Consider the following 70,766-nt stretch of genomic DNA (forward strand, 5'->3'; position numbering starts at 1 on the left):
TATTGGCGTATATAGGAGACCTGAAACATAACGAATATTTCCGGATTAGTAAGGTGAGCTGAATACATTATTTTATATAGAGGGTCATATCCTTAAAAGTTCTGTATAGATATATATTTCTAAACTAAAGCCAAATAAAATACACCACACCCTTTCCAATACCCAACCCCGTACAGGGTAAGGTTCTCCCAAGCGAACCAGGGTATATATATCCGCTTGGGTGGAGGCACGCCATATTTCCTAACCCTTGGATTCAAGAAGCAGAAAAAGGGTTACAGCTACATCCCTGATGCCTCCATTCCCTACGCTACATTCCCGATGCCTCTATAACCTACGCTACATCCCTGACGCCTCTATACCCTACGCTACATCCCTGACGCCTCTATACAGTACAATGCATTACTGATCCCTCTAGACCATACATCCTCATTACATCAGAGAGATAGTGAAACACTGGAAAAAATAAGGATAAAGTGGACTACAGAAACTGATGCTCTAAACAAAGGAGAGAGAGAGAAAAGCACAAGGGAAAGTGGGCAATCGGAACACCATAGAGAGAGGAGAGATAGAAATGCCTGAAAAAGTAAAGGGGGTTGGGTATGGCATCCGGCGCTCGGGATTCCAGCAGTCACATGATACCTAATCCTAATCCTAACCCTCTGGGGGGGTGGCAGATAGGGCTAACCCTCAGGGGGTGGCAGCTAGGACTAACCCCCCCCCCCTCCTAGTGCCTTCCCTAACACCCCCTCCCCCAGTCCTAACCCTCCCTCCAATACTCGCCTTCGGGATGTTGGCTGTCTGTGTGCCGGCACCAGTCTCCCAAGTGGTGTCAGGATTCCAACATCGGTCAAATGACCGCCGGTATGCCGTCTGCCGGGATGGTAAATGTATCCTGAGGACAGGTAGTGAGTGTGGAGGGATAGGTGGTTCAGTAAAATGTAACAGCTCAAACTGCGATCATTCACTGATAAATTGATTTATAGCTCTCCCTTTTTAACCATTGCAGTCATAAAAGCAATGTTTTTTAAACTTTTAAATAAAGCTTGTTAGCATCCCCAGCACACTGTATATGCTGGGAGATGTAGTTCTCAATATGAAAACATTTAATTACTGTATGAACTCTAATTCCCCAACTGAAACCTCTCACAAACACACACTCCTAAATCTAGTACACACACACACACACACACACACACACACACACACACACACACATTTCCCCAGTACTGACAACTCTCATCACTTCCACACACTGACAACTCCCTCCTGCTCCTCTCCCCACTGACACTGACAGCTCCCTCACAGTCACACACATCCTCCACCCCCCCAACCCCCCCCACACACACACTGATAGCACACATGCACAAATTCCCCCCTCCTCGACACTAACTGTCACGGACTGCTTGGGCAGCAGGGGGCAGGCTCTGACTTGAAGTGCTGAAATTCAACATCTCTCTCGAACTTGCAAGGCATGGCTGTGCAGCTTTCTCCAGCCATCTCCTTGCCCACTGTGTAATTTGTGGCGTTCTCTGATGTTCCCCGCTCTGCCTCTACAACCGGCACATAATGTACAGCAGTGGTGACTCCTGAGTTTGGGCCTGGAGAACTCCGCCTACCGGGGGGTAGGGATTAATAATTTCAAAGGGGCAGAGCTAGGAGTGAAGCAGTGGACAGCAGTTGAGGGGCGTTTCAAACTGTAACAGGGTTGGGACAATTTCAGTATCCTTCCCTTACCGTCTAATTGGTCAGTCCCACGCTGATTGCCATAGCGCCCTTTCGAGACTGCAGAACTCTATCCCTTAGCCACGGTTGGCACAGCTGGATGGTGCCCCTGGCAAGTGCCATCCTGGCCAAGGGGTAGATACGCCCCTGAGGGTCAGGGCCAGAAACAGAAATCTCGGGGCCCAGTACACTGATATCTCTGGGGCCCCCTCAACCCCCCCTTAACTTGGCAGAGGGATCTTTAAAAAAAAATGGAGCCTTTGACTCGGACCGTCAGTGAGGCCGGCAGGTGGTTTTCATACTGGGCTATCCAGCTCTTCGGTGGCGGTGGCAGGGACATTCAGAAAAGGGCCAGCACAGCAACATGCATAATAATGGCAATACAGTATGGACCACAGGGACTGGACAAAGTGATGGGGTAAAAGGAGGGGGGAGGGTTTAGTTGGCCTGTTAATTGTTTTCCTGCTTAAATTGAGCAGTTGGTGGATACACTTTAAAAAGCAATATTGGCACTGTGGCCCCATTATTTCTGTTCTTAATACTTGGAGCCCTGAACAAGTGTCCCCTTTGTCCCCCCTGTCACCGGGCCTGTTCAGGCGTTACCTATGGAGAAGCTGCGACATGACATCCTAGGACACGATACTGCACCATGCATCACCATTATATTTCAGTGTGCCTTGTCAATATTTAAATCTTGTTCTGTGTGACGTGAGTTGTAAATGGTTGAAAATCTCTGTGCTACAGTATCGTCACCATGTAGTTATAACAACACCGCAAAACCACCAAAAGACGTGTTTTGGTAGAGGGACTGCTGGAGGGGCCCATTGGGGCCCCCAGTTTGCTACCCCACCCCAGTATGCCTGTGCTGTAGCCAGTGGAAGGGGCACTATCTTCCCGGTGATCTCTTCGGGAAGATGGTGCCGCACATAGAAAGCAAAGACTCTGGCTGCACTCTCCTGCCCTCGCTCTAAGCAAGGTGATCGGGCCACAAAAGGACCCCTGTCGGACCCCTGCCGGACCCCGGCCTGTGGGCCACAAAAGGATGCATTGGGGGCGGCATGCGGCCCATGGGTTTGACACCCCTGCCCTAGAGTATCAAAATTTGTTTCACGGCACCCCTAGGCCAAAGTTTTTTTTATTGAGAAATTCAGAAAAAAATATAAAATTAAGTAAATTGTGTTTATAGCATGTCATCCTCAGGTTCAGTTATGTTGTGAGGGAATGGTTTTGCCAATTTAATAAAGTATAAATAATTTTAATTGGTCCTGGACCACCAAACTATGCTACCAGTGCAAGAACCCCAGTTTGGAAACTACTGCCATAAAATAAACCTTTTTTGTTTTTTTTAAACTACATGTAATACACCTTAGAGCTCAGTTCCTAAAAGGTTTTAAACCCTTGCATACAGTAAACTACACATATTTAAAAATCCTACACCGGGCACAAGTGCTCACGGGCCAATTTCATGGCAGTCTCGGATAGGAGGGCATTGTGGATTCACCAAGGGAATGCTGATGCTGACTCCAAGAAGAAAGGGAGTCTCTGCCCTATGAAGGTGAAGCCTTGTTTGGCTACGGCCTAGTTAATTTGATCTCGGCAGCTCCCGCAGGTAAGTCATCCTTCTTGCCCTATGTTCCCTCTCAACGGATGAAGACGCATCATTATCTGACGCAGTCATTTCGGCCCAATAGATATGCAAGAAGTTAAGATTCCCCTTTCTTTGCAGGTAGAGGAAGGAAAAGAGGGAAGAGGTCTGTAGCCTCTTCAAGATCGCAGGAGCAGAGATCGTCCTCTGCTTCTGCCAAATCCACTGCATGACGCTGGGGCTCTCTTGCAGGAGCCCGCACCAGTGGGGGGCACGTCTAAAACTCTTCAGTCAGTTCTGGATTCATTCGGACCTGGACTCGTGGGTTTTACAAATAGTGTCCCAAGGGTACAAACTGGGGTTTCAAGACGTTCCCCCTCACCGATTGTTCAAATCAGCCTTAGTCAGCAGGGAGAAGGTTTTTATTCAAGCCTCTTCGTGGTCCCGAAGCCGGACGGCTCAGTCAGACCAATCTTAAATCTGAAATCCCTTAATTTCTACCTAAAGAAATTCAATTTCAAGATGGAATCTCTCAGGGTAGTGATCTCCAGTCCGGGGGATAAAGGAGATTTCATGGTTTTGGTAGACATAAAGGATGCCTACTTATATGTTCCCATTTAGCCACTGCATCAAGCTACCTGAGGTTTGCAATTCAGGATTGTCATTACCAATTTCAGACGTTGCCGTTTGGTCTGTCCACGGCTCCGAGGATTTTCACCAGGGTGATGGCGGAAATTATGGTTCTCCTTCGCAAGCAAGGAGTCACAATTATCCCGTACTTGGATGATCTCCTGATAAAGGCGAGATCCAGGGACCAGTTGGTGCAAAACATCTACTCTCCCTGACAGTTCTTCAACAACATGGTTGGCTCCTAAACTTGCCAAAATCGCAGTTGGTCCCAATGACGCGGTTGTTGTTTTTGGGAGTGATACTGGACACAGAAGAGGTTTTCTTCTAGTGGAAAGGCTCTGGAGATCCAGAGTCTGGTCAAACAAATTCTGAAACCAGCAAGAGTGTTAATCCATCAATGCATTCAGTTGCTGGGGAAGATGGTTGCGGCCTACGAGGCCATTCAGTTTGGCAGGTTCCATGCCAGAGTGTTCCAGTGGGACCTGTTGGACAAGTGGTCCGGATCCCACCTACACATGCACCGGAGGATAATCCTGTCTTCCAAGACCAGAATCTCACTCCATTGGTGGCTGCACAGTTCTCACCACCTAGAGGGGCGATGGTTCGGGATCCAGGACGGGATCCTAGGGACCACGGATGCAACCCTCCGAGGCAGGAGAGCAGTCACACAGGGGGAAAACATCCAAGGAAGATGGTCAAGTCTTCCTTGGATGTTTTCAGCTCCACATAAATGTTCTGGAGTTAAGGGCCATTTAATAACTGCAGACACAGTACGCACTGGGACGGGTGCCCAGCATCCTCTACGGACTAAGAGAAAAGGATTTACCGGTAGGTATTAAAATCCTATTTTCTCTAACGTCCTAGAGGATGCTGTGGACTCCGTAAGGACCATGGGGATAGACGGGCTCCGCAGGAGACATGGGCACTTTAAGAAAGACTTTAGTTCTGGGTGTGCACTGGCTCCTCCCTCTATGCCCCTCCTCCAGAACTCAGTTTGATACTGTACCCAGTGGAGACTGGGTGCTTTTCAGGAGCTCTCCTGAGCTTTCTGACCGAAAGTATTTTGTTAGGTTTTTAATTTTCAGGGAGCACTGCTGGCAACAGACTCCCTCATCGAGGGACTGAGGGGAGAGAAGCAGCCCTACTCTCTGAGTTGCAAGGTCCTGCTTCTTAGGCTACTAGACACCATTAGCTCCAGTGGGATTGGTACGCAGGATCTCACCCTCGCCGTCCGTCCCAGAGCCGCGCCGCCGTCCCCCACGCAGAGCCGGAAGATAGAAGCCGGGTGAGTATGAGAAGAAAAGAAGACTTCAGAGGCGGCAGAAGACTTCATGATCTTCACTGAGGTAACGCACAGCACTGCAGCTGTGCGCCTTTGCTCCCATACACCTCACATACTCCGGTCACTGTAAGGGTGCAGGGCGCAGGGGGGGCGCCCTGGGCAGCAATATAAACCTCTTTCGCAAAAATATAACATATATACAGCTGGGCACTTTATATATGTATAAGCCCCCACCAATTTTACAGTTTAAGCGGGACAGACGCCCGCCTCCGAGGGGGCGGGGCTTCTCCCTCAGCACTCACCAGCGCCATTTTTTCTCCACAGCACCGCTGAGAGGAAGCTCCCCGGACTCTACCCTGCTTATACCACGTTAGACAAGAGGGTTGAAAAGAGGGGTGGGGGGGGGCACATAATTCGCAAATTACATACAGCAGCACTACTGGGCAAACATTAAGTTACTGTTTTATTCCTGGGTTATATAGCGCTGGGGGGTGTGCTGGCATACTCTCTCTCTGTCTCTCCAAAGGGCCTTGTGGGGAAACTGTCTTCAGAAAAAGCATTCCCTGTGTGTGTAGTGTGTCGGTACACGTGTGTCGACATGTCTGAGGAAGAAGGCTATATTAGAGAGGAGCGGGAGCAAATGAATGTGGTATCTCCGCCGACAGCTGATTGGATGGATATGTGGAATGTTTTAAATGCTAGTGTAAACTCATTGCACAAAAGATTAGACAAGGCAGAAGCTTTGGGACAGTCAGGGTTTCAACCCATGCCTGATCCTATGTTGCAGGGACTGTCAGGGTCTCATAAGCGCCCACTATCCCAGATTGTTGACACAGATACCGACACGGATTCTGACTCCAGTGTCGATTACGATGATGCAAAGTTACAGCCAAAATTGGCAAAATCCATTCGATTTATGATTATGGCAATAAAAGATGTTTTGCACATCACAGAGGAACCCCCTGTCGCTGACAAGAGGGTACATATGTACAAGGGAAAGAAGCCTGAGGTAACCTTTCCCCCCTCACACGAGCTGAACGAGTTATGTGAAAAAGCTTGGGAATCTCCAGATAAAAGACTGCAGATTTCCAAAAGGATTCTTATGGCGTATCCTTTCCCATCAACGGATAGGTTACGATGGGAAGCCTCCCCTAGGGTGGACAAAGCATTAACACGCTTATCCAAGAAGGTAGCCCTCCCGTCCCAGGATACGGCTACCCTCAAAGAGTGTGCTGACCGCAAACAGGAGATTACCCTGCAGTCCATTTATACACATTCAGGTACCTTACTCAGACCGGCAATTGCGTCGGCCTGGGTGTGTAGTGCTGTAGCGGCATGGACAAATACCTTATCTGAGGGGATGGATAGCCTAGACAAGGATACTATTTTATTGACCCTGGGGCATATAAGAGATGCTGTCCTATATATGTGTGTATGCAAACTACAGGTGGTGCTGCAGGGCCCACACCCTTTTACTTGTCTTGTAGAGCAGCTCTGAAGCTGTTACAGTGCCCAGCTGCTGCAAGAAATCAGCTTGAATGCTTCAGGGGCTTGGGCATGGCCAACATGAGCCCCACACCGAAGGAGGGTGGAGGTGTTTAATGCAAACTTGGGGTTATACAAGCGCCGCAAAAGGCCGCCATGCCCTGCATGCCCCTTTTCTCTTTTCATATACAGATGAGGGTTCCAGCCAACTTTGGCCCACTGCTTGGATGACATCACTGTATGCAAATCCGTCTGCTGCAGACCTTCCCCCAGGAATGCTTGCAATAGTTGTTGCATATGGTTTAATGTCTGAGGGTGCTTCAGTATTAGGCAGCCTTCTGCCCTCCCATGTTCATCTGAAAAGATGTGGTCTCCCTGCAGTTGTTGTCCCCAGACGAGAGTTCCCTTGTGCTTCCTCAGTTAAATCTCCTTAACTTGACGGGGGTGTGCCCGAGCAGCCGCCCTCCCCAGCCCTATCCCAACACATACTTATCTTGCATATGAGATCTCTTGATCATGAAGATAGTTCTCACAGGTTGAGGTTCATCCTGGTCCCGCTCCCCGCTGGAGAGCGCTGATGGGGACAGCAGCGGGGCTTCAGCAGAAGGATGTGTATGTGTGGCCAGAGACCTCCCTTCCCATGTGCAGGCCTGCAGAGTCTGCCACGCAGGATGGGGCATGTGGCACTCTCCCTCCCAGGGGCTCTTCCAGATGTAGCTCCTCAGCAGTATTTTTCCCGGGCTGCGCGGCGCTCTCCCCGACTGGCATCCGCCCTGGAACACTGCCTTCCTCAACGCAACATCAGCAGGGGGCCCTGGCCTCATCACCATCCCAGGTCTTTCTCATGTATGTATCATGTATGTGTGTTTGATATATGTATGAATCATATATGTTTGTGATATATATATATATATATGTATCTATCTATCTATCTATCTATCTATCTATCTATCTATCTATCTATCTATCTATCTATCGTATGTGTGTGTATATATATGTATCTATCATGTATGTATGTATGTATCTATCTTGTATGTATGTATGTATGTATGTGTTCGTTCTATCTATCTATCTATCTATCTATCTATCTATCGTGTGTGTGATATATGTATGTATCTATCTATCATGTATGTGTTATATGTATGTATCACACCTTCCTCTATACATATACATACATACATACATACATACACACACACCTATATCTGTACGTACACTGACATACACACACCAACATCTATACATAAACACGCTGACCCCTAAACCTACACCAACGTACCCACACCTGCATCTATACCTACACATGCTGACACGTGGACGTACACCGGCTTACCCACATGTGAATCTATACATACATGTGCTGACACCTGGACATACACTGATGTACCCACACCTAACATCTATACATACACATGCTAACACCTGGATGTATACAGACGTACCCACATTTGCATCCATGCATATATAGATGTAGGTGTGTGTACGTCAGTGTACGTCCAGGTGTCAACGCGTGTATGTATAGATGCAGGTGTGGGTACGTCTGTGTATGTCCAGGTGTCAGAATGTGTATGTATAGATGCAGGTGTGGGAACGTCAGTGTAGGTTCAGGTGTCAGCGCGTGTGTGTATGTATAGATGCAGGTGCTTGTATGTCCAGATGTCAGTGCATGTATGTATAGATGCAAGTGTGGGTACGTCGGTGTATGTCCATTTGTCAGCGCATGTATATATAGATGCAGGTGCTTGTATGTTGGTGTATGTCCAGGTGTCAGCATGTGTATGTATAGATGCAGGTGTGGGAATGTTGGTGTATGTCCAGGTGTCAGGGCGTGTATGTATGGATATTAGGTGTGGGTACATCAGTGTATGTCCAGGTGTTAGCGCATGTATGTATAGATGCAGGATAATAATCACACAGCGTGCCCCCCACCAACCACAAACCTCCCCCACCCCCCTGTATGACATAAACACCGCTAATTCCACTTACACACAATAATTTCAGTTTGCGACCAGGAGCCGGCAATGTATGTGCACCCAAATGAAGCCACTGTACATGCCCTGCAGGCTGCTATGTACTGCACAGGTGCAACAAATGTAAATGCCCTATCTTTAAAATGGGGCATATTTTACTAAATTAAAAAAACCTGTAACTTTCTGTAAAACCTTAACCTCAAAAGGCACTACACTAACATCGGGGTGTAGAGTTGGATCTTGATCCAAGGCACCAACAGGCTAAAGCTTTGACTGTTCCCAGGATGCCTTGCACCGCCTCCTCTATAACCCTGCCCAGTGGCGTAACTAGACCTTTGTGGGCCCCATAGCAAAATTCTGAATGGGCCCACCAGCACTCAACAAGAATGAGTGGCGTTTGGGGTCAGAAAAGTAGAGGGGAAGGGGTCTGACAGAGTAGGGGGCAGGACATGAATGAATAGAAACTGAGGTGTCCATTATATAAAGAAATACAGTATGTGTGTCTGTGTGTATATCACACACACACACACATATAAGGGAAATTCAAATGCCCTCAATTATTGCGCCCATTACACTCTGGTTTAGGTGCACAAAGCACCTAAACCTGAATAAAGTAATGGGCGCGATCATGAAAAGACACCGTTTGGTTGCCCAAATGGGTCTCTTTGCACACATTTCAGCTTGTTTCCCCTGGGGGTAGCGAGCTGAAATAAACATGTCGCACCCGTTGGCAGCAACATTAGAATAGCTGCTGACGGGCACGATTGAGGGAGGAAAGGGACATTTGAATCCAGCCCATAGATGCAATGTGAATATGTAATTTGTACCTTCCTATCTTAAAATGTATATAGTAGTGTTTACACTAGAGGTCTTTCCGAACCCCCTAATCCTAACATTGTAATTTGCTTTAGGGCGCACCTCCAATTAGTCTAGTGTTTCGTATTTTCACATTAAATACTTTCTTGCATTGGTTGGTTAAAGATTAGATCGTATATTTTTCTAGATATAGCTGTGCATAGTCTACAAGGCTACATGCTTCTCCCCTAACTAGAGATGTGCAGCGGGCATTTTTCGTGTTTCATGTTTTGGTTTTGGTTTCGGATCCGCAGTTGTGTTTTGGATACGGACGCGTTTTGGCAAAACCACCCTTTCGGGTTTTGTATTCGGGTGATTTTTTTTTAAAACCTCAAACAGCTAAAATCATAGAATTTGGGGGTAATTTTGATCCTATAGTATTAAGCTCAATAACCATAATTTCTACTCCTTTCCAGTCTATTCTGAACACCTCACACCTCCCAATATTATTTTTAGTCCTAAAATTTGCACCAAGGTCCCTGGATGACTAAGCTAAGCGACCCAAGTGGGCAGCACAAACACCTGGCCCATCTAGGAGTGGCACTGCAGTGTCAGACAGGATGGCACTTAAAAAAATAGCCCCAAACAGCACATGATGCAAAGATAAATAAAAAAAGAGGCGCAAGATGAAATTGTAGTGTGTCTCTCCTGCTCAGTGTCAGTTCTCAGTAGTATCCTCATCAGTGCTCAGTATCACTGCTCATTGTCTTGTGCTGCAATGTGGTGCTCAGTATACTAGAGTACATTACTAATAGTCCAGTGCTGCATCTTGCTGCTCAGTGTCAGTTCTAGTATCCTCATCAGTGCTCAGTATCACTGCTCATTGTCTTGTGCTGCATTGTGGTGCTCAGTATACTACAGAACATTACTAATAGTCCAGTGCTGCATCTGGCTGCTCAGTGTCAGTTCTAGTAATCTCATCAGTGCTCCGTATCACTGCTCATTGTCTTGTGGTGCTCAGTATACTACAGTACATTACTAATACTCCAGTGTCTTGTGCCGCATATGGCTGCTGTAGGGTGCTGTGGTAGTGTCCTGTCACTGTGCATATGTCATCATTCCAGTCACAGTGATATCTGGTATCTATCTAGTGGTATCTAATTCCAGACATTACCACCGTCTAATTCCAGATATATTACTGGCATATAATTCCACACATTAAAAAATGGAGAACAAAAAGGTGGAGGGTAAAATAGGGAAAGATCAAGATCCACTTCCACCTAGTGCTGAAGCTGCTGCCACTAGTCAAGGCAGAGACAATTCAATGCCATCAACATTATGTAATGATTATACGATACATTATATATCATATCATTGTATGGTTGTAAAATACAACTTAAAAACTTTAATGAATAAATACATAAAGTAGCTTTTATGTAACCTTTTTAAACCTATTAGCATAGACCGAATCTCATCGTGTGTATAGGTCTTTAGTTCAACAACAGCATGGGACCAGTTAGTGTGTTTTGACCACTGCACAGCACCTGGTGTTATATAGTAAGCACCACTATGGCATAGTATACAGCATTATGGGCCTGATATGAGTGTGACCAGCGGTGATGTGGAATGCAGTAGGAGGTGCTGTTTAGCAAGCACCACTTCTATATTCACCATGCAGTATATTGTGTGAATATAGAAGTGTTGGCTGTGTTATGTATTAGAGTAATTATTGCAGCTCCCAGCTAAAATTGCAACAATGTAATTTAGTGACAAGCTGCAGAGATTAACCCTTTCTGTGGCTGCTGCACAACCTCTATTCATATCGCTGAATTCAATTAGGGAGATGTTCTCACCCCGCGAGCAAGCGCAGGTATATGCCACACTTAAATGTATGGGTATGGTCTCCATAAAATGAGCGTAGCCTTGCAGGCAAAGACTACCTTACACCCTAGTTCTTGACCCTGCACCAACAGACCTCGGCCACCACAGGGAAAAAAGTACAGTAATTTCCACCATGTTAAGCCCCACACATTAATGCCCTTTGGAACATATTATGTCACTCACCACAATATCTGTGATACACTATGCCCTACAGTAAAGCTTCTAATTACTTTTACAAAAACTGCTCAACGCCAAGAGTTTCACGTGCTGGGTGTCATGCTCATTGCCAGGGGTTTCACTCTCTGGGTGTCATGCTCATTGCCAGGGGGAACGCAGTAGGAGGTGTTATATAGTAAGCACCACTATGGCATAGTATATAGCATTATATATATTGTGAGCACTGGTGATGTTGAGTACAGTAGAGCTGCTGCTGGGTAATTACAATTTACTACAACCACCAATATATTCTGCTGCACTATATATATGCAAAGCTCATTCTGCTGGGTAATTACAGTTGACTACAACCACCAATATATTCTGCTGCACTATATCTATATTTGCAAAGCTAATTCTGCTGGGTAATTACAATTGACTACAACCACCAATATATTCTGCTGCACTATATCTATATATGCAAAGCTAATTCTGCTGGGTAATGCAAATTGAAACATTATTGCATAGTATGTGATTTTTAAGTACTTTTTTAAAGTTTTGAATGATATAGACCCAGTTTAATCTTTGTGGAATGCCTGGTTGTTGTTTTTAAGGTAATTTATTGCCTGGCATTTGAGGTGGGGGGGGTTTGGTTACAGATTTCAATTATTGGTTTTACTTGTAATAGTCTTCTACTTAAGTCCAATGGTGTAGGCTGTGCAAAGCCGTTTGGCTGCGCATTTATTGATCCAAGCGTGCATTTTTATCAAAGCGTGATAAAATTGACACATAACAGCAGCGTTCAATCAGCGTTAATTTATCTTCAGCTGATATCGATTGTGAATTGACGTTTCTTCTCTTCTTGTCACCTACAGTTAATTACAATTGACTACAACCACCAATATATTCTGCTGCACTATATCTATATATGCAAAGCTAATTCTGCTGGGTAATGCAAATTGAAACATTATTGCATAGTATGTGATTTTGAAGTACTTTTTTAAAGTTTTGAATGATATAGACCCAGTTTAATCTTTGTGGAATGCCTGGTTGTTGTTTTTAAGGTAATTTATTGCCTGGCATTTGAGGGGGTGGGGTGTGGTTACAGATTTCAATTATTGGTTTCACTTGTAATAGTCTTCTACTTAAGTCCAATGGTGTAGGCTGTGCAAAGCCGTTTGGCTGTGCATTTATTGATCTAAGCATGCATTTTTATCAAAGCGTGATAAAATTGACACATAACAGCAGTGTTCAATCAGCGTTAATTTATCTTCAGCTGATATCGATTGTGAATTGACGTTTCTTCTCTTCTTGTCACCTCCAGGTAATTACAATTGACTACAACCACCAATATATTCTGCTGCACTATATCTATATATGCAAAGCTAATTCTGCTGGGTAATGCAAATTGAAACATTATTGCATAGTATGTGATTTTGAAGTACTTTTTTAAAGTTTTGAATGATATAGACCCAGTTTAATCTTTGTGGAATGCCTGGTTGTTGTTTTTAAGGTAATTTATTGCCTGGCATTTGAGGGGGTGGGGTGTGGTTACAGATTTCAATTATTGGTTTCACTTGTAATAGTCTTCTACTTAAGTCCAATGGTGTAGGCTGTGCAAAGCCATTTGGCTGTGCATTTATTGATCTAAGCGTGCATTTTTATCAAAGCGTGATAAAATTGACACATAACAGCAGTGTTCAATCAGCGTTCAATCGAAGTGAAAAAGAAGGAAAACAGAAGCACACCAATCTAACAAAACAAAGAAAACTGAAGAACTAATAACAAATGTGAGCCACTTACTCCTCAGATCACTCACCTCCTGATTGTTGCATCTGATTACATAGCACAGAACTACCTTACTTGGACATTTCATAAACCATCCATTTCACCTACAAATGCCTGTATCTGTATTATTGTAATTTTGTTTTTTAAGCACAGCTGCACCAATGCAATTTTACCTGCAAACACTTAAAACATCTAACATAATTACCATTGCTTCTTAAACCTCTCACAATCCTTTCATTTCTTACACTCCAAATACATTTTTGCACCCACTTTACGCTTTTGACTCATTTCATACTAAATCTACACCCCTTGAGCCTACACTGCTTTTCTCACCTGCATTTCTGCAATTCTTCTGCTCGGATTGCCTTACAGTCTCCTCTCCTACAGTACTTCCACTACTTCAACCTATTTACCTACTTAACACTATGTCAAGGTTTTCTTATACTCCCCACATCACTCAGTGTCTACCTAATAATGTATCTTTATCCTTCCCCCACTAGTCTCCTCCACCTCCTCCTCTCTCCCCTCCTCTGTCTCCCCTCCATCCCTCTGTTTCCTTCCCCCACCTTTCCTGTTACCCCACTTTCATTCACCTCTGCCCCATGGTCCTGCTACCCCACAACTCAGCCCTGCTCCCTCTCTCCCTTCCCTGTCACCTCCCCACACCCCCATCCACATCACACTGACCTCCCTCCCTGCCCACCTCCTGCAGTTTCCCCTCCTAGCTCAGGCACCCGTACCATCACTACTCTCTCATCATCCCTGCCCTCAAAGTTAATCCCACCTCATCGCTACAGCAACCCTGAAAATCTAATTCACATATCTCCCACAAACTCATACCCCCTATCCTGTGCCCTCTGGAATGCCAGATCTGTTTGTAACAAACTGGTCCCCACTCATGACCTTTTCATTTCCAACTCCCTACACCTACTAGCCATTACTGAAACTTGGATTACGCCCTCTGACACTACTTCTGCTGCTGCTCTCTCTGCTGGGGGCCTTACATTCACACACACACCCCGACCTGGGGGTCGCCATGGGGGTGGTGTTGGGGTCCTTTTACCTTCTAGTTACTCCTACCAACTCATACCACCAGAACCATCCCTTATATTCTCTACATTTGAGGTCCACACCATATGCCTCTTCCAACCAGTCCATCTTAGAGTAGCTGTCATTTACCGCCCCGCTGGCACTGCTTCCAAATTCATCGACAACTTTGCTTCCTGAATCAAAAAGTTCCAGTACTGGTCAGGCAAAGCCTTTAACCAGGTCTGGAGAGTAACCAGCACCGAGATTTATGTATTATGTTGTGAATCTGTTGGAGTGCCTATAATTAATTCTCATTAAACCCTACTGTAGGGATTCATATGCATGCATGCAAGGTTCAAAGGCTCATAAAGGTGCTACCAACTGGTTTGAACAAGAATATGGAGTCAAATCCCCATAGGAGGGGGAAAAGAAAAAGAAACCAGATACATTTAAGGTGCACTCATCCAACTACTGAATCATTAATACAATTATTATTATGACACACATATATCCCCAATAATAGTATCAAGTAGGGGCTTGAATGCTCAGTGATCTTAATTACTATAGAGGTTTATTTAATTGTGTATTTATACGGGACTCAATTGTCCTTTATTGAAAATAGAGCGAAATATTAAAATTCATAAAATAAAGAATAAATAGAGGGTGACAGAAAGTAAACTAATGTGAATAAAGATTTAAAAACAAAGCTAATGTGTGTCTCCCTTCATATATTTTATTGTGTTTATTACAGTTGTGCACTTGCACACATATATTTGCGCAGCACTGTAACAGTGCTATACTTATATGAGACCTGCAGTTTTTGTATTCATTTGAGCCTGCTATGCTGTGATAGAGGGAGATATGCTGTCTCGCTAGAAAGTTGCAAACTGTTACATAAATTGTAACCAGATTATATTTAAGTAAGAATATGCAACACAAGATCTCCACTCCTGCCCCTTAGGCTGTGAATATGGTTACTTGTTTCTGATATTATGAATTAAGGAGTGAAACAAGGTTGCTGAATATGTAACCTTTGCCTGAAACTCTGAGATGTCATATGGTGCAGGAAATGCTGATATATTATTGTGTTAGAGGGGACTAATAGGGATAATTCCACTGACCTTTATTCACAGCTAACTATTGCAATTAAAGTGCTCTCTGACCTCAGTTACTATTGTTACTGATGCTCAGATACATGTACAAGGTAAATGGATTAAACTATATCCCATGTGATGTTAATACCATAGTGTTCCACACTGTTCATGTGAGATGGTATAACGTATGTATTTAAGCAGCAGTCATTACTGATGCTCTGCAAGAATTAAATTATGTCCATACTGGGCATGTTAATAACATTTAAGTATTAGAGGTCATAATCAGATATGTTATAGATTATACATGTCCCAGAGGGTCATGCCCCAATTTGTCAGCAGACTGCAGTGTACATACAATGACGTTAAATATCCACTAAATACAGGGACAATTCAGTGCCTGGCATTGACACCTGTGGTCACACTTATTTATTATTAATATCAGCTCTCCCACAGCACACAAATTAACAGTGTATGAATATATTTTCAAACTGATCTCTAACCCCTAAGATCTCTATTATCTATTAATAGTGTCAGCTATCCCACAGTATATAAAAGGAGCTTCAGGTATATAAATGTATTAGCAGACTCCTCTCTACTATATGCAGGTTTGGCTTCTATTGCCACACTATAGGTCTCATAGGTATACTATATATCATTAGCACAACATTAAACATGAATACTGAAATGGGAGCACATAGCTAAAGCCTATGCGCATTTCACTCCCAACGAGCTTCCTCAGGGCACTATAGTAAACGGCGCCCGCCGGACTAGAAAGTTTTATAGGAGAAGGGGAACAGTGATAGGGCGTGAGAAGCGTAGCCAGCCAATGCCCGCTCATCTCAGTCATTTCAAACCAGACCAAGACAAGAGAGCCGTTAGCGGTTCATCCGTTCCTGAGCCGCTAAGTCGAACACTCGTAAATGCCGTCAGCTGAATTCCACAGCCGCGGCATTGATTACATGCTGAGAGTAACATTCCCCATAATTGGGAGTTAATGGGTATATGGTTAGCACATGTGTCTATGTGTTAATGTTAGATACTCTACCATGATGAAGCAAGATATATATGATTAATCTTATCTATTAGTCTGCAGTTAAACCATCCATCCATTATTGCCCACATTATGACACATTGTCTCAAACGGTTTAAATATACATATGTATGTAATGATAAAAGGTAACAATGTATTACTTCTGTACTGACAATAAAAAATGCGGGGAAAGATTTCCATTATCGATATATAAGTGTATATACCATATTATCAAAAATATATGTGTCTTCAAATAGATAAATAAATAATAATAAATGAGTGCAAAACATAGCCCCAATAGGATGGAATGTATTGCACTACAAATACAAGACTTAACCTAAGTGAGAAAAATAAAATAAAATGTGTGAATATGTATAATTAATGTGGATAATGATAACGTGCACGTGGATACATGTGCAAAAAATTTTTTGGTGACACACTCCATACTAAATTAAAACATCAAAGTGAAAAAAGCAAAAAAACTATGCAGGATACTATTTGTTGCCGTCTTTTTACGGAAGATATCAGTATCAATTTCTCCATTCATCGTTTTAGAGATCTTCAAGTCCAAGAAGTTGACCTCATTCAAATGTGCACTGGGGAAAGGGTGCAGGCCCCCCCTGCGCCCTGCACCCTTACAGTGACCGGAGTATGTGAGGTGTATGGGAGCAATGGCGCACAGCTGCAGTGCTGTGCGTTACCTCAATGAAGATCATGAAGTCCTCTGCCGCCTCTGAAGTCTTCTTTTCTTCTCATACTCACCCGGCTTCTATCTTCCGGCTCTGCGAGGGGGACGGACGGCGAGGGTGAGATCCTGCGTACCAATCCCTTTGGAGCTAATCCCTTTGGAGCTAATGGTGTCCAGTAGCTTAAGAAGCAGGACCTTGCAACTCGGAGAGTAGGGCTGCTTCTCCCCCCTCAGTCCCTCGATGCAGGGAGTCTGTTGCAAGCAGTGCTCCCTGAAAATTAAAAACCTAACAAAATACTTTCTGTCAGAAAGCTCAGGAGAGCTCCTGAAAAGCACCCAGTCTCCACTGGGCACAGTATCAAACTGAGGTATGGAGGAGGGGCATAGAGGGAGGAGCCAGTGCACACCCAGAACTAAAGTCTTTCTTAAAGTGCCCATGTCTCCTGCGGAGCCCGTCTATCCCCATGGTCCTTACGGAGTCCCCAGCATCCTCTAGGACGTTAGAGATGTCAAAGTCAGAAAAATATCTCTATGCACACTGCCATATTTGCACCTCACACAGGTCCGTGCTGCGCATGCGTACGCTCTCCCGTACGTGCACATACTCACAGTCGCGGGCACCCGCAGGCGCACGGTATGCGTATTTACGGTAGAGTTTATGTGATCGTAGCGTGCGACTCAATCGTTACATATTTTCAGTAATAATGTATTTTGTAGATCATGGTCCCTTTGATAGATTCTGAAAGTTTAGGTAACATAGCATGTTCCTGGACAGAGAAATCCCTCTTTGTATTGTACGAAGGGTCTAACAGGGGTCATACAGTGGTGTTTGGTACCCATCGGAAGAGTATTTAAATAGCAATATTCCGGTGTTGGTTTGGAGCGGATAAATCGCTCGTGCGAATAGTTATGGACATAAGAAGTTTATGTCCATTTACTATTATTTGTTCTTACTTAGTCATGCGGCGGGAAACCCAGTATCCCACCCACCTGAGCTGTTGGAAATCGTCACAGCCCACCTGTACGAATCAACCTATGACCTTTTGTTATAATGCGAGGCCGAATTCCTGTGTCCAATGAACAATAAGAATGTAGGGACCATTGTACAGTATTGTGTACAGAGTATATAAGGGTCACCGTCCCCAGGCCAGCCAGTACTCTCTCTTCAACAGTTATCGCTGATAATTGGAGGACTGGATTCCGGTTGCGCCTGCGTGTGTTCCCCGTATGGTATGTTTCTCTGTTGCCACTTTGTTTCTCATATGTTGTTAGCCATTCTCACTTAGTCTCTGTATTTATAATGCGATCGTTCTCTATTGTGCATGTTACTGTCTAGATACTCTGTTAGAATTATATGTTAGCTTGTAGCGTATGACTTGTGAACTGTTTCCCCTTTTTGAAGTAACTTAAGACTTGTTAGTAAAAGGCTTTGGACCCTTAACGGTAGCGTGTGTTCATTATATTGCAAGGGGTAATAGGAGCGTCTCTTTCGCTCAAACAGCTTTAATATTAACAAGGTTAAGCAGCGTTCTATCGCTACAGTGTTTTAATACAAGGTTTACAGCGTAAGAATATCTTTCCTGTGTGTCACATACAAGTTTTACTGATTGTTATCCAGTGAGCGTCTGCTACGCAAATAGCGTAGCATTACGGTAATCGCTCACCTATTGTGTGCCCGATACCAACAGCGTATTCTCGCGAGCGTTTGTGTCGCTCGAGCGGCTCGCTCCCGATACAGCGTCCGCTACGCTAAGAGCGTACCCTTAAGGTACTACATACTCCAATAGCGTACAAAGTCTCTTAACCTCTTAGAGTGTTTAATACGGTAATTAAATCGACATTCTCAATTGGGGCCTCGTCCTCCCTCCACACATCCATCCGCACTAGCTAAAACACACTTTATCTGTCAGCAAAGGGCGGGAACGCAGTATCCTTTCGTATCCGTATTGGTGGTGAAGGATACAGTAGTGCTGACTAGATAAGCGTCTGTTTCGCTACGCTGTAGGAGTGCTGGGGTGGAATCCGGAACCGGAGGTATGAACAATACGCTATTATCATTTAAAACTGTTTATTTCTGCTTTTGCATACGCACACACGCATGCACGCACGCATCTACATTGTTGTAACTCACTTTCTTGTTGCCATTAGAATTGACTATTAGACACGTGCTGAGGAATCTGGTGCTATTTAGTTAAGATTACAAAGGAAAATTGTTAAGGGTATAAGTGTAAAGAACACACACACAGCATAGCAAACACTATGTGGTAAGCAATTTCAGTTGAGTATTGTTTACATTGATAGAAGCGTGTTGATTGTGTCGCTGTGGGCGTATCTGCACTCTGTGCATAAGTGTCTCGGACAACGTGCAAAAGCACGTACGTGACGCAAAGGCATACGCACGTGGCGTGTTTTACGCAACGGAACGTACGCATACGCCCATTGAGACTCATATCACACAATAACCTTGTTTAGGGTGGGCGGTATAGTATAGCCACCTGGTAAATAGCACACAGTTGTTCAGTTCAGTTTACTAAAAGTATTAGTGAAAAGAAAACCTTTTTCTACTGCAAACCCAGGGATTGGACTCCTACCTGTATGTAAGGAATTTCTGTACAGAAAGATTAAAAGTGTATTTGATTGAACAGGAGTGAGTGTGGAATTTAAGGTATTGTTTTTGTGAACCCACAAATCGGGATCCCGTCGGAGACCACATCAGGTGAGTGGACACTTGGTGGCGTGGGACTGGCTTGCCCGCGTTAACATTATATAAGGTAAAGGAGCAAGTAGTTTCCGCAGACAAAAGGACTGCGAGGTATTTAAGCGCAGCCCCGGGGGTTTTGCGTAGCACCCATATAGTCAAGGTAAAGGTCCGGCTGAAGGTTTCGCAGCCTAAACAACCGATTCCATTGGTCGTAAAGCGTATAAATATTTAGTTATTTATGCACTGTGCGACTGGACCGCACGTAATTGTGTGCATTAGTTTGTTACCTTGATACCCATCGACAATTTATTGTGGGATCATAAACGCTATTTGCACATACGAACGTGATTTGTGTAGGTTTTTGTTATTTTAAGGGAGTTTTGCTGTTCACTAAGCAAATCTCTAACGACCAATACTTGCTGGGGAGGGGTCGTATACTCCCACGTGCCCCAGTAAATAGAGGTTACAAAAGATCCCACGGATTGGATAGGCCAATTGGGGCGCAGAGTGAGTGAAAGCACTAGTTGAACTTTCACCGTCGCCTTACCGCGGGCAATTTGGTCTGTTTGTCAGAATTAGCTAAGACAGCAATATCTGCAAACGATGGGGGCCAATTGTTCAAAGAAGGGACGTCCAACAAGGGTTCACGTTGGTGGTTGTTGGCCCAAAGGGTCCGCACGGTATATAATGTGTGAAAAATACGGAACTCACACACAGGTATTATGCAATGAGTGGGAACGTATGACAGAGGATGATGGGGAACAGTTTCCCCGGGTAGGCAGTCTGAACCCTGAGGTATTGCAGAACTTAAGAAAAAGGATAGGTCTAATCAAATCTGCAAAGCAGAGGATCAGACATTATGATTGTTTACTGATATGGCAACAGGAAAGTGAAATACAACAGGAACTGGCCCAAAAAGCTAATTCCCATCCAGGTAGAAATCTAATAGCAACGGCACCACCACCATATATAGCAGGGGACAAAGTGGCTGCAGAGAATGACATGCGGGTTTGCGATAAGGGTGCACTTAATAAATGTATTAGTAATGACAAAATTAAGATGAAAGTAAATGCAAATGTTGACACTAACCCTAACCCATGCAAGTTGTATCCTATGTTAAACTTCCCCCAGGAATACGACCAAGAAGATGAGCCCACAACGATTTCAGCTCTCTCTCTAGCGGCCACCATAAGCGATACTCCAGTAGGCATCGCCCAACCACCTAGGGAGGCATCAAAAGCACATAGCTCAGGGACAGGTGAGGTTGTATCTACAGGTAAGTACGGCACTGTACAATATGCTGAAACTATTGCACCATACACTGAAGAATCAAACCAGAGTGAAGTAGTTCTAATTAACCCTGTTAGAGTAATAGCGGTCCCCAATGGTAAGACTGACGCAAATGGAGCCACACCCATTAGAAATATTGCAATGCACTGTCCCTGGTCACGAGCAGAATTAAGAACAATTCTGTCTGAATTTCCTGATCCCAGGAAAGACTTAGCCGCATGCCAAAGGTTCATTAAAGACCTAGGAAATTCCACTGAACCAAACAACAAAGATTGGAGAACACTACTGCGGGCATGTCTGCCCTCTAGTGTTGACCCTATTAAGTTTATAGCTGACTGTAAACTAGATCAGGAGGTTCCCCTTACGGATGCATACAATCAAGAAAATGTAATCAGAATCAATCTGCAACTGGGAATATATTTCCCAGCCGTAGTAAAATGGAATAAAATATTCTCCATTAAACAAATGGAAAGGGAAACTGCCCCTGAATATTTCCACAGAGCATTAGAGGAAATGGCTAAGTACACTGGGATCATGGACATTGAGACAAATATACACCATAGAGAGGTAGCGGTGTCCGTATTGATGGACGGTTTAAAGGAGGTATTAAAAAGTAGGGTACAAACTGCTCAACCCAACTGGAGAGGTATGTCGGTGGCCGCCTTAAGAGAGACTGCTGCTGGGCACGACAGGAATATTACAAGACACAGGGAGTCACAAAGTGATAAACTGATGGCAATAAGTATCCAGGCCCTCACAACAAGGCCGCCTCAGTCCAGATCACAGGTCCCTGGTGGTAAGCCGCATGTGGTAAAATGTTACAATTGTAGTAGGGAAGGACATTTTGCACGTAATTGTACCAATAACTCATATAATGCACATAAAAACCCTAGACAACGACACGACACACGACATTGGGAGCAGGGTCCACAGAGGCGGAGCTACGAGCCACATGCAGGGGAAACAAAAAGATACCCCCCGAACAGAGACTGGCAAGCCTCTGGTAGTTCCCAGCTAACTCCCTCACAAGTAGTTGCTGCCAGCGGGATTCAGGGAGGTCACCATACCCAATAGGGGTGTGGCCATACCTGTAATCTGCAGCCAGTAAAATTGATTGCAAGTCTTGGGAGTGAACCAGAAATTGCAATTAATGTAGCTGGTAAATCATTAAGCTTTCTTGTAGACACAGGGGCGGCCAAATCAGTGATAAATTCGACAGTGGGCATGAGAACCACTGGTAAGACAATTCCAGCCATAGGGGTAACGGGAGTAGTCCAGCACTACCCTGTTAGCAAACCAGCCGAGATTACAATAGGGCCTTTACATACCAAGCATTCCTTTTTGCTGGCTGCATCGGCACCGACTAATCTCCTGGGAAGAGACTTACTGTGTAAAAAGGGGTGCGTCATTTATTGTACTCCTGAAGGTGTATTCTTAGACATACCTGAGAATCACGCTCAGGAAGTGCGAGACTCCCCGTCAAAATTAATGTCACATACCATTATGACAAATAGGACTCCCTCCCAAGTAGAAGAAATGACATCTCAGATACCAGAGTCACTTTGGACAAAAGATGGACAGGACACTGGATTAATGGCAAACGTAGCTCCAGTAGTTGTACAAGTAAAAGATGGTAGGATAGCTCCAAAAATCCCACAGTACCCTCTGAAGCCAGAGGTGGAGTTAGGAGTTTACCCAGTAATAGAGCGCTTGCTACAACAGGGCATTCTGGTAAGAACGTCCAGCACTGCCAATAGTCCCATCTTCCCTGTTAAAAAGAGTGGGGGGAGGGGTTACAGACTAGTGCAGGATCTAAGGGGGATTAACAAAATAGTTGAGAGTCAGTTCCCCGTAGTGCCCAATCCAGCTGTCATCCTAATGCAAATCCCTCCCACTGCCAAATTTTTCACTGTTATTGACCTCTGCTCCGCTTTCTTTTCGGTACCTCTGCACCCTGACAGTCAATATTTGTTTGCATTCACATACAGAGGATTCCAATACACATGGACTCGATTACCACAAGGATTCATAGATAGTCCAAGTATATTTTCTCAGGCTTTGCATGATTGTTTACAGTCTTTCCAACCAGTGAGTGGATCAGTATTAATACAGTACGTGGATGATCTACTACTGTGTTCTGATTCACTGGAAGCATCTCTGAAGGATACGAAACAGCTCCTGTTTCATCTTTCAGACACAGGACACAAGGTTTCCAAAGACAAGTTGCAATTATGCCAAACTAAGGTAAAATATTTGGGACACTGTCTAACACAAGGACTGAGACACCTGACCGCTGATAGAATTCAAGCAATTAGAGACATGACTCTGCCACAAACCCAGCAACAGATCAGAACATTTTTAGGAATGTGTGGGTATTGCCGTAACTGGATCCCAGGGTTTTCCATCCTAGCGTTACCCTTGCAGGAAATGGTCTCCTCAAACAAACCTGATCGGATTTCGCATACAGACGAGTCTGAGACAGCATTTGAGAGACTTAAACAGTGCCTAACGCAGGCACCAGCATTGGGTATGCCTGACTATGGGAAACCCTTTGAACTATACGGAACAGAAAGTGCTGGTTGCGCGGCAGGTGTACTAACCCAAAAATACGGTGATGCCAGCAGGCCGGTAGCATACTACAGCGCTCAGCTAGACACGGTAGCGCGATCCCTCCCCACATGCTTGCGAAGCGTTGCTGCGATAGCATTGCTAGTGACAAAAAGCGAAGATGTCGTGCTAGGCCACAACCTCACAATCCATACGCCACATGCAGTGTCAGCCTTATTGAATTCTGCCCAAACCAGACACGTATCATCAGCGAGGTTTACAAGATGGGAATTGGCCCTAATGGCCCCCGTAAACATCACCATAAGGAGATGCAGTGCATTAAATCCTGCAACATATCTCCCAGGTGTGCCTGGTCAGGCACAAAGGGTGGAAGGTGAGAGTGATGGGGAAGGAGGATTTAATACAAAGGAAGATACACATGATTGTATGGAATATTTGACCCAAAATTTTACCGCAAGGCCTGACATCAGTGACAACCCACTGGAAGATGCAGAACTTACGTTCTACACGGACGGTAGTTGTCATAGACAGTCAGACTCGGGAGACTTGTGTACTGGATACGCAGTCGTAGATGACCAAGGCACCATAGAAGCGGAACCGCTAGGCCCACCTCACTCAGCCCAGGTTGCTGAACTGGTCGCCCTAACCAGAGCATGTGAATTGGCTAAGGGCAAATCAGCCAATATCTACACCGATTCTAGATACGCATTCGGGGTAGTCCATGATTTCGGAGCCCTATGGCGCCTCAGAAATTTCATGACGGCAGCTGGTACACCGGTAGCGCATGCAGCTCACATAAAAAGGCTTCTAACAGCGATACAGGAACCCGACAGAGTGGCTGTTATCAAATGTAAAGCACACACATATAGCCAAGACCCAGTATCGCTTGGTAACAGCCGAGCAGACGAAGCAGCTAAGTTAGCAGCTGCTACCCCCAGACAGACAGACACCACACAACTGATGGTATTTAATACCATCAACACACAGAAGTTGTGTGAGATGCAAAATTTGTGTTCCACACAGGAAAAGGCAGTCTGGAGGGCAAAGGGATATGGCCAGGAGTCCTCAGGACTCTGGACGGATGGACAAGGTAAACCGGTGGCCCCCAGAGCATATCTTCCATGTCTGGCTGAAGCAGCTCACGGGCTGACTCATCTAGGCAAGGAAGGGATGTGCAAATTGGTAAGAACATATTGGTGCGCCCCAGGATTCTCCTCTCATGCGAGTAAAAGAGCAATGTCATGCCTTACCTGTTTGAGAAAGAATATTGGAAAGGCAATACCTACAGAACCATCCCATATCCCACCTGCCGGCGGCCCTTTCCAGGTAATACAGATTGACTTCATTCAATTACCCCCTTGTCGAAATTTGAAATATGTACTTGTCTGTATAGATGTTTTCTCAAATTGGGTCGAAGCATTTCCTGCGGCCACAAATACCGCTATGTTTACTGCTAAGAAAATTGTGCAGGAATTTGTATGTAGATATGGCATCCCTAGAATAATTGAGAGTGATAGGGGTACCCATTTTACAGGTGATGTCTTTCAAGGAATGTGTAAATTGATGGGAATTGATAGCAAGCTGCACACTCCGTACCGTCCACAGGCGAGTGCGAAAGTGGAAAGAGTGAACAGCACTATTAAAAATAAACTGAGTAAAGTGATGGCAGAGACAGGATTGACATGGCCAGAAGCTTTACCCATTGTACTGTACAGCATCAGAACCACTCCCAGGTCCCCTCTTAATATGTCTCCCTTTGAAATCTTGTTTGGTCGACAACCGCATGTTATGATTAACCCTCAGGATGATTTGAAGTGTAACAATGAAGTAACTGTAAAATACTTGATTAACATGAGTAAACAGTTAAGGAATCAAAATGATAATCTGAAGTTGGTGATTCCTGATTTACCAGATAGTAATTGTCATGACATTGAACCTGGGGATTATGTGATGATACGGAATTTTCTACGCTCAGGTTGCCTTATTGACAGATGGGAAGGACCATACCAGGTCTTATTGACTAGCACTACAGCATTGAAGGTTGCTGAGAGAGAGACTTGGGTTCATTCATCCCACTGCAAGAAGGTTGCTGATCCAGAGAAGTCCCGTGATAAGGAACAGACGGTAGAGGTTGTATCACTGGAGTGTCTGTTCCAGGAGGACTGAGGCGGCACCTGAGCCGTGAAAATCTCAAGACCAAGAGCTGTTGCCGATCCCCCGTTCCCTTTTATTGTTTTTATCCAACTTCCCATCCCCTCTCCTTCAAATTATTTTTCCCCCTTCTCATTCTTCTCCGTTTCCTCCTACAAGATGGACTTGCCCCAAGAGACTGTGATCCGGATTTTCCTGTTGACCATGATGTTGACCAGAGCAGTCTGTTCCGGCGAGAGTACCATGGAGTTCGAGAGAGGTTCTGGAATGGATTCTGATGACAGAGATGGAGGCGTAGTTTTCCAAGAACAACTTAACCAACAAGTAAAGGCGAGTATCAGAAAACGATCCGATAGCATTGACCACAGAAGGAATTGTGATGGATTGTTAGCTGAAGAAAACTGTATCTGTAGGCTCTGTGACAATGTCATTGAGGATGGGTGTATTAAGAAATGCCAATCCAGTTTTAATATCCATATGGACCGGCATCCCTTGAGTGACTATCACTCTTTAGTGGGTAATGTGCTTAATAAAACAGATTGTTGGGTATGCTCTCAAGTACCTCAGGGTCATAGCAAATCAGGGCTAGTACCATTTCCTTTAACGATAGAGGAGGTACTTGAGTTAAATGGTGGGAGACCGGTGGACCGGAGGTTTAATATCTCCAGCCCTCCTAGTTTGAAGCTCCACCAATACCATGTGGATAGGTCCCTATTATGTTTCAACATCTCCAATCCCCGAAAGCCGGGAAATTGGGAAGTGTCATGGAGTAACCACACCATGACCTTTTCGCATAGAGCAGATAGAATGCCTACAGATGCAGAGCTTGTACGCCACATAGCCAGTAGAGGAAAATCTTTCCGGTATAGGTATACCTTAGGAAATAGGATTACTAAAGTTGGAGAGGTATCACCAGGATACTGTGCACATATCGTACAACCTGATACGTGTACTAAGCAGATGGAAGAATTAGGGTTAGGAGATTTCACATGGAAGGTGTGTAATATGGTTATGTCCTACTCCGTCCCATATGTTCTCCCCGATGATGCATATTTCATATGCGGGAGAAAGGCGTACAAGTGGCTTGCCCCAAACTCTGAAGGATTGTGTTATATTGGAAAAGTACTGCCTGAAGTAATGACTGTATCACATGACAAAATGAAAGACATACACCGTGGTGCCCAAGCTCCTTATACTCACACCCATTACGAGCACGTTGTTAAAAGGCACCTGATAGAGAAGACAGAGCATCCGGCCTCTGATCTGATAAGTGAATCCACCGGGATTCAATTCTTAATCGCGTTAGATTTCACCCGCACCGCTAGAGGAGTGCTGAATTATAAATACATTTCTGCGCTCGCCAATTTATTAGATAATATCACTGAAATGTATGATGACACGTTTAGGTATACTGGAAGAGAACTTCAGGCTTACAAAACAGAACTGGTACAGCATAGAATGGTTCTCAATTACCTCACAGCAGTGACAGGCGGATATTGTGTCACACTGGCAACACAATACGGCGTGAAATGTTGCACATATATTACGAATAGCACCGAGGATCCGGTCGAGGTCATAGACCAAAAGATGGACGATATTCTCCAACTGAAGTGGGAATTTTGCAGAAGACACAATCTCACCCTTGCTACTGTGAGTAATGAGCTGACTAGTTGGGTGTCATGGTTGAACCCGCGAAATTGGTTCTCCGGTTTAGGAGAATGGGCCCAAGGAATTATAATGGATGTTGGGAAGTTTCTCCTATGTATCTTAGGTGTTGTCATATCAATTGGTTTGATATTTAGATGCGGTCAGGCTTTAATGAGGTGCAATCGACGTACCAGGGTAATGAGTTTAAGGGGTGAGGAAACTGTAATTCCAATGGACTTGATTTATGACCCAAATGTAGAAACAATGATGTGATGAAAATGCGATTTCTACGGTCCGTTTCTTTCACCTGTTTTTCCGTTTTCCTCCAAGGTAAAAAGACCCACTTAGACGAGGAATTTGATGAGCCGATATACAGACAACAGATGGATTAAAAGAAGAAGTTTTGACAACTTTATACACTGATTTGATGAACTATGCCATGGATCCCCAGTTTCCCTAGAAATTTTAAAATTACGCTAGCCCAACACTTTTGTAAATCTATGGACATTGACAGCTTTTGCTCGCACCTTATGAGCAAAAGCACAAAGAAGACTGCAATCAACAGACACCAAACAAGACCTCAATCGACGAATGTTCATTTACCTGACATAGAATACCACCGCATTTACCGTAATTATGTCTTTTCTTCATTTCTACAACCCTCAGGTAATGACACACATAGTCGATAGGGAATACAGGCACAGATATCAGCAATCACATATCTCCCCCATTCATGTATCATCAACTAAAATGTGCTCCCCCATTTTGTTGCAACCACAGCCGAAAAGAGCTCGGTAAAGTTTGACAGCCCATCCACAGACCCGTACCACGGGATAAGAAGGAATTCGAATGTATACTTCGCAATACCTCGAAGCTTGATGTACCACACGTACGGCACGATGATACATGACCCCCAAGCACGGATTCATACACACATGCTTCTGCTATCTCACTAGGTCATACCCTTTTCCTACCTTCTCCTCTCCTCCCCTACCCAACCATGTAAATGTATTAACCCCTAACATATATTTTTCTCTTTTTGAAATGTTTTCAGGAAGTGGCAGTTATTGTTGACTGCCAAAGGGTGGACTGTCAAAGTCAGAAAAATATCTCTATGCACACTGCCATATTTGCACCTCACACAGGTCCGTGCTGCGCATGCGTACGCTCTCCCGTACGTGCACATACTCACAGTCGCGGGCACCCGCAGGCGCACGGTATGCGTATTTACGGTAGAGTTTATGTGATCGTAGCGTGCGACTCAATCGTTACATATTTTCAGTAATAATGTATTTTGTAGATCATGGTCCCTTTGATAGATTCTGAAAGTTTAGGTAACATAGCATGTTCCTGGACAGAGAAATCCCTCTTTGTATTGTACGAAGGGTCTAACAGGGGTCATACAGTGGTGTTTGGTACCCATCGGAAGAGTATTTAAATAGCAATATTCCGGTGTTGGTTTGGAGCGGATAAATCGCTCGTGCGAATAGTTATGGACATAAGAAGTTTATGTCCATTTACTATTATTTGTTCTTACTTAGTCATGCGGCGGGAAACCCAGTATCCCACCCACCTGAGCTGTTGGAAATCGTCACAGCCCACCTGTACGAATCAACCTATGACCTTTTGTTATAATGCGAGGCCGAATTCCTGTGTCCAATGAACAATAAGAATGTAGGGACCATTGTACTGTATTGTGTACAGAGTATATAAGGGTCACCGTCCCCAGGCCAGCCAGTACTCTCTCTTCAACAGTTATCGCTGATAATTGGAGGACTGGATTTCGGTTGCGCCTGCGTGTGTTCCCCGTATGGTATGTTTCTCTGTTGCCACTTTGTTTCTCATATGTTGTTAGCCATTCTCACTTAGTCTCTGTATTTATAATGCGATCGTTCTCTATTGTGCATGTTACTGTCTAGATACTCTGTTAGAATTATATGTTAGCTTGTAGCGTATGACTTGTGAACTGTTTCCCCTTTTTGAAGTAACTTAAGACTTGTTAGTAAAAGGCTTTGGACCCTTAACGGTAGCGTGTGTTCATTATATTGCAAGGGGTAATAGGAGCGTCTCTTTCGCTCAAACAGCTTTAATATTAACAAGGTTAAGCAGCGTTCTATCGCTACAGTGTTTTAATACAAGGTTTACAGCGTAAGAATATCTTTCCTGTGTGTCACATACAAGTTTTACTGATTGTTATCCAGTGAGCGTCTGCTACGCAAATAGCGTAGCATTACGGTAATCGCTCACCTATTGTGTGCCCGATACCAACAGCGTATTCTCGCGAGCGTTTGTGTCGCTCGAGCGGCTCGCTCCCGATACAGCGTCCGCTACGCTAAGAGCGTACCCTTAAGGTACTACATACTCCAATAGCGTACAAAGTCTCTTAACCTCTTAGAGTGTTTAATACGGTAATTAAATCGACATTCTCAGAGAAAATAGGATTTTAATACCTACCGGTAAATCCTTTTCTCTTAGTCCGTAGAGGATGCTGGGCACCCGTCCCAGTGCGTACTGTGTCTGCAGTTATTAAATGGCCCTTAACTCCAGAACATTTATGTGGAGACAACTTTCCCGACTTGACCATCTTCCTTGGACGTTTTCCCCCTGTGTGACTGCTCCCCAGCCTCGGAGGGTTGCATCCATGGTCCCTAGGATCCAGTCCTGGATCCCGAACCTTCGCCCCTCTAGGAGGTGAGAACTGTGCAGCCACCAATGGAGTGAGATTCTGGTCTTGGAAGACAGGATTATCCTCCGGTGCGTGTGTAGGTGGGATCCGGACCACTTGTCCAACAGGTCCCACTGGAACAGTAAAGCCACGCCCATCCCAACGAAGCCACACACCCTATTTTGCGGCGCGCGCACATTTATCCCTTTAATAGTGCCAATTGTGGGGAGCGCCAAAGAATTTTTTGGCGTGGGGGAGAAAAATTTCTAGTTACGCCACTGATCCCAAATCATACTTATTTTGCATAGGAGATACCATGGTCATGAAGATTGATCTCCCAGGGTGAGGTTCATTCATTGCATTCTGGGTATGCTGACCCCTATGATTTCCCCAAATGTGGGAAACTCGACTGCATTATTTGTGGTAGTGGGGGACTGTGTTTGTGCTTTCCTCTGGTCAGCTCTGGTAAAAGTCAGATTTCTTTGTCTCAGATCTTCCTCTAGCCTTGTTCTTCTTTCGAGAGTTCCCTTGTGCTGCCTCAGTTGGATCTCCTTCACTTGACAGGGGGGTGCCCGAGCAGCGACCCTCCCCAGCTCTAGCCCATCTCATACTTACCTGCCAGGTGAGATACTATGATCAGGAAGGTGCTTCTCCCAGGGCAAAGCTCACCCATTGCACTCTGGGTGTGCTGCTCCTGTGATTTCCCCAAATGTGGGACACTTGACTGCATAATTTGTGTTTCCTCTGGTCGGCTATCGTATAATTCAGATCTCTTTGTCTCAGGTCTATCTCCAGCCTAGTTTGCTGTCTGTTTCCACTTCTTTTTTCTTGAGCCCCTCCCTTCTATACCCTTGTGCACTATCCTGACTTCTCCTCCCGTCTGCTTACTTTGTGCCTTACAATGCACAATACGAACTACAGGTAGTGCTGCAGGGCCCACACCCTTTTACTTGCCTTACAGAGCAGCTCTGGAGCTGTTACAGTGCCCAGCTGCTGCAAGAAATCAGCTTGAATGCTTCAGGGGCTGGGGCATAGCCAACATGAGCCCCACACCGAAGGAGGGTTGGGGTGTTTAATGCGAACTAGGGGTCATCCAAGCGCCGCAAAAGGCCGCCATGCCCTGCATACCCCTTTTCTCTTTTCATATGCAGATGAGGGTTCCAGACAACTTTGGCCCACTGCTTGGATGACATCACCGTATGCAAATCCGTCTTCTGCAGACCTTCCCCAAGGAATGCTTGTACTAGTTGTTGCATTTGGTTTGTTGTTTGGGGGTGCTTCAATATTAGACAGCCTTCTGCCCTCCCATGTTCATCTGAAAATATGTGTTCTCCCTGCAGTTGTTGTCCCCAGATGAGAGTTCCCTTGTGCTGCCTCAGTTGAATCTCCTTTACTTGACAGAGATGTGCCTGAGCAGCGGCCCTCCCCAGCCCTATCCCAAATCATACTTATTTTGCATAGGAGATGCCATGGTCATGAAGATTGTTCTCCCAGGGTGAGTTTCATTCATTGCATTCTGGGTATGCTGACCCCTGTGATTTCCCCAATTGTGGGAAACTCGACTGCATTATTTGTGGTAGTGGGGGACTGTGTTTGTGCTTTCCTCTGGTCAGCTCTGGTAAAAGTCAGATTTCTTTGTCTCAGATTTTCCTCTAGCCTTGTTCTTCTTTCGAGAGTTCCATTGTGCTGCCTCAGTTGGATCTCCTTCACTTGACAGGGGGGTGCCCGAGCAGCGACCCTCCCCAGCTCCAGCCCAACTCCTACTTACCTGCCAGGTGAGATACTATGATCATGAAGTTGCTTCTCCCAGGGCAAGGCTCACCCATTGCACTCTGGGTGTGCTGCCCCTGCGATTTCCGCAAATGTGGGAAACTTGACTGCATAATTTGTGTTTCCCCTGGTCGGCTCTCATATGATTCAGATCTCTTTGTCTCAGGTCTCTCTCCAGCCTAGTTTGCTGTCTGTTTCCACTTCATTTTTCTTGAGCCCCTCCCTTCTATACCCTTGTGCACTATCCTGACTTCTCCCGTCTGCTTACTTTGTGCCTTCCAATGCACAATGCAAACTACAGGTAGTGCTGCAGGGCCCACACCTTTTTACTTGCCTTACAGAGCAGCTCTGGAGCTGTTACAGTGCCCAGCTGCTGCAAGAAATCAGCTTGAATGCTTCAGGGGCTGGGGCATGGCCAACATGAGCCCCACACCGAAGGAGGGTGGGGGTGTTTAATGCGAACTAGGGGTCATCCAAGCGCCGCAAAAGGCCGCCATGCCCTGCATACCCCTTTTCTCTTTTCATATGTAGATGAGGGTTCCAGCCAACTTTGGCCCACTGCTTGGATGACATCACCGTATGCAAATCCGTCTTCTGCAGACCTTCCCCCAGGAATGCTTGTACTAGTTGTTGCATTTGGTTTGTTTTTTGGGGGTGCTTCAGTATTAGGCAGCCTTCTGCCCTCCCATGTTCATCTGAAAATATGTGTTCTCCCTGCAGTTGTTGTCCCCAGATGAGAGTTCCCTTGTGCTGCCTCAGTTGAATCTCCTTTACTTGACAGAGATGTGCCTGAGCAGCGGCCCTCCCCAGCCCTATCCCAAATCATACTTATTTTGCATAGGAGATACCATGGTCATGAAGATTGATCTCCCAGGGTGAGGTTCATTCATTGCATTCTGGGTATGCTGACCCCTATGATTTCCCCAAATGTGGGAAACTCGACTGCATTATTTGTGGTAGTGGAGGACTGTGTTTGTGCTTTCCTCTGGTCAGCTCTGGTAAAAGTCAGATTTCTTTGTCTCAGATCTTCCTCTAGCCTTGTTCTTCTTTCGAGAGTTCCCTTGTGCTGCCTCAGTTGGATCTCCTTCACTTGACAGGGGGGTGCCCGAGCAGCAACCCTCCCCAGCTCTAGCCCATCTCATACTTACCTGCCAGGTGAGATACTATGATCAGGAAGGTGCTTCTCCCAGGGCAAGGCTCACCCATTGCACTCTGGGTGTGCTGCTCCTGTGATTTCCCCAAATGTGGGACACTTGACTGCATAATTTGTGTTTCCTCTGGTCGGCTCTCGTATAATTCAGATCTCTTTGTCTCAGGTCTATCTCCAGCCTAGTTTGCTGTGCCGCAAAAGGCCGCCATGCCCTGCATACCCCTTTTCTCTTTTCATATGCAGATGAGGGTTCCAGACAACTTTGGCCCACTGCTTGGATGACATCACCGTATGCAAATCCGTCTTCTGCAGACCTTCCCCAAGGAATGCTTGTACTAGTTGTTGCATTTGGTTTGTTGTTTGGGGGTGCTTCAATATTAGACAGCCTTCTGCCCTCCCATGTTCATCTGAAAATATGTGTTCTCCCTGCAGTTGTTGTCCCCAGATGAGAGTTCCCTTGTGCTGCCTCAGTTGAATCTCCTTTACTTGACAGAGATGTGCCTGAGCAGCGGCCCTCCCCAGCCCTATCCCAAATCATACTTATTTTGCATAGGAGATGCCATGGTCATGAAGATTGTTCTCCCAGGGTGAGGTTCATTCATTGCATTCTGGGTATGCTGACCCCTATGATTTCCCCAAATGTGGGAAACTCGACTGCATTATTTGTGGTAGTGGGGGACTGTGTTTGTTCTTTCCTCTGCTCAGCTCTGGTAAAAGTCAGATTTATTTGTCTCAGATCTTCCTCTAGCCTTGTTCTTCTTTCGAGAGTTTTCTTGTGCTGCCTCAGTTGTATCTCCTTCACTTGACAGGGGGGTGCCCGAGCAGCGACCCTCCCCAGCTCTAGCCCAACTCCTACTTACCTGCTAGGTGAGATAATATGATCATGAAGGTGCTTCTCCCAGGGCAAGGCTCACCCATTTCACTCTGGGTGTGCTGCTCCTGCGATTTCCCCAAATGTGGGAAACTTGACTGCATAATTTGTGTTTCCCCTGGTCGGCTCTCGTATAATTCAGATCTCTTTGTCTCAGGTCTCTCTCCAGCCTAGTTTGCTGTCTGTTTCCACTTCTCTTTTCTTGAGCCGCTCCCTTCTATGCCCTTGCGCACTATCCTGACTTCTCCCGTCTGCTTAATTTGTGCCTTCCAACGCACAATGCAAACTACAGGTAGTGCTGCAGGGCCCACACCCTTTTATTTGCCTTACAGAGCAGCTCTGGAGCTGTTACAGTGCCCAGCTGCTGCAAGAAATCAGCTTGAATGCTTCAGGGGCTGGGGCATAGCCAACATGAGCCCCACACCGAAGGAGGGTGGAGGTGTTTAATGCGAACTAGGGGTCATCCAAGCGCCGCAAAAGGCCGCCATGCCCTGCATGCCCCTTTTCTCTTTTCATATGCAGACGAGGGTTGAAGCCAACTTTGACTCACAGCTTGGATGACATCACCATATGCAAATCCATCTGCTGCAGGCCTTCCCCCAGGAATGCTTGCACTAGTTGTTGCATTTGGTTTGTTGTTTGGGGGTGCTTCAGTATTAGGCAGCCTTCTGCCCTCCCATGTTCATCTGAAAATATGTGTTCTCCCTGCAGTTGTTGTCCCCAGATGAGAGTTCCCTTGTGCTGCCTCAGTTGAATCTCCTTTACTTGACGAGTTGTGCCTGAGCAGCGGCCCTCCCCAGCCCTATCCCAAATCATACTTATTTTGCATAGGAGATACCATGGTCATGAAGATTGATCTCCCAGGGTGAGGTTCATTCATTGCATTCTGGGTATGCTGACCCCTATGATTTCCCCAAATGTGGGAAACTCGACTGCATTATTTGTGGTAGTGGAGGACTGTGTTTGTGCTTTCCTCTGGTCAGCTCTGGTAAAAGTCAGATTTCTTTGTCTCAGATCTTCCTCTAGCCTTGTTCTTCTTTCGAGAGTTCCCTTGTGCTTCCTCAGTTGGATTTCCTTCACTTGACAGGGGGGTGCCCGAGCAGCGACCCTCCCCAGCTCTAGCCCAACTCCTACTTACCTGCCAGGTGAGATACTATGATCATGAAGTTGCTTCTCCCAGGGCAAGGCTCACCCATTGCACTCTTGGTGTGCTGCTCCTGCGATTTCCGCAAATGTGGGAAACTTGACTGCATAATTTGTGTTTCCCCTGGTCGGATCTCATATAATTCAGATCTCTTTGTCTCAGGTCTCTCTCCAGCCTAGTTTGCTGTCTGTTTCCACTTCTTTTTTCTTGAGCCCCTCCCTTCTATACCCTTGTGCACTATCCTGACTTCTCCTCCCGTCTGCTTAATTTGTGCCTTCCAATGCACAATGCAAACTACAGGTAGTGCTGCAGGGCCCACACCTTTTTACTTGCCTTACAGAGCAGCTCTGGAGCTGTTACAGTGCCCAGCTGCTGCAAGAAATCAGCTTGAATGCTTCAGGGGCAGGGGCATGGCCAACATGAGCCCCACACCGAAGGAGGGTGGGGGTGTTTAATGCGAACTAGGGGTCATCCAAGCGCCGCAAAAGGCCGCCATGCCCTGCATACCCCTTTTCTCTTTTCATATGTAGATGAGGGTTCCAGCCAACTTTGGCCCACTGCTTGGATGACATCACCGTATGCAAATCCGTCTTCTGCAGACCTTCCCCCAGGAATGCTTGTACTAGTTGTTGCATTTGGTTTGTTGTTTGGGGGTGCTTCAGTATTAGGCAGCCTTCTGCCCTCCCATGTTCATCTGAAAATATGTGTTCTCCCTGCAGTTGTTGTCCTCAGATGAGAGTTCCCTTGTGCTGCCTCAGTTGAATCTCCTTTACTTGACCGAGATGTGCCTGAGCAGCGGCCCTCCCCAGCCCTATCTGAAATCATACTTATTTTGCATAGGAGATACCATGGTCATGAAGATTGATCTCCCAGGATGAGGTTCATTCATTGCATTCTGGGTATGCTGACCCCTATGATTTCCCCAAATGTGGGAAACTCGACTGCATTATTTGTGGTAGTGTAGGACTGTGTTTGTGCTTTCCTCTGATCAGCTCTGGTAAAAGTCAGATTTCTTTGTCTCAGATCTTCCTCTAGCCTTGTTCTTCTTTCGAGAGTTCCCTTGTGCTGCCTCAGTTGGATCTCCTTCACTTGACAGGGGGGTGCCCGAGCAGCGACCCTCCCCAGCTCTAGCCCATCTCATACTTACCTGCCAGGTGAGATACTATGATCAGGAAGGTGCTTCTCCCAGGGCAAGGCTCACCCATTGCACTCTGGGTGTGCTGCTCCTGTGATTTCCCCAAATGTGGGACACTTGACTGCATAATTTGTGTTTCCTCTGGTCGGCTATCGTATAATTCAGATCTCTTTGTCTCAGGTCTATCTCCAGCCTAGTTTGCTGTCTGTTTCCACTTCTTTTTTCTTGAGCCCCTCCCTTCTTTACCCTTGTGCACTATCCTGACTTCTCCTCCCGTCTGCTTACTTTGTGCCTTACAATGCACAATGCGAACTACAGGTAGTGCTGCAGGGCCCACACCCTTTTACTTGCCTTACAGAGCAGCTCTGGAGCTGTTACAGTGCCCAGCTGCTGCAAGAAATCAGCTTGAATGCTTCAGGGGCTGGGGCATAGCCAACATGAGCCCCACACCGAAGGAGGGTGGGGGTGTTTAATGCGAACTAGGGGTCATCCAAGCGCCTCAAAAGGCCGCCATGCCCTGCATACCCCTTTTCTCTTTTCATATGCAGATGAGGGTTCCAGACAACTTTGGCCCACTGCTTGGATGACATCACCGTATGCAAATCCGTCTTCTGCAGACCTTCCCCCAGGAATGCTTGTACTAGTTGTTGCATTTGGTTTGTTGTTTGGGGGTGCTTCAATATTAGGCAGCCTTCTGCCCTCCCATGTTTATCTATAAATATGTGTTCTCCCTGCAGTTGTTGACCCCAGATGAGAGTTCCCTTGTGCTGCCTCAGTTGAATCTCCTTTACTTGACAGAGATGTGCCTGAGCAGCGGCCCTCCCCAGCCCTATCCCAAATCATACTTATTTTGCATAGGAGATGCCATGGTCATGAAGATTGTTCTCCCAGGGTGAGGTTCATTCATTGCATTCTGGGAATGCTGACCCCTGTGATTTCCCCAATTGTGGGAAACTCGACTGCATTATTTGTGGTAGTGGGGGACTGTGTTTGTGCTTTCCTCTGGTCAGCTCTGGTAAAAGTCAGATTTCTTTGTCTCAGATCTTCCTCTAGCCTTGTTATTCTTTCGAGAGTTCCCTTGTGCTGCCTCAGTTGGATCTCCTTCACTTGATAGGGGGGTGCCCGAGCAGCGACCCTCCCCAGCTCTAGCCCAACTCCTACTTACCTGCCAGGTGAGATACTATGATCAGGAAGGTGCTTCTCCCAGGGCAAGGCTCACCCATTGCACTCTGGGTGTGCTGCTCCTGTGATTTCCCAAAATGTGGGACACTTGACTGCATAATTTGTGTTTCCTCTGGTCGGCTCTCGTATAATTCAGATCTCTTTGCATCAGGTTTCTCTCCAGCCTAGTTTGCTGTCTGTTTCCACTTCTCTTTTCTTGAGCCGTTCCCTTTTATGCCCTTGCGCACTATCCTGACTTCTCCCGTCTGCTTACTTTGTGCCTTGCAACGCACAATGCGAACTACAGGTAGTGCTGCAGGTCCCACAACCTTTTATTTGCCTTACAGAGCAGCTCTGGAGCTGTTACAGAGCCCAGCTTCTGCAAGAAATCAGCTTGAATGCTTCAGGGGCTGGGGCATAGCCAACATGAGCCCCACACCGAAGGAGGGTGGAGGTGTTTAATGTGAACTAGGGGTCATCCAAGCGCCGCAAAAGGCCGCCATGCCCTGCACGCCCCTTTTCTCTTTTCATATGCAGACGAGGGTTTAAGCCAACTTTGACCCACTGCTTGGATGACATCACCATATGCAAATCCATCTGCTGCAGGCCTTCCCCCAGGAATGCTTGCACTAGTTGTTGCATTTGGTTTGTTGTTTGGGGGTGCTTCAGTATTAGGCAGCCTTCTGTCCTCCCATGTTCATCTGAAAATATGTGTTCTCCCTGCAGTTGTTGTCCCCAGATGAGAGTTCCCTTGTGCTGCCTCAGTTGAATCTCCTTTACTTGACAGAGATGTGCCTGAGCAGCGGCCCTCCCCAGCCCTATCCCAAATCATACTTATTTTGCATAGGAGATACCATGGTCATGAAGATTGTTCTCCCAGGGTGAGGTTCATTCATTGCATTCTGGGTATGCTGACCCCTATGATTTCCCCAAATGTGGGAAACTCGACTGCATTATTTGTGGTAGTGGGGGACTGTGTTTGTTCTTTCCTCTGGTCAGCTCTGGTAAAAGTCAGATTTATTTGTCTCAGATCTTCCTCTAGCCTTGTTCTTCTTTCGAGAGTTTCCTTGTGCTGCCTCAGTTGTATCTCCTTCACTTGACAGGGGGGTGCCCAAGCAGCGACCCTCCCCAGCTCTAGCCCAACTCCTACTTACCTGCTAGGTGAGATACTATGATCATGAAGGTGCTTCTCCCAGGGCAAGGCTCACCCATTTCACTCTGGGTGTGCTGCTTCTGCGATTTCCCCAAATGTGGGAAACTTGACTGCATAATTTGTGTTTCCCCTGGTCGGCTCTCGTATAATTGAGATCTCTTTGTCTCAGGTCTCTCTCCAGCATAGTTTGCTGTCTGTTTCCACTTCTCTTTTCTTGAGCCGCTCCCTTCTATGCCCTTGCGCACTATCCTGACTTCTCCCGTCTGCTTAATTTGTGCCTTCCAACGCACAATGCAAACTACAGGTAGTGCTGCAGGGCCCACACCCTTTTACTTGCCTTACAGAGCAGCTCTGGAGCTGTTACAGTGCCCAGCTGCTGCTAGAAATCAGCTTGAATGCTTCAGGGGCTGGGGCATAGCCAACATGAGCCCCACACCGAAGGAGGGTGGAGGTGTTTAATGCGAACTAGGGGTCATCCAAGCGCCGCAAAAGGCCGCCATGCCCTGCATGCCCCTTTTCTCTTTTCATATGCAGACGAGGGTTGAAGCCAACTTTGACTCACTGCTTGGATGACATCACCATATGCAAATCCATCTGCTGCAGGCCTTCTCCCAGGAATGCTTGCACTAGTTGTTGCATTTGGTTTGTTGTTTGGGGGTGCTTCAGTATTAGGCAGCCTTCTGCCCTCCCATGTTCATCTGAAAATATGTGTTCTCCCTGCAGTTGTTGTCCCCAGATGAGAGTTCCCTTGTGCTGCCTCAGTTGAATCTCCTTTACTTGACAGAGATGTGCCTGAGCAGCGGCCCTCCCCAGCCCTATCCCAAATCATACTTATTTTGCATAGGAGATACCATGGTCATGAAGATTGTTCTCCCAGGGTGAGGTTCATTCATTGCATTCTGGGTATGCTGACCCCTGTGATTTCCCCAAATGTGGGAAACTCGACTGCATTATTTGTGGTAGTGGGGGACTGTGTTTGTGCTTTCCTCTGGTCAGCTCTGGTAAAAGTCAGATTTCTTTGTCTCAGATTTTCCTCTAGACTTGTTCTTCTTTCGAGAGTTACCTTGTGCTGTCTGAGTTGGATCTCCTTCACTTGACAGGTGGGTGCCCGAGCAGCGACCCTCCCCAGCTCTAGCCCAACTCCTACTTACCTGCCAGGTGAGATACTATGATCATGAAGTTGCTTCTCCCAGGGCAAGGCTCACCCATTGCACTCTGGGTGAGCTGCCCCTACGATTTCCCCAAATGTGGAAAACTTGCCTGCATAATTTGTGTTTCCCCTGGTCGGCTCTCGTATAATTCAGATCTCTTTGTCTCAGGTCTCTCTCCAGCCTAGTTTGCTGTCTGCTTCCACTTCTTTTTTCTTGAGCCGCTCCCTTCAATACCCTTGTGCACTATCCTGACTTCTCCTCCCGTCTGCTTACTTTGTGCCTTACAATGCACAATGTAAACTACAGGTAGTGCTGCAGGGCCCACACCCTTTTACTTGCCTTACAGAGCAGCTCTGGAGCTGTTACAGTGCCCAGCTGCTGCAAGAAATCAGCTTGAATGCTTCAGGGGCTGGGGCATGGCCAACATGAGCCCCACACTGAAGGAGGGTGGGGGTGTTTAATGCGAACTAGGGATCATCCAAGCGCCGCAAAAGGCCGCCATGCCCTGCATACCCCTTTTCTCTTTTCATATGCAGATGAGGGTTCCAGCCAATTTTGGCCCACTGCTTGGATGACATCACTGTATGCAAATCCGTCTTCTGCAGACCTTCCCCCAGGAATGCTTGTACTAGTTGTTGCTTTTGGTTTGTTGTTTGGGGGTGCTTCAGTATTAGGCAGCCTTCTGCCCTCCCATGTTCATCTGAAAATATGTGTTCTCCCTGCAGTTGTTGTCCCCAGATGAGAGTTCCCTTGTGCTGCCTCAGTTGAATCTCCTTTACTTGACAGAGATGTGCCTGAGCAGCGGCCCTCCCCAGCCCTATCCCAAATCATACTTATTTTGCATAGGAGATACCATGGTCATGAAGATTGTTCTCCCAGGGTGAGGTTCATTCATTGCATTCTGGGTATGCTGACCCCTGTGATTTCCCCAAATGTGGGAAACTCGACTGCATTATTTGTGGTAGTGGGGGACTGTGTTTGTTCTTTCCTCTGGTCAGCTCTGGTAAAAGTCAGATTTATTTGTCTCAGATCTTCCTCTAGCCTTGTTCTTCTTTCGAGAGTTTCCTTGTGCTGCCTCAGTTGGATCTCCTTCACTTGACAGGCGGGTGCCCGAGCAGCGACCCTCCCCAGCTCTAGCCCAACTCCTGCTTACCTGCCAGGTGATATACTATGATCAGGAAGGTGCTTCTCCCATGGCAAGGCTCACCCATTGCACTCTGGGTGTGCTGATCCTGCGATTTCCCCAAATGTGGGAAACTTGACTGCATAATTTGTGTTTCCCCTGGTCGGCTCTCGTATAATTCAGATCTCTTTGTCTCAGGTCTATCTCCAGCCTAGTTTGCTGTCTGTTTCCACTTCTCTTTTCTTGAGCCGCTCCCTTCTATGCCCTTGCGCACTATCCTGACGTCTCCCGTCTGCTTACTTTGTGCCTTCCAACGCACAATGCAAACTACAGGTAGTGCTGCAGGGCCCACACCTTTTTACTTGCCTTTCAGAGCAGCTCTGGAGCTGTTACAGTGCCCAACTGCTGCAAGAAATCAGCTTAAATGCTTCAGGGGCTGGGGCATAGCCAACATGAGCCCCACACCGAAGGAGGGTGGAGGTGTTTAATGTGAACTAGGGGTCATCCAAGCGCCGCAAAAGGCTGCCATGCCCTGCACGCCCCTTTTCTCTTTTCATATGCAGACGAGGGTTGAAGCCAACTTTGACCCACTGCTTGGATGACATCACCATATGCAAATCCATCTGCTGCAGGCCTTCCCCCAGGAATGCTTGCACTAGTTGTTGCATTTGGTTTGTTGTTTGGGGGTGCTTCAGTATTAGGCAGCCTTCTGCCCTCCCATGTTCATCTGAAAATATGTGTTCTCCCTGCAGTTGTTGTCCCCAGATGAGAGGTCCCTTGTGCTGCCTCAGTTGAATCTCCTTTACTTTACAGAGATGTGCCTGAGCAGCGGCCCTCCCCAGCCCTATCCCAAATCATACTTATTTTGCACAGGAGATACCATGGTCATGAAGATATTTCTCCCAGGGTGAGGTTCATTCATTGCATTCTGGGTATGCTGACCCCTGTGATTTCCCCAAATGTGGGAAACTTGACTGCATTATTTGTGGTAGTGGGGGACTGTGTTTGTGCTTTCCTCTGGTCAGCTCTGGTAAAAGTCAGATTTCTTTGTCTCAGATCTTCCTCTAGCCTTGTTCTTCTTTCAAGAGTTCCTTTGTGCTGCCTCAGTTGGATCTCCTTCACTTGACAGGGGGGTGCCCGAGCAGCGACCCTCCCCAGCTCTAGCCCTACTCCTACTTACCTGCCAGGTGAGATACTATTAAGTGGATTTTTGAAAGAAAACAATACTGTCAATATACTATTAAAACAAATTAAATTGGTAAAAGTTATTGTACTTTAAGTAAAAATAAAAGAGCTAAAATATCAATCCCAGTTTTGGATTACTTTAATTAACAAAAAAAATGCATATAGCAGAGGATAGTTTCAATCTGCCTACCTCTGGGTTATAGGCCCAGCATGCTTCCATTGCAGTACTCTGCTGCACATGTAAGTGCAAGAGATCCTGAAGCACTCACTCATCATGGGAAAGTACCAATGTGTTTCTTCATTGGTTGATTTAAGAAAATTCTTACAAAAACTCTCCAGATTATTGACTTTTTAAAGTTTTTCTAGGAAACGTTCTAGATGAATGCTTATTAGGCTTTGTCAGTATTAACGTTTTGCAAAGTGTCTCTGTGGCGCAATCGGTTAGTGTGTTCGGCTATTAACCAAAAGGTTGGTGGTTCAATCCCAAGCAGGGACTTAATTGACCTTGTTATCAGATTTTGGTGATCTTTAAGTAGACAAGTCAAAATTTCAAACCCCCTCTTATGGTGTAGGGTACCTGGCCTTCTCTGATGTAATCAGAGTTAGATTTGATTAAGTGATTTTATAAAAAAACAGATAGGAAGTACAATTTAGCAGTGGGTTGCAGAGAAAAAGAAAAATGCTGGCAGAAAAATCCAATTGAGTGATTAAACAGCTCTTCATTTTCTGGCTTTATTTTTATGCTAACAAATTTGTTCTCTGAAAAGGGTCCACAAAGCCAAGTCTCTGATTAACACCTTTGTAGGGATGGTTTTTCACCTATTACTAAATTAAACTTGCTTCATTGGAAAGGCAGCAAGATGCATCCTCATTTCAATGTCTACTGAAATAATACAGGTTGACACCAGGAAACATTAACGCCACTGCATCCTTGCTGCTTTCTCATGTGGAAGTCTGTTTAATGTGAAAACAAGGTGATATCTAATTAGCACACAGGTAAGGAATTAAGAAAATATTTAAGGGTGAAGATGTTTCTCACAAAATCGTTGCCCCAATGCATCATTGAAATTCAAGCTGGAAAGATGATTTTAATATATCACTTGTACATGTTGTATTGCTCTTCTGGTGACAATGTAGTTTGTTTTTGTCAATTACCATTTTAATAATAGGGTAAAGAAAATTAAGTGGATTTTTGAAAGAAAACAATACTGTCAATATACTATTAAAACAAATTAAAATGGTAAAAGTTATTGTACTTTAAGTAAAAATAAAAGAGCTAAAATATCAATCCCAGTTTTGGATTACTTTAATAAAAAAAAATGCATATAGCAGAGGATAGTTGCAATCTGCCTACCTCTGGGTTATGGGCCCAGCATGCTTCCATTGCAGTACTCTGCTGCACATGTAAGTGCAAGAGATCCTGAAGCACTCACTCATCATGGGAAAGTACCAAGGTGTTTCTTCGTTGGTTGATCTAAGAAACATCTTACAAAAACTCTCCAGATTATTGACTTTTTAAAGTTTTTCTAGGAAACGTTCTAGATGAATGCTTATTAGCCTTTGTCAGTATGCACTTTTGCAAAGTGTCTCTGTGGCGCAATCAGTTAGTGTGTTTGGCTACTAACCAAAAGGTTGGTGGTTTAATCCCACCCAGGGACGTAATTGACCTTGTGATCAGGTTTTGGTAATCTTTAAGTAGACAAGTCAAAATTTCAACCTCTCTCTTATGATGTAGGTTACCTGGCCTTCTCTGATGTAATCAGAGTTAGATTTGATTAAGTGATTTTATAAAAAACAGCTAGGAAGCACAATTTAGCAGTGGGTTGCAGAGAAAAAAAAATATGCTGGCAGAAAAATCCAATTGAGTGATTAAACAGCTCTTCATTTTCTGGCTTTATTTTTATGCTAACAAATTTGTTCTCTGAAAAGGGTCCACAAAGCCAAGTCTCTGATTAACACCTTTGTAGGGATGGTTTTTCACCTATTACTAAATTAAACTTGCTTCATTGGAAAGGCAGCAAGATGCATCCTCATTTCAATGTCTACTGAAATAATACGGGTTGACACCAGGAAACATTAACGCCAATGCATCCTTGCTGCTTTCTCATGTGGAAGTCTGTTTAATGTGAAAACAAGGTGATATCTAATTAGCACACAGGTAAGGAATTAAGAAAATCTTTATTTAAGGGTGAAGATGTTTCTCACAAAATCGTTGCCCCAATGCATCATTGAAATTCAAGCTGGAAAGATGATTTTTATATATCACTTGTACATTTTGTATTGCTCTTCTGGTGACAATGTAGTTTGTTTTTGTCAATTACCATTTTAATAATAGGGTAAAGAAAATTAAGTGGATTTTTGAAAGAAAACAATACTGTCAATATACTATTAAAACAAATTAAAATGGTAAAAGGTATTGTACTTTAAGTAAAAATAAAAGAGCCAAAATATCAATCCCAGTTTTGGATTACTTTAATTAACAAACAAAAAAATGCATATAGCAGAGGATAGTTTCAATCTGCCTACCTCTGGGTTATGGGCCCAGCATGCTTCCATTGCTGTACTCTGCTGCACATGTAAGTGCAAGAGATCCTGAAGCACTCACTCATCATGGGAAAGTACCAATGTGTTTCTTCGTTGGTTGATAGAAGAAACATCTTACAAAAACTCTCCAGATTATTGACTTTTTTAAGTTTTTCTAGGAAACGTTTTAGATGAATGCTTATTAGCATTTGTCAGTATGTACTTTTGCAAAGTGTCTCTGTGGCGCAATCAGTTAGTGTGTACGGCTATTAACCAAAAGGTTGGTGGTTCAATCCCACCCAGGGACGTAATTGACCTTGTTATCAGATTTTGGTGATCTTTAAGTAGACAAGTCAAATTTCATACCCCCTGTTATGGTGTAGGGTACCTGGCCTTCTCTGATGTAATCAGAGTTAGATTTGATTCAGTGATTTTATAAAAACATCTTTGAAGCACAATTTAGCAGTGGGTTGCAGAGAAAAAGAAATATGCTGGCAAAAAAATCAAATTGCGTGATTAAACAGCTCTTCATTTTCTGGCTTTATTTTTATGCTAACAAATTTGTTCTCTGAAAAGTGTCCACAAAGCCAAGTCTCTGATTAACACCTTTGTAGGGATGGTTTTTCACCTATTACTAAATTAAACTTGCTTCATTGGAAAGGCAGCAAGATGTATCCTCATTTCAATGTCTACTGAAATAATAAAGGTTGACACCAGGAAACATTAACGCCACTGCATCCTTGCTGCTTTCTCATGTGGAAGTCTGTTTAATGTGAAAACAAGGTGATATCTAATTAGCACACAGGTAAGGAATTAAGAAAATCTTTATTTAAGGGTGAAGATGTTTCTCACAAAATCGTTGCCCCAATGCATCATTGAAATTCAAGCTGGAAAGATGATTTTTATATATCACTTGTACATTTTGTATTGCTCTTCTGGTGACAATGTAGTTTGTTTTTGTCAATTACCATTTTAATAATAGGGTAAAGAAAATTAAGTGGATTTTTGAAAGAAAACAATACTGTCAATATACTATTAAAACAAATTAAAATGGTAAAAGTTATTGTACTTTAAGTAAAAATAAAAGAGCCAAAATATCAATCCCAGTTTTGGATTACTTTAATTAACAAACAAAAAAATGCATATAGCAGAGGATAGTTTCAATCTGCCTACCTCTGGGTTATGGGCCCAGCATGCTTCCATTGCTGTACTCTGCTGCACATGTAAGTGCAAGAGATCCTGAAGCACTCACTCATCATGGGAAAGTACCAATGTGTTTCTTCGTTGGTTGATAGAAGAAACATCTTACAAAAACTCTCCAGATTATTGACTTTTTTAAGTTTTTCTAGGAAACGTTTTAGATGAATGCTTATTAGCATTTGTCAGTATGTACTTTTGCAAAGTGTCTCTGTGGCGCAATCAGTTAGTGTGTACGGCTATTAACCAAAAGGTTGGTGGTTCAATCCCACCCAGGGACGTAATTGACCTTGTTATCAGATTTTGGTGATCTTTAAGTAGACAAGTCAAATTTCATACCCCCTGTTATGGTGTAGGGTACCTGGCCTTCTCTGATGTAATCAGAGTTAGATTTGATTCAGTGATTTTATAAAAACATCTTTGAAGCACAATTTAGCAGTGGGTTGCAGAGAAAAAGAAATATGCTGGCAAAAAAATCAAATTGCGTGATTAAACAGCTCTTCATTTTCTGGCTTTATTTTTATGCTAACAAATTTGTTCTCTGAAAAGTGTCCACAAAGCCAAGTCTCTGATTAACACCTTTGTAGGGATGGTTTTTCACCTATTACTAAATTAAACTTGCTTCATTGGAAAGGCAGCAAGATGTATCCTCATTTCAATGTCTACTGAAATAATAAAGGTTGACACCAGGAAACATTAACGCCACTGCATCCTTGCTGCTTTCTCATGTGGAAGTCTGTTTAATGTGAAAACAAGGTGATATCTAATTAGCACACAGGTAAGGAATTAAGAAAATCTTTATTTAAGGGTGAAGATGTTTCTCACAAAATCGTTGCCCCAATGCATCATTGAAATTCAAGCTGGAAAGATGATTTTTATATATCACTTGTACATTTTGTATTGCTCTTCTGGTGACAATGTAGTTTGTTTTTGTCAATTACCATTTTAATAATAGGGTAAAGAAAATTAAGTGGATTTTTGAAAGAAAACAATACTGTCAATATACTATTAAAACAAATTAAAATGGTAAAAGTTATTGTACTTTAAGTAAAAATAAAAGAGCCAAAATATCAATCCCAGTTTTGGATTACTTTAATTAACAAACAAAAAAATGCATATAGCAGAGGATAGTTTCAATCTGCCTACCTCTGGGTTATGGGCCCAGCATGCTTCCATTGCTGTACTCTGCTGCACATGTAAGTGCAAGAGATCCTGAAGCACTCACTCATCATGGGAAAGTACCAATGTGTTTCTTCGTTGGTTGATAGAAGAAACATCTTACAAAAACTCTCCAGATTATTGACTTTTTTAAGTTTTTCTAGGAAACGTTTTAGATGAATGCTTATTAGCATTTGTCAGTATGGACTTTTGCAAAGTGTCTCTGTGGCGCAATCAGTTAGTGTGTACGGCTATTAACCAAAAGGTTGGTGGTTCAATCCCACCCAGGGACGTAATTGACCTTGTTATCAGATTTTGGTGATCTTTAAGTAGACAAGTCAAATTTCATACCCCCTGTTATGGTGTAGGGTACCTGGCCTTCTCTGATGTAATCAGAGTTAGATTTGATTCAGTGATTTTATAAAAACATCTTTGAAGCACAATTTAGCAGTGGGTTGCAGAGAAAAAGAAATATGCTGGCAAAAAAATCAAATTGCGTGATTAAACAGCTCTTCATTTTCTGGCTTTATTTTTATGCTAACAAATTTGTTCTCTGAAAAGTGTCCACAAAGCCAAGTCTCTGATTAACACCTTTGTAGGGATGGTTTTTCACCTATTACTAAATTAAACTTGCTTCATTGGAAAGGCAGCAAGATGTATCCTCATTTCAATGTCTACTGAAATAATAAAGGTTGACACCAGGAAACATTAACGCCACTGCATCCTTGCTGCTTTCTCATGTGGAAGTCTGTTTAATGTGAAAACAAGGTGATATCTAATTAGCACACAGGTAAGGAATTAAGAAAATCTTTATTTAAGGGTGAAGATGTTTCTCACAAAATCGTTGCCCCAATGCATCATTGAAATTCAAGCTGGAAAGATGATTTTTATATATCACTTGTACATTTTGTATTGCTCTTCTGGTGACAATGTAGTTTGTTTTTGTCAATTACCATTTTAATAATAGGGTAAAGAAAATTAAGTGGATTTTTGAAAGAAAACAATACTGTCAATATACTATTAAAACAAATTAAAATGGTAAAAGTTATTGTACTTTAAGTAAAAATAAAAGAGCCAAAATATCAATCCCAGTTTTGGATTACTTTAATTAACAAACAAAAAAATGCATATAGCAGAGGATAGTTTCAATCTGCCTACCTCTGGGTTATGGGCCCAGCATGCTTCCATTGCTGTACTCTGCTGCACATGTAAGTGCAAGAGATCCTGAAGCACTCACTCATCATGGGAAAGTACCAATGTGTTTCTTCGTTGGTTGATAGAAGAAACATCTTACAAAAACTCTCCAGATTATTGACTTTTTTAAGTTTTTCTAGGAAACGTTTTAGATGAATGCTTATTAGCATTTGTCAGTATGGACTTTTGCAAAGTGTCTCTGTGGCGCAATCAGTTAGTGTGTACGGCTATTAACCAAAAGGTTGGTGGTTCAATCCCACCCAGGGACGTAATTGACCTTGTTATCAGATTTTGGTGATCTTTAAGTAGACAAGTCAAATTTCATACCCCCTGTTATGGTGTAGGGTACCTGGCCTTCTCTGATGTAATCAGAGTTAGATTTGATTCAGTGATTTTATAAAAACATCTTTGAAGCACAATTTAGCAGTGGGTTGCAGAGAAAAAGAAATATGCTGGCAAAAAAATCAAATTGCGTGATTAAACAGCTCTTCATTTTCTGGCTTTATTTTTATGCTAACAAATTTGTTCTCTGAAAAGTGTCCACAAAGCCAAGTCTCTGATTAACACCTTTGTAGGGATGGTTTTTCACCTATTACTAAATTAAACTTGCTTCATTGGAAAGGCAGCAAGATGTATCCTCATTTCAATGTCTACTGAAATAATAAAGGTTGACACCAGGAAACATTAACGCCACTGCATCCTTGCTGCTTTCTCATGTGGAAGTCTGTTTAATGTGAAAACAAGGTGATATCTAATTAGCACACAGGTAAGGAATTAAGAAAATCTTTATTTAAGGGTGAAGATGTTTCTCACAAAATTGTTGACCCAATGCATCATTGAAATTCAAGCTGGAAAGATGATTTTAATATATCACTTGTACATTTTGTATTGCTCTTCTGGTGACAATGTAGTTTGTTTTTGTCAATTACCATTTTAATAATAGGGTAAAGAAAATTAAGTGGATTTTTGAAAGAAAACAATACTGTCAATATACTATTAAAACAAATTAAAATGGTAAAAGTTATTGTACTTTAAGTAAAAATAAAAGAGACAAAATATCAATCCCAGTTTTGGATTACTTTAATTAACAAAAAAAATGCATATAGCAGAGGATAGTTTCAATCTGCCTACCTCTGGGTTATGGGCCCAGCATGCTTCCATTGCAGTACTCTGCTGCACATGTAAGTTCAAGAGATCCTGAAGCACTCACTCATCATGGGAAAGTACCAATGTGTTTCTTCGTTGGTTGATGGAAGAAACATCTTACAAAAACTCTCCAGATTATTGACTTTTTAAAGTTTTTCTAGGAAACGTTTTAGATGAATGCTTATTAGCCTTTGTCAGTATGGACTTTCGCAAAGTGTCTCTGTGGCGCAATCAGTTAGTATGTACGGCTATTAACCAAAAGGTTGGTGGTTCAATCCAACCCAGGGACCTAATTGACCTTGTTATCAGATTTTGGTGATCTTTAAGTAGACAAGTCAAAATTTCAAACCCCCTGTTATGGTGTAGGGTACCTGGCCTTCTCTGATGTAATCAGAGTTAGATTTGATTCAGTGATTTTATAAAAACAGCTAGGAAGCACAATTTAGCAGTGGGTTGCAGAGAAAAAAAATATGCTGGCAGAAAAATCCAATTGAGTGATTAAACAGCTCTTTATTTTCTGGCTTTATTTTTATGCTAACAAATTTGTTCTCTGAAAAGTGTCCACAAAGCCAAGTCTCTGATTAACACCTTTGTAAGGATGGTTTTTCACCTATTACTAAATTAAACTTGCTTCATTGGAAAGGCAGCAAGATGCATCCTCATTTCAATGTCTACTGAAATAATACAGGTTGACACCAGGAAACATTAACGCCACTGCATCCTTGCTGCTTTCTCATGTGGAAGTCTGTTTAATGTGAAAACAAGGTGATATCTAATTAGCACACAGGTAAGGAATTAAGAAAATCTTTATTTAAGGGTGAAGATGTTTCTCACAAAATCGTTGCCCCAATGCATCATTGAAATTCAAGCTGGAAAGATGATTTTAATATATCACTTGTACATTTTGTATTGCTCTTCTGGTGACAATGTAGTTTGTTTTTGTCAATTACCATTTTAATAATAGGGTAAAGAAAATGAAGTGGATTTTTGAAAGAAAACAATACTGTCAATATACTATTAAAACAAATTAAAATGGTAAAAGGTATTGTACTTTAAGTAAAAATAAAAGAGCCAAAATATCAATCCCAGTTTTGGATTACTTTAATTAACAAACAAAAAAATGCATATAGCAGAGGATAGTTTCAATCTGCCTACCTCTGGGTTATGGGCCCAGCATGCTTCCATTGCTGTACTCTGCTGCACATGTAAGTGCAAGAGATCCTGAAGCACTCACTCATCATGGGAAAGTACCAATGTGTTTCTTCGTTGGTTGATAGAAGAAACATCTTACAAAAACTCTCCAGATTATTGACTTTTTTAAGTTTTTCTAGGAAACGTTTTAGATGAATGCTTATTAGCATTTGTCAGTATGTACTTTTGCAAAGTGTCTCTGTGGCGCAATCAGTTAGTGTGTACGGCTATTAACCAAAAGGTTGGTGGTTCAATCCCACCCAGGGACGTAATTGACCTTGTTATCAGATTTTGGTGATCTTTAAGTAGACAAGTCAAATTTCATACCCCCTGTTATGGTGTAGGGTACCTGGCCTTCTCTGATGTAATCAGAGTTAGATTTGATTCAGTGATTTTATAAAAACATCTTTGAAGCACAATTTAGCAGTGGGTTGCAGAGAAAAAGAAATATGCTGGCAAAAAAATCAAATTGCGTGATTAAACAGCTCTTCATTTTCTGGCTTTATTTTTATGCTAACAAATTTGTTCTCTGAAAAGTGTCCACAAAGCCAAGTCTCTGATTAACACCTTTGTAGGGATGGTTTTTCACCTATTACTAAATTAAACTTGCTTCATTGGAAAGGCAGCAAGATGTATCCTCATTTCAATGTCTACTGAAATAATAAAGGTTGACACCAGGAAACATTAACGCCACTGCATCCTTGCTGCTTTCTCATGTGGAAGTCTGTTTAATGTGAAAACAAGGTGATATCTAATTAGCACACAGGTAAGGAATTAAGAAAATCTTTATTTAAGGGTGAAGATGTTTCTCACAAAATCGTTGCCCCAATGCATCATTGAAATTCAAGCTGGAAAGATGATTTTTATATATCACTTGTACATTTTGTATTGCTCTTCTGGTGACAATGTAGTTTGTTTTTGTCAATTACCATTTTAATAATAGGGTAAAGAAAATTAAGTGGATTTTTGAAAGAAAACAATACTGTCAATATACTATTAAAACAAATTAAAATGGTAAAAGTTATTGTACTTTAAGTAAAAATAAAAGAGACAAAATATCAATCCCAGTTTTGGATTACTTTAATTAACAAAAAAAATGCATATAGCAGAGGATAGTTTCAATCTGCCTACCTCTGGGTTATGGGCCCAGCATGCTTCCATTGCAGTACTCTGCTGCACATGTAAGTTCAAGAGATCCTGAAGCACTCACTCATCATGGGAAAGTACCAATGTGTTTCTTCGTTGGTTGATGGAAGAAACATCTTACAAAAACTCTCCAGATTATTGACTTTTTAAAGTTTTTCTAGGAAACGTTTTAGATGAATGCTTATTAGCCTTTGTCAGTATGGACTTTCGCAAAGTGTCTCTGTGGCGCAATCAGTTAGTATGTACGGCTATTAACCAAAAGGTTGGTGGTTCAATCCAACCCAGGGACCTAATTGACCTTGTTATCAGATTTTGGTGATCTTTAAGTAGACAAGTCAAAATTTCAAACCCCCTGTTATGGTGTAGGGTACCTGGCCTTCTCTGATGTAATCAGAGTTAGATTTGATTCAGTGATTTTATAAAAACAGCTAGGAAGCACAATTTAGCAGTGGGTTGCAGAGAAAAAAAATATGCTGGCAGAAAAATCCAATTGAGTGATTAAACAGCTCTTTATTTTCTGGCTTTATTTTTATGCTAACAAATTTGTTCTCTGAAAAGTGTCCACAAAGCCAAGTCTCTGATTAACACCTTTGTAAGGATGGTTTTTCACCTATTACTAAATTAAACTTGCTTCATTGGAAAGGCAGCAAGATGCATCCTCATTTCAATGTCTACTGAAATAATACAGGTTGACACCAGGAAACATTAACGCCACTGCATCCTTGCTGCTTTCTCATGTGGAAGTCTGTTTAATGTGAAAACAAGGTGATATCTAATTAGCACACAGGTAAGGAATTAAGAAAATCTTTATTTAAGGGTGAAGATGTTTCTCACAAAATCGTTGCCCCAATGCATCATTGAAATTCAAGCTGGAAAGATGATTTTAATATATCACTTGTACATTTTGTATTGCTCTTCTGGTGACAATGTAGTTTGTTTTTGTCAATTACCATTTTAATAATAGGGTAAAGAAAATGAAGTGGATTTTTGAAAGAAAACAATACTGTCAATATACTATTAAAACAAATTAAAATGGTAAAAGGTATTGTACTTTAAGTAAAAATAAAAGAGCCAAAATATCAATCCCAGTTTTGGATTACTTTAATTAACAAACAAAAAAATGCATATAGCAGAGGATAGTTTCAATCTGCCTACCTCTGGGTTATGGGCCCAGCATGCTTCCATTGCTGTACTCTGCTGCACATGTAAGTGCAAGAGATCCTGAAGCACTCACTCATCATGGGAAAGTACCAATGTGTTTCTTCGTTGGTTGATAGAAGAAACATCTTACAAAAACTCTCCAGATTATTGACTTTTTTAAGTTTTTCTAGGAAACGTTTTAGATGAATGCTTATTAGCATTTGTCAGTATGTACTTTCGCAAAGTGTCTCTGTGGCGCAATCAGTTAGTGTGTACGGCTATTAACCAAAAGGTTGGTGGTTCAATCCCACCCAGGGACGTAATTGACCTTGTTATCAGATTTTGGTGATCTTTAAGTAGACAAGTCAAATTTCATACCCCCTGTTATGGTGTAGGGTACCTGGCCTTCTCTGATGTAATCAGAGTTAGATTTGATTCAGTGATTTTATAAAAACATCTTTGAAGCACAATTTAGCAGTGGGTTGCAGAGAAAAAGAAATATGCTGGCAAAAAAATCAAATTGCGTGATTAAACAGCTCTTCATTTTCTGGCTTTATTTTTATGCTAACAAATTTGTTCTCTGAAAAGTGTCCACAAAGCCAAGTCTCTGATTAACACCTTTGTAGGGATGGTTTTTCACCTATTACTAAATTAAACTTGCTTCATTGGAAAGGCAGCAAGATGTATCCTCATTTCAATGTCTACTGAAATAATAAAGGTTGACACCAGGAAACATTAACGCCACTGCATCCTTGCTGCTTTCTCATGTGGAAGTCTGTTTAATGTGAAAACAAGGTGATATCTAATTAGCACACAGGTAAGGAATTAAGAAAATCTTTATTTAAGGGTGAAGATGTTTCTCACAAAATCGTTGCCCCAATGCATCATTGAAATTCAAGCTGGAAAGATGATTTTTATATATCACTTGTACATTTTGTATTGCTCTTCTGGTGACAATGTAGTTTGTTTTTGTCAATTACCATTTTAATAATAGGGTAAAGAAAATGAAGTGGATTTTTGAAAGAAAACAATACTGTCAATATACTATTAAAACAAATTAAAATGGTAAAAGTTATTGTACTTTAAGTAAAAATAAAAGAGCAAAAATATCAATCCCAGTTTTGGATTACTTTAATTAACAAAAAAAATGCATATAGCAGAGGATAGTTTCAATCTGCCTACCTCTGGGTTATGGGCCCAGCATGCTTCCATTGCAGTACTCTGCTGCACATGTAAGTTCAAGAGATCCTGAAGCACTCACTCATCATGGGAAAGTACCAATGTGTTTCTTCGTTGGTTGATGGAAGAAACATCTTACAAAAACTCTCCAGATTATTGACTTTTTAAAGTTTTTCTAGGAAACGTTTTAGATGAATGCTTATTAGCCTTTGTCAGTATGGACTTTCGCAAAGTGTCTCTGTGGCGCAATCAGTTAGTATGTACGGCTATTAACCAAAAGGTTGGTGGTTCAATCCAACCCAGGGACCTAATTGACCTTGTTATCAGATTTTGGTGATCTTTAAGTAGACAAGTCAAAATTTCAAACCCCCTGTTATGGTGTAGGGTACCTGGCCTTCTCTGATGTAATCAGAGTTAGATTTGATTCAGTGATTTTATAAAAACAGCTAGGAAGCACAATTTAGCAGTGGGTTGCAGAGAAAAAGAAATATGCTGGCAAAAAAATCAAATTGCGTGATTAAACAGCTCTTCATTTTCTGGCTTTATTTTTATGCTAACAAATTTGTTCTCTGAAAAGTGTCCACAAAGCCAAGTCTCTGATTAACACCTTTGTAGGGATGGTTTTTCACCTATTACTAAATTAAACTTGCTTCATTGGAAAGGCAGCAAGATGTATCCTCATTTCAATGTCTACTGAAATAATAAAGGTTGACACCAGGAAACATTAACGCCACTGCATCCTTGCTGCTTTCTCATGTGGAAGTCTGTTTAATGTGAAAACAAGGTGATATCTAATTAGCACACAGGTAAGGAATTAAGAAAATCTTTATTTAAGGGTGAAGATGTTTCTCACAAAATCGTTGCCCCAATGCATCATTGAAATTCAAGCTGGAAAGATGATTTTTATATATCACTTGTACATTTTGTATTGCTCTTCTGGTGACAATGTAGTTTGTTTTTGTCAATTACCATTTTAATAATAGGGTAAAGAAAATTAAGTGGATTTTTGAAAGAAAACAATACTGTCAATATACTATTAAAACAAATTAAAATGGTAAAAGTTATTGTACTTTAAGTAAAAATAAAAGAGACAAAATATCAATCCCAGTTTTGGATTACTTTAATTAACAAAAAAAATGCATATAGCAGAGGATAGTTTCAATCTGCCTACCTCTGGGTTATGGGCCCAGCATGCTTCCATTGCAGTACTCTGCTGCACATGTAAGTTCAAGAGATCCTGAAGCACTCACTCATCATGGGAAAGTACCAATGTGTTTCTTCGTTGGTTGATGGAAGAAACATCTTACAAAAACTCTCCAGATTATTGACTTTTTAAAGTTTTTCTAGGAAACGTTTTAGATGAATGCTTATTAGCCTTTGTCAGTATGGACTTTCGCAAAGTGTCTCTGTGGCGCAATCAGTTAGTATGTACGGCTATTAACCAAAAGGTTGGTGGTTCAATCCAACCCAGGGACCTAATTGACCTTGTTATCAGATTTTGGTGATCTTTAAGTAGACAAGTCAAAATTTCAAACCCCCTGTTATGGTGTAGGGTACCTGGCCTTCTCTGATGTAATCAGAGTTAGATTTGATTCAGTGATTTTATAAAAACAGCTAGGAAGCACAATTTAGCAGTGGGTTGCAGAGAAAAAAAATATGCTGGCAGAAAAATCCAATTGAGTGATTAAACAGCTCTTTATTTTCTGGCTTTATTTTTATGCTAACAAATTTGTTCTCTGAAAAGTGTCCACAAAGCCAAGTCTCTGATTAACACCTTTGTAAGGATGGTTTTTCACCTATTACTAAATTAAACTTGCTTCATTGGAAAGGCAGCAAGATGCATCCTCATTTCAATGTCTACTGAAATAATACAGGTTGACACCAGGAAACATTAACGCCACTGCATCCTTGCTGCTTTCTCATGTGGAAGTCTGTTTAATGTGAAAACAAGGTGATATCTAATTAGCACACAGGTAAGGAATTAAGAAAATCTTTATTTAAGGGTGAAGATGTTTCTCACAAAATCGTTGCCCCAATGCATCATTGAAATTCAAGCTGGAAAGATGATTTTAATATATCACTTGTACATTTTGTATTGCTCTTCTGGTGACAATGTAGTTTGTTTTTGTCAATTACCATTTTAATAATAGGGTAAAGAAAATGAAGTGGATTTTTGAAAGAAAACAATACTGTCAATATACTATTAAAACAAATTAAAATGGTAAAAGGTATTGTACTTTAAGTAAAAATAAAAGAGCCAAAATATCAATCCCAGTTTTGGATTACTTTAATTAACAAACAAAAAAATGCATATAGCAGAGGATAGTTTCAATCTGCCTACCTCTGGGTTATGGGCCCAGCATGCTTCCATTGCTGTACTCTGCTGCACATGTAAGTGCAAGAGATCCTGAAGCACTCACTCATCATGGGAAAGTACCAATGTGTTTCTTCGTTGGTTGATAGAAGAAACATCTTACAAAAACTCTCCAGATTATTGACTTTTTTAAGTTTTTCTAGGAAACGTTTTAGATGAATGCTTATTAGCATTTGTCAGTATGTACTTTCGCAAAGTGTCTCTGTGGCGCAATCAGTTAGTGTGTACGGCTATTAACCAAAAGGTTGGTGGTTCAATCCCACCCAGGGACGTAATTGACCTTGTTATCAGATTTTGGTGATCTTTAAGTAGACAAGTCAAATTTCATACCCCCTGTTATGGTGTAGGGTACCTGGCCTTCTCTGATGTAATCAGAGTTAGATTTGATTCAGTGATTTTATAAAAACATCTTTGAAGCACAATTTAGCAGTGGGTTGCAGAGAAAAAGAAATATGCTGGCAAAAAAATCAAATTGCGTGATTAAACAGCTCTTCATTTTCTGGCTTTATTTTTATGCTAACAAATTTGTTCTCTGAAAAGTGTCCACAAAGCCAAGTCTCTGATTAACACCTTTGTAGGGATGGTTTTTCACCTATTACTAAATTAAACTTGCTTCATTGGAAAGGCAGCAAGATGTATCCTCATTTCAATGTCTACTGAAATAATAAAGGTTGACACCAGGAAACATTAACGCCACTGCATCCTTGCTGCTTTCTCATGTGGAAGTCTGTTTAATGTGAAAACAAGGTGATATCTAATTAGCACACAGGTAAGGAATTAAGAAAATCTTTATTTAAGGGTGAAGATGTTTCTCACAAAATCGTTGCCCCAATGCATCATTGAAATTCAAGCTGGAAAGATGATTTTTATATATCACTTGTACATTTTGTATTGCTCTTCTGGTGACAATGTAGTTTGTTTTTGTCAATTACCATTTTAATAATAGGGTAAAGAAAATGAAGTGGATTTTTGAAAGAAAACAATACTGTCAATATACTATTAAAACAAATTAAAATGGTAAAAGTTATTGTACTTTAAGTAAAAATAAAAGAGCAAAAATATCAATCCCAGTTTTGGATTACTTTAATTAACAAAAAAAATGCATATAGCAGAGGATAGTTTCAATCTGCCTACCTCTGGGTTATGGGCCCAGCATGCTTCCATTGCAGTACTCTGCTGCACATGTAAGTTCAAGAGATCCTGAAGCACTCACTCATCATGGGAAAGTACCAATGTGTTTCTTCGTTGGTTGATGGAAGAAACATCTTACAAAAACTCTCCAGATTATTGACTTTTTAAAGTTTTTCTAGGAAACGTTTTAGATGAATGCTTATTAGCCTTTGTCAGTATGGACTTTCGCAAAGTGTCTCTGTGGCGCAATCAGTTAGTATGTACGGCTATTAACCAAAAGGTTGGTGGTTCAATCCAACCCAGGGACCTAATTGACCTTGTTATCAGATTTTGGTGATCTTTAAGTAGACAAGTCAAAATTTCAAACCCCCTGTTATGGTGTAGGGTACCTGGCCTTCTCTGATGTAATCAGAGTTAGATTTGATTCAGTGATTTTATAAAAACAGCTAGGAAGCACAATTTAGCAGTGGGTTGCAGAGAAAAAGAAATATGCTGGCAAAAAAATCAAATTGCGTGATTAAACAGCTCTTCATTTTCTGGCTTTATTTTTATGCTAACAAATTTGTTCTCTGAAAAGTGTCCACAAAGCCAAGTCTCTGATTAACACCTTTGTAGGGATGGTTTTTCACCTATTACTAAATTAAACTTGCTTCATTGGAAAGGCAGCAAGATGTATCCTCATTTCAATGTCTACTGAAATAATAAAGGTTGACACCAGGAAACATTAACGCCACTGCATCCTTGCTGCTTTCTCATGTGGAAGTCTGTTTAATGTGAAAACAAGGTGATATCTAATTAGCACACAGGTAAGGAATTAAGAAAATCTTTATTTAAGGGTGAAGATGTTTCTCACAAAATTGTTGACCCAATGCATCATTGAAATTCAAGCTGGAAAGATGATTTTAATATATCACTTGTACATTTTGTATTGCTCTTCTGGTGACAATGTAGTTTGTTTTTGTCAATTACCATTTTAATAATAGGGTAAAGAAAATTAAGTGGATTTTTGAAAGAAAACAATACTGTCAATATACTATTAAAACAAATTAAAATGGTAAAAGTTATTGTACTTTAAGTAAAAATAAAAGAGACAAAATATCAATCCCAGTTTTGGATTACTTTAATTAACAAAAAAAATGCATATAGCAGAGGATAGTTTCAATCTGCCTACCTCTGGGTTATGGGCCCAGCATGCTTCCATTGCAGTACTCTGCTGCACATGTAAGTTCAAGAGATCCTGAAGCACTCACTCATCATGGGAAAGTACCAATGTGTTTCTTCGTTGGTTGATGGAAGAAACATCTTACAAAAACTCTCCAGATTATTGACTTTTTAAAGTTTTTCTAGGAAACGTTTTAGATGAATGCTTATTAGCCTTTGTCAGTATGGACTTTCGCAAAGTGTCTCTGTGGCGCAATCAGTTAGTATGTACGGCTATTAACCAAAAGGTTGGTGGTTCAATCCAACCCAGGGACCTAATTGACCTTGTTATCAGATTTTGGTGATCTTTAAGTAGACAAGTCAAAATTTCAAACCCCCTGTTATGGTGTAGGGTACCTGGCCTTCTCTGATGTAATCAGAGTTAGATTTGATTCAGTGATTTTATAAAAACAGCTAGGAAGCACAATTTAGCAGTGGGTTGCAGAGAAAAAAAATATGCTGGCAGAAAAATCCAATTGAGTGATTAAACAGCTCTTTATTTTCTGGCTTTATTTTTATGCTAACAAATTTGTTCTCTGAAAAGTGTCCACAAAGCCAAGTCTCTGATTAACACCTTTGTAAGGATGGTTTTTCACCTATTACTAAATTAAACTTGCTTCATTGGAAAGGCAGCAAGATGCATCCTCATTTCAATGTCTACTGAAATAATACAGGTTGACACCAGGAAACATTAACGCCACTGCATCCTTGCTGCTTTCTCATGTGGAAGTCTGTTTAATGTGAAAACAAGGTGATATCTAATTAGCACACAGGTAAGGAATTAAGAAAATCTTTATTTAAGGGTGAAGATGTTTCTCACAAAATCGTTGCCCCAATGCATCATTGAAATTCAAGCTGGAAAGATGATTTTAATATATCACTTGTACATTTTGTATTGCTCTTCTGGTGACAATGTAGTTTGTTTTTGTCAATTACCATTTTAATAATAGGGTAAAGAAAATGAAGTGGATTTTTGAAAGAAAACAATACTGTCAATATACTATTAAAACAAATTAAAATGGTAAAAGGTATTGTACTTTAAGTAAAAATAAAAGAGCCAAAATATCAATCCCAGTTTTGGATTACTTTAATTAACAAACAAAAAAATGCATATAGCAGAGGATAGTTTCAATCTGCCTACCTCTGGGTTATGGGCCCAGCATGCTTCCATTGCTGTACTCTGCTGCACATGTAAGTGCAAGAGATCCTGAAGCACTCACTCATCATGGGAAAGTACCAATGTGTTTCTTCGTTGGTTGATAGAAGAAACATCTTACAAAAACTCTCCAGATTATTGACTTTTTTAAGTTTTTCTAGGAAACGTTTTAGATGAATGCTTATTAGCATTTGTCAGTATGTACTTTTGCAAAGTGTCTCTGTGGCGCAATCAGTTAGTGTGTACGGCTATTAACCAAAAGGTTGGTGGTTCAATCCCACCCAGGGACGTAATTGACCTTGTTATCAGATTTTGGTGATCTTTAAGTAGACAAGTCAAATTTCATACCCCCTGTTATGGTGTAGGGTACCTGGCCTTCTCTGATGTAATCAGAGTTAGATTTGATTCAGTGATTTTATAAAAACATCTTTGAAGCACAATTTAGCAGTGGGTTGCAGAGAAAAAGAAATATGCTGGCAAAAAAATCAAATTGCGTGATTAAACAGCTCTTCATTTTCTGGCTTTATTTTTATGCTAACAAATTTGTTCTCTGAAAAGTGTCCACAAAGCCAAGTCTCTGATTAACACCTTTGTAGGGATGGTTTTTCACCTATTACTAAATTAAACTTGCTTCATTGGAAAGGCAGCAAGATGTATCCTCATTTCAATGTCTACTGAAATAATAAAGGTTGACACCAGGAAACATTAACGCCACTGCATCCTTGCTGCTTTCTCATGTGGAAGTCTGTTTAATGTGAAAACAAGGTGATATCTAATTAGCACACAGGTAAGGAATTAAGAAAATCTTTATTTAAGGGTGAAGATGTTTCTCACAAAATCGTTGCCCCAATGCATCATTGAAATTCAAGCTGGAAAGATGATTTTTATATATCACTTGTACATTTTGTATTGCTCTTCTGGTGACAATGTAGTTTGTTTTTGTCAATTACCATTTTAATAATAGGGTAAAGAAAATTAAGTGGATTTTTGAAAGAAAACAATACTGTCAATATACTATTAAAACAAATTAAAATGGTAAAAGTTATTGTACTTTAAGTAAAAATAAAAGAGCCAAAATATCAATCCCAGTTTTGGATTACTTTAATTAACAAACAAAAAAATGCATATAGCAGAGGATAGTTTCAATCTGCCTACCTCTGGGTTATGGGCCCAGCATGCTTCCATTGCTGTACTCTGCTGCACATGTAAGTGCAAGAGATCCTGAAGCACTCACTCATCATGGGAAAGTACCAATGTGTTTCTTCGTTGGTTGATAGAAGAAACATCTTACAAAAACTCTCCAGATTATTGACTTTTTTAAGTTTTTCTAGGAAACGTTTTAGATGAATGCTTATTAGCATTTGTCAGTATGGACTTTTGCAAAGTGTCTCTGTGGCGCAATCAGTTAGTGTGTACGGCTATTAACCAAAAGGTTGGTGGTTCAATCCCACCCAGGGACGTAATTGACCTTGTTATCAGATTTTGGTGATCTTTAAGTAGACAAGTCAAATTTCATACCCCCTGTTATGGTGTAGGGTACCTGGCCTTCTCTGATGTAATCAGAGTTAGATTTGATTCAGTGATTTTATAAAAACATCTTTGAAGCACAATTTAGCAGTGGGTTGCAGAGAAAAAGAAATATGCTGGCAAAAAAATCAAATTGCGTGATTAAACAGCTCTTCATTTTCTGGCTTTATTTTTATGCTAACAAATTTGTTCTCTGAAAAGTGTCCACAAAGCCAAGTCTCTGATTAACACCTTTGTAGGGATGGTTTTTCACCTATTACTAAATTAAACTTGCTTCATTGGAAAGGCAGCAAGATGTATCCTCATTTCAATGTCTACTGAAATAATAAAGGTTGACACCAGGAAACATTAACGCCACTGCATCCTTGCTGCTTTCTCATGTGGAAGTCTGTTTAATGTGAAAACAAGGTGATATCTAATTAGCACACAGGTAAGGAATTAAGAAAATCTTTATTTAAGGGTGAAGATGTTTCTCACAAAATCGTTGCCCCAATGCATCATTGAAATTCAAGCTGGAAAGATGATTTTTATATATCACTTGTACATTTTGTATTGCTCTTCTGGTGACAATGTAGTTTGTTTTTGTCAATTACCATTTTAATAATAGGGTAAAGAAAATTAAGTGGATTTTTGAAAGAAAACAATACTGTCAATATACTATTAAAACAAATTAAAATGGTAAAAGTTATTGTACTTTAAGTAAAAATAAAAGAGCCAAAATATCAATCCCAGTTTTGGATTACTTTAATTAACAAACAAAAAAATGCATATAGCAGAGGATAGTTTCAATCTGCCTACCTCTGGGTTATGGGCCCAGCATGCTTCCATTGCTGTACTCTGCTGCACATGTAAGTGCAAGAGATCCTGAAGCACTCACTCATCATGGGAAAGTACCAATGTGTTTCTTCGTTGGTTGATAGAAGAAACATCTTACAAAAACTCTCCAGATTATTGACTTTTTTAAGTTTTTCTAGGAAACGTTTTAGATGAATGCTTATTAGCATTTGTCAGTATGGACTTTTGCAAAGTGTCTCTGTGGCGCAATCAGTTAGTGTGTACGGCTATTAACCAAAAGGTTGGTGGTTCAATCCCACCCAGGGACGTAATTGACCTTGTTATCAGATTTTGGTGATCTTTAAGTAGACAAGTCAAATTTCATACCCCCTGTTATGGTGTAGGGTACCTGGCCTTCTCTGATGTAATCAGAGTTAGATTTGATTCAGTGATTTTATAAAAACATCTTTGAAGCACAATTTAGCAGTGGGTTGCAGAGAAAAAGAAATATGCTGGCAAAAAAATCAAATTGCGTGATTAAACAGCTCTTCATTTTCTGGCTTTATTTTTATGCTAACAAATTTGTTCTCTGAAAAGTGTCCACAAAGCCAAGTCTCTGATTAACACCTTTGTAGGGATGGTTTTTCACCTATTACTAAATTAAACTTGCTTCATTGGAAAGGCAGCAAGATGTATCCTCATTTCAATGTCTACTGAAATAATAAAGGTTGACACCAGGAAACATTAACGCCACTGCATCCTTGCTGCTTTCTCATGTGGAAGTCTGTTTAATGTGAAAACAAGGTGATATCTAATTAGCACACAGGTAAGGAATTAAGAAAATCTTTATTTAAGGGTGAAGATGTTTCTCACAAAATCGTTGCCCCAATGCATCATTGAAATTCAAGCTGGAAAGATGATTTTTATATATCACTTGTACATTTTGTATTGCTCTTCTGGTGACAATGTAGTTTGTTTTTGTCAATTACCATTTTAATAATAGGGTAAAGAAAATTAAGTGGATTTTTGAAAGAAAACAATACTGTCAATATACTATTAAAACAAATTAAAATGGTAAAAGTTATTGTACTTTAAGTAAAAATAAAAGAGCCAAAATATCAATCCCAGTTTTGGATTACTTTAATTAACAAACAAAAAAATGCATATAGCAGAGGATAGTTTCAATCTGCCTACCTCTGGGTTATGGGCCCAGCATGCTTCCATTGCTGTACTCTGCTGCACATGTAAGTGCAAGAGATCCTGAAGCACTCACTCATCATGGGAAAGTACCAATGTGTTTCTTCGTTGGTTGATAGAAGAAACATCTTACAAAAACTCTCCAGATTATTGACTTTTTTAAGTTTTTCTAGGAAACGTTTTAGATGAATGCTTATTAGCATTTGTCAGTATGGACTTTTGCAAAGTGTCTCTGTGGCGCAATCAGTTAGTGTGTACGGCTATTAACCAAAAGGTTGGTGGTTCAATCCCACCCAGGGACGTAATTGACCTTGTTATCAGATTTTGGTGATCTTTAAGTAGACAAGTCAAATTTCATACCCCCTGTTATGGTGTAGGGTACCTGGCCTTCTCTGATGTAATCAGAGTTAGATTTGATTCAGTGATTTTATAAAAACATCTTTGAAGCACAATTTAGCAGTGGGTTGCAGAGAAAAAGAAATATGCTGGCAAAAAAATCAAATTGCGTGATTAAACAGCTCTTCATTTTCTGGCTTTATTTTTATGCTAACAAATTTGTTCTCTGAAAAGTGTCCACAAAGCCAAGTCTCTGATTAACACCTTTGTAGGGATGGTTTTTCACCTATTACTAAATTAAACTTGCTTCATTGGAAAGGCAGCAAGATGTATCCTCATTTCAATGTCTACTGAAATAATAAAGGTTGACACCAGGAAACATTAACGCCACTGCATCCTTGCTGCTTTCTCATGTGGAAGTCTGTTTAATGTGAAAACAAGGTGATATCTAATTAGCACACAGGTAAGGAATTAAGAAAATCTTTATTTAAGGGTGAAGATGTTTCTCACAAAATCGTTGCCCCAATGCATCATTGAAATTCAAGCTGGAAAGATGATTTTTATATATCACTTGTACATTTTGTATTGCTCTTCTGGTGACAATGTAGTTTGTTTTTGTCAATTACCATTTTAATAATAGGGTAAAGAAAATTAAGTGGATTTTTGAAAGAAAACAATACTGTCAATATACTATTAAAACAAATTAAAATGGTAAAAGTTATTGTACTTTAAGTAAAAATAAAAGAGCCAAAATATCAATCCCAGTTTTGGATTACTTTAATTAACAAACAAAAAAATGCATATAGCAGAGGATAGTTTCAATCTGCCTACCTCTGGGTTATGGGCCCAGCATGCTTCCATTGCTGTACTCTGCTGCACATGTAAGTGCAAGAGATCCTGAAGCACTCACTCATCATGGGAAAGTACCAATGTGTTTCTTCGTTGGTTGATAGAAGAAACATCTTACAAAAACTCTCCAGATTATTGACTTTTTTAAGTTTTTCTAGGAAACGTTTTAGATGAATGCTTATTAGCATTTGTCAGTATGGACTTTTGCAAAGTGTCTCTGTGGCGCAATCAGTTAGTGTGTACGGCTATTAACCAAAAGGTTGGTGGTTCAATCCCACCCAGGGACGTAATTGACCTTGTTATCAGATTTTGGTGATCTTTAAGTAGACAAGTCAAATTTCATACCCCCTGTTATGGTGTAGGGTACCTGGCCTTCTCTGATGTAATCAGAGTTAGATTTGATTCAGTGATTTTATAAAAACATCTTTGAAGCACAATTTAGCAGTGGGTTGCAGAGAAAAAGAAATATGCTGGCAAAAAAATCAAATTGCGTGATTAAACAGCTCTTCATTTTCTGGCTTTATTTTTATGCTAACAAATTTGTTCTCTGAAAAGTGTCCACAAAGCCAAGTCTCTGATTAACACCTTTGTAGGGATGGTTTTTCACCTATTACTAAATTAAACTTGCTTCATTGGAAAGGCAGCAAGATGTATCCTCATTTCAATGTCTACTGAAATAATAAAGGTTGACACCAGGAAACATTAACGCCACTGCATCCTTGCTGCTTTCTCATGTGGAAGTCTGTTTAATGTGAAAACAAGGTGATATCTAATTAGCACACAGGTAAGGAATTAAGAAAATCTTTATTTAAGGGTGAAGATGTTTCTCACAAAATTGTTGACCCAATGCATCATTGAAATTCAAGCTGGAAAGATGATTTTAATATATCACTTGTACATTTTGTATTGCTCTTCTGGTGACAATGTAGTTTGTTTTTGTCAATTACCATTTTAATAATAGGGTAAAGAAAATTAAGTGGATTTTTGAAAGAAAACAATACTGTCAATATACTATTAAAACAAATTAAAATGGTAAAAGTTATTGTACTTTAAGTAAAAATAAAAGAGACAAAATATCAATCCCAGTTTTGGATTACTTTAATTAACAAAAAAAATGCATATAGCAGAGGATAGTTTCAATCTGCCTACCTCTGGGTTATGGGCCCAGCATGCTTCCATTGCAGTACTCTGCTGCACATGTAAGTTCAAGAGATCCTGAAGCACTCACTCATCATGGGAAAGTACCAATGTGTTTCTTCGTTGGTTGATGGAAGAAACATCTTACAAAAACTCTCCAGATTATTGACTTTTTAAAGTTTTTCTAGGAAACGTTTTAGATGAATGCTTATTAGCCTTTGTCAGTATGGACTTTCGCAAAGTGTCTCTGTGGCGCAATCAGTTAGTATGTACGGCTATTAACCAAAAGGTTGGTGGTTCAATCCAACCCAGGGACCTAATTGACCTTGTTATCAGATTTTGGTGATCTTTAAGTAGACAAGTCAAAATTTCAAACCCCCTGTTATGGTGTAGGGTACCTGGCCTTCTCTGATGTAATCAGAGTTAGATTTGATTCAGTGATTTTATAAAAACAGCTAGGAAGCACAATTTAGCAGTGGGTTGCAGAGAAAAAAAATATGCTGGCAGAAAAATCCAATTGAGTGATTAAACAGCTCTTTATTTTCTGGCTTTATTTTTATGCTAACAAATTTGTTCTCTGAAAAGTGTCCACAAAGCCAAGTCTCTGATTAACACCTTTGTAAGGATGGTTTTTCACCTATTACTAAATTAAACTTGCTTCATTGGAAAGGCAGCAAGATGCATCCTCATTTCAATGTCTACTGAAATAATACAGGTTGACACCAGGAAACATTAACGCCACTGCATCCTTGCTGCTTTCTCATGTGGAAGTCTGTTTAATGTGAAAACAAGGTGATATCTAATTAGCACACAGGTAAGGAATTAAGAAAATCTTTATTTAAGGGTGAAGATGTTTCTCACAAAATCGTTGCCCCAATGCATCATTGAAATTCAAGCTGGAAAGATGATTTTAATATATCACTTGTACATTTTGTATTGCTCTTCTGGTGACAATGTAGTTTGTTTTTGTCAATTACCATTTTAATAATAGGGTAAAGAAAATGAAGTGGATTTTTGAAAGAAAACAATACTGTCAATATACTATTAAAACAAATTAAAATGGTAAAAGGTATTGTACTTTAAGTAAAAATAAAAGAGCCAAAATATCAATCCCAGTTTTGGATTACTTTAATTAACAAACAAAAAAATGCATATAGCAGAGGATAGTTTCAATCTGCCTACCTCTGGGTTATGGGCCCAGCATGCTTCCATTGCTGTACTCTGCTGCACATGTAAGTGCAAGAGATCCTGAAGCACTCACTCATCATGGGAAAGTACCAATGTGTTTCTTCGTTGGTTGATAGAAGAAACATCTTACAAAAACTCTCCAGATTATTGACTTTTTTAAGTTTTTCTAGGAAACGTTTTAGATGAATGCTTATTAGCATTTGTCAGTATGTACTTTTGCAAAGTGTCTCTGTGGCGCAATCAGTTAGTGTGTACGGCTATTAACCAAAAGGTTGGTGGTTCAATCCCACCCAGGGACGTAATTGACCTTGTTATCAGATTTTGGTGATCTTTAAGTAGACAAGTCAAATTTCATACCCCCTGTTATGGTGTAGGGTACCTGGCCTTCTCTGATGTAATCAGAGTTAGATTTGATTCAGTGATTTTATAAAAACATCTTTGAAGCACAATTTAGCAGTGGGTTGCAGAGAAAAAGAAATATGCTGGCAAAAAAATCAAATTGCGTGATTAAACAGCTCTTCATTTTCTGGCTTTATTTTTATGCTAACAAATTTGTTCTCTGAAAAGTGTCCACAAAGCCAAGTCTCTGATTAACACCTTTGTAGGGATGGTTTTTCACCTATTACTAAATTAAACTTGCTTCATTGGAAAGGCAGCAAGATGTATCCTCATTTCAATGTCTACTGAAATAATAAAGGTTGACACCAGGAAACATTAACGCCACTGCATCCTTGCTGCTTTCTCATGTGGAAGTCTGTTTAATGTGAAAACAAGGTGATATCTAATTAGCACACAGGTAAGGAATTAAGAAAATCTTTATTTAAGGGTGAAGATGTTTCTCACAAAATCGTTGCCCCAATGCATCATTGAAATTCAAGCTGGAAAGATGATTTTTATATATCACTTGTACATTTTGTATTGCTCTTCTGGTGACAATGTAGTTTGTTTTTGTCAATTACCATTTTAATAATAGGGTAAAGAAAATGAAGTGGATTTTTGAAAGAAAACAATACTGTCAATATACTATTAAAACAAATTAAAATGGTAAAAGTTATTGTACTTTAAGTAAAAATAAAAGAGCAAAAATATCAATCCCAGTTTTGGATTACTTTAATTAACAAAAAAAATGCATATAGCAGAGGATAGTTTCAATCTGCCTACCTCTGGGTTATGGGCCCAGCATGCTTCCATTGCAGTACTCGGCTGCACATGTAAGTGCAAGAGATCCTGAAGCACTCACTCATCATGGGAAAGTACCAATGTGTTTCTTCGTTGGTTGATGGAAGAAACATCTTACAAAAACTCTCCAGATTATTGACTTTTTAATGTTTTTCTAGGAAACGTTCTAGATGAATGCTTATTAGCCTTTGTCAGTATGTACTTTTTGCAAAGTGTCTATGTGGCGCAATTGGTTAGTGTGTACGGCTATTAACCAAAAGGTTGGTGGTTAAATCCTACCCAGGGACGTAATTGACCTTGTGATCAGATTTTGGTGATATTTAAGTAGACAAGTCAAAATTTCAAACCCCCTCTTATGGTGTAGGGTACCTAGCCTTCTCTGATGTTATCAGAGTTAGATTTGATTCAGTGATTTTATAAAAACAGCTAGGAAGCACAATTTAGCAGTGGGTTGCAGAGAAAAAGAAATATGCTGGCAAAAAAATCCAATTGAGTGATTAAACAGCTCTTCATTTCTGGCTTTATTTTTATGCTAACAAATTTGTTCTCTGAAAAGTGTCCACAAAGCCAAGTCTCTGATTAACACCTTTGTAGGGATGGTTTTTCACCTATTACTAAATTAAACTTGCTTCATTGGAAAGGCAGCAAGATGTATCCTCATTTCAATGTCTACTGAAATAATACAGGTTGACACCAGGAAACATTAACGCCACTGCATCCTTGCTGCTTTCTCATGTGGAAGTCTGTTTAATGTGAAAACAAGGTGATATCTAATTAGCACACAGGTAAGGAATTAAGAAAATCTTTATTTAAGGGTGAAGATGTTTCTCACAAAATCGTTGCCCCAATGCATCATTGAAATTCAAGCTGGAAAGATGATTTTTATATATCACTTGTACATTTTGTATTGCTCTTCTGGTGACAATGTAGTTTGTTTTTGTCAATTACCATTTTAATAATAGGGTAAAGAAAATGAAGTGGATTTTTGAAAGAAAACAATACTGTCAATATACTATTAAAACAAATTAAAATGGTAAAAGGTATTGTACTTTAAGTAAAAATAAAAGAGCAAAAATATCAATCCCAGTTTTGGATTACTTTAATTAACAAAAAAAATGCATATAGCAAAGGATAGTTTCAATCTGCCTACCTCTGGGTTATGGGCCCAGCATGCTTCCATTGCAGTACTCGGCTGCACATGTAAGTGCAAGAGATCCTGAAGCACTCACTCATCATGGGAAAGTACCAATGTGTTTCTTCGTTGGTTGATGGAAGAAACATCTTACAAAAACTCTCCAGATTATTGACTTTTTAATGTTTTTCTAGGAAACGTTCTAGATGAATGCTTATTAGCCTTTGTCAGTATGTACTTTTTGCAAAGTGTCTATGTGGCGCAATTGGTTAGTGTGTACGGCTATTAACCAAAAGGTTGGTGGTTAAATCCTACCCAGGGACGTAATTGACCTTGTGATCAGATTTTGGTGATATTTAAGTAGACAAGTCAAAATTTCAAACCCCCTCTTATGGTGTAGGGTACCTAGCCTTCTCTGATGTAATCAGAGTTAGATTTGATTCAGTGATTTTATAAAAACAGCTAGGAAGCACAATTTAGCAGTGGGTTGCAGAGAAAAAAAATATGCTGGCAGAAAAATCCAATTGAGTGATTAAACAGCTCTTTATTTTCTGGCTTTATTTTTATGCTAACAAATTTGTTCTCTGAAAAGTGTCCACAAAGCCAAGTCTCTGATTAACACCTTTGTAAGGATGGTTTTTCACCTATTACTAAATTAAACTTGCTTCATTGGAAAGGCAGCAAGATGCATCCTCATTTCAATGTCTACTGAAATAATACAGGTTGACACCAGGAAACATTAACGCCACTGCATCCTTGCTGCTTTCTCATGTGGAAGTCTGTTTAATGTGAAAACAAGGTGATATCTAATTAGCACACAGGTAAGGAATTAAGAAAATCTTTATTTAAGGGTGAAGATGTTTCTCACAAAATCGTTGCCCCAATGCATCATTGAAATTCAAGCTGGAAAGATGATTTTAATATATCACTTGTACATTTTGTATTGCTCTTCTGGTGACAATGTAGTTTGTTTTTGTCAATTACCATTTTAATAATAGGGTAAAGAAAATGAAGTGGATTTTTGAAAGAAAACAATACTGTCAATATACTATTAAAACAAATTAAAATGGTAAAAGGTATTGTACTTTAAGTAAAAATAAAAGAGCCAAAATATCAATCCCAGTTTTGGATTACTTTAATTAACAAACAAAAAAATGCATATAGCAGAGGATAGTTTCAATCTGCCTACCTCTGGGTTATGAGCCCAGCATGCTTCCATTGCTGTACTCTGCTGCACATGTAAGTGCAAGAGATCCTGAAGCACTCACTCATCATGGGAAAGTACCAATGTGTTTCTTCGTTGGTTGATAGAAGAAACATCTTACAAAAACTCTCCAGATTATTGACTTTTTTAAGTTTTTCTAGGAAACGTTTTAGATGAATGCTTATTAGCATTTGTCAGTATGTACTTTTGCAAAGTGTCTCTGTGGCGCAATCAGTTAGTGTGTACGGCTATTAACCAAAAGGTTGGTGGTTCAATCCCACCCAGGGACGTAATTGACCTTGTTATCAGATTTTGGTGATCTTTAAGTAGACAAGTCAAATTTCATACCCCCTGTTATGGTGTAGGGTACCTGGCCTTCTCTGATGTAATCAGAGTTAGATTTGATTCAGTGATTTTATAAAAACATCTTTGAAGCACAATTTAGCAGTGGGTTGCAGAGAAAAAGAAATATGCTGGCAAAAAAATCAAATTGCGTGATTAAACAGCTCTT

At 41.5% G+C, this 70,766-nt stretch overlaps 19 non-coding genes and 3 pseudogenes across 19 annotated transcripts; all 22 read left to right on the forward strand.

Annotated features, from left to right (window-relative positions):
* The first annotated feature begins 30,445 nt into the window (after nt 1–30,445).
* Nucleotides 30,446–30,609, forward strand: LOC134991146 (U1 spliceosomal RNA). Its single transcript, XR_010195571.1, has one exon. It is a non-coding gene; the product is annotated as a U1 spliceosomal RNA (small nuclear RNA).
* Nucleotides 30,610–30,761: 152 nt separating this feature from the next.
* Nucleotides 30,762–30,924, forward strand: LOC134991155 (U1 spliceosomal RNA). The gene has a single exon (XR_010195579.1). It is a non-coding gene; the product is annotated as a U1 spliceosomal RNA (small nuclear RNA).
* A 674-nt stretch (nt 30,925–31,598) lies between these two features.
* LOC134991150 (U1 spliceosomal RNA) lies at nt 31,599–31,762 on the forward strand. The gene has a single exon (XR_010195575.1). It is a non-coding gene; the product is annotated as a U1 spliceosomal RNA (small nuclear RNA).
* Nucleotides 31,763–31,914: 152 nt separating this feature from the next.
* Nucleotides 31,915–32,056, forward strand: LOC134991160 (U1 spliceosomal RNA; annotated as a pseudogene).
* Nucleotides 32,057–32,748: 692 nt separating this feature from the next.
* LOC134991144 (U1 spliceosomal RNA) lies at nt 32,749–32,912 on the forward strand. Its single transcript, XR_010195569.1, has one exon. It is a non-coding gene; the product is annotated as a U1 spliceosomal RNA (small nuclear RNA).
* Nucleotides 32,913–33,064: 152 nt separating this feature from the next.
* Nucleotides 33,065–33,227, forward strand: LOC134991153 (U1 spliceosomal RNA). The gene has a single exon (XR_010195577.1). It is a non-coding gene; the product is annotated as a U1 spliceosomal RNA (small nuclear RNA).
* Nucleotides 33,228–33,610: 383 nt separating this feature from the next.
* LOC134991147 (U1 spliceosomal RNA) lies at nt 33,611–33,774 on the forward strand. Its single transcript, XR_010195572.1, has one exon. It is a non-coding gene; the product is annotated as a U1 spliceosomal RNA (small nuclear RNA).
* A 152-nt stretch (nt 33,775–33,926) lies between these two features.
* On the forward strand, nt 33,927–34,089 carry LOC134991157 (U1 spliceosomal RNA). Its single transcript, XR_010195581.1, has one exon. It is a non-coding gene; the product is annotated as a U1 spliceosomal RNA (small nuclear RNA).
* Nucleotides 34,090–34,759: 670 nt separating this feature from the next.
* On the forward strand, nt 34,760–34,923 carry LOC134991145 (U1 spliceosomal RNA). Its single transcript, XR_010195570.1, has one exon. It is a non-coding gene; the product is annotated as a U1 spliceosomal RNA (small nuclear RNA).
* Nucleotides 34,924–35,075: 152 nt separating this feature from the next.
* On the forward strand, nt 35,076–35,217 carry LOC134991162 (U1 spliceosomal RNA; annotated as a pseudogene).
* Nucleotides 35,218–35,912: 695 nt separating this feature from the next.
* LOC134991151 (U1 spliceosomal RNA) lies at nt 35,913–36,076 on the forward strand. Its single transcript, XR_010195576.1, has one exon. It is a non-coding gene; the product is annotated as a U1 spliceosomal RNA (small nuclear RNA).
* A 152-nt stretch (nt 36,077–36,228) lies between these two features.
* Nucleotides 36,229–36,391, forward strand: LOC134991154 (U1 spliceosomal RNA). The gene has a single exon (XR_010195578.1). It is a non-coding gene; the product is annotated as a U1 spliceosomal RNA (small nuclear RNA).
* A 674-nt stretch (nt 36,392–37,065) lies between these two features.
* Nucleotides 37,066–37,229, forward strand: LOC134991149 (U1 spliceosomal RNA). Its single transcript, XR_010195574.1, has one exon. It is a non-coding gene; the product is annotated as a U1 spliceosomal RNA (small nuclear RNA).
* Nucleotides 37,230–37,381: 152 nt separating this feature from the next.
* Nucleotides 37,382–37,544, forward strand: LOC134991156 (U1 spliceosomal RNA). Its single transcript, XR_010195580.1, has one exon. It is a non-coding gene; the product is annotated as a U1 spliceosomal RNA (small nuclear RNA).
* A 671-nt stretch (nt 37,545–38,215) lies between these two features.
* Nucleotides 38,216–38,379, forward strand: LOC134991143 (U1 spliceosomal RNA). The gene has a single exon (XR_010195568.1). It is a non-coding gene; the product is annotated as a U1 spliceosomal RNA (small nuclear RNA).
* Nucleotides 38,380–38,531: 152 nt separating this feature from the next.
* Nucleotides 38,532–38,673, forward strand: LOC134991161 (U1 spliceosomal RNA; annotated as a pseudogene).
* A 692-nt stretch (nt 38,674–39,365) lies between these two features.
* Nucleotides 39,366–39,529, forward strand: LOC134991141 (U1 spliceosomal RNA). Its single transcript, XR_010195566.1, has one exon. It is a non-coding gene; the product is annotated as a U1 spliceosomal RNA (small nuclear RNA).
* Nucleotides 39,530–39,681: 152 nt separating this feature from the next.
* Nucleotides 39,682–39,844, forward strand: LOC134991158 (U1 spliceosomal RNA). Its single transcript, XR_010195582.1, has one exon. It is a non-coding gene; the product is annotated as a U1 spliceosomal RNA (small nuclear RNA).
* Nucleotides 39,845–40,518: 674 nt separating this feature from the next.
* LOC134991142 (U1 spliceosomal RNA) lies at nt 40,519–40,682 on the forward strand. The gene has a single exon (XR_010195567.1). It is a non-coding gene; the product is annotated as a U1 spliceosomal RNA (small nuclear RNA).
* A 152-nt stretch (nt 40,683–40,834) lies between these two features.
* LOC134991159 (U1 spliceosomal RNA) lies at nt 40,835–40,997 on the forward strand. The gene has a single exon (XR_010195583.1). It is a non-coding gene; the product is annotated as a U1 spliceosomal RNA (small nuclear RNA).
* A 671-nt stretch (nt 40,998–41,668) lies between these two features.
* Nucleotides 41,669–41,832, forward strand: LOC134991148 (U1 spliceosomal RNA). The gene has a single exon (XR_010195573.1). It is a non-coding gene; the product is annotated as a U1 spliceosomal RNA (small nuclear RNA).
* A 1,750-nt stretch (nt 41,833–43,582) lies between these two features.
* On the forward strand, nt 43,583–43,656 carry TRNAS-ACU (transfer RNA serine (anticodon ACU)). Its single transcript has one exon. It is a non-coding gene; the product is annotated as a tRNA-Ser (tRNA).
* The last annotated feature ends 27,110 nt before the right edge of the window (nt 43,657–70,766 follow it).

Source organism: Pseudophryne corroboree, unplaced genomic scaffold (genome assembly GCF_028390025.1).
Source record: "Pseudophryne corroboree isolate aPseCor3 unplaced genomic scaffold, aPseCor3.hap2 scaffold_1206, whole genome shotgun sequence".
NCBI lineage: Eukaryota > Metazoa > Chordata > Amphibia > Anura > Myobatrachidae > Pseudophryne > Pseudophryne corroboree.